Source organism: Leopardus geoffroyi, chromosome D2 (genome assembly GCF_018350155.1).
Source record: "Leopardus geoffroyi isolate Oge1 chromosome D2, O.geoffroyi_Oge1_pat1.0, whole genome shotgun sequence".
NCBI lineage: Eukaryota > Metazoa > Chordata > Mammalia > Carnivora > Felidae > Leopardus > Leopardus geoffroyi.
Genome location: NC_059334.1, coordinates 51165226 through 51237314, shown reverse-complemented (window position 1 = coordinate 51237314; position 72089 = coordinate 51165226). Strand labels below are relative to the sequence as shown.

General features: G+C 40.9%; 1 long non-coding RNA gene across 1 annotated transcript; it reads right to left on the bottom strand.

Moving 5' to 3' along the window:
* Window positions 1-34972: 34972 nt before the first annotated feature.
* LOC123576805 lies at window positions 34973-67273 on the bottom strand. Its single transcript, XR_006701591.1, has 3 exons — window positions 67067-67273; window positions 48298-48409; window positions 34973-35183 (listed from the first exon to the last, which is right to left on the bottom strand). It is a non-coding gene; the product is annotated as an uncharacterized LOC123576805 (long non-coding RNA).
* Between the last annotated feature and the right edge of the window lie 4816 nt (window positions 67274-72089).

The window sequence follows — 72089 nt, the reverse complement described above, 5'->3', positions numbered from 1 at the left end:
CAGAGGGCTCCACATGACTTTGTGATGTGGAAAGGAAGTTCACTTTCAAAGACAGAACCAATACAATATAGTTGTTTGCAGCCATCATCCATCTGACGGGCTGGTGCTGGTGTTGTGCCAGTTGTCAAGTATCGACATTCTTGATTTTAATAAATACTAACTTCTATTACCTGCCTTGTTAAGAGAAATTGGGAAGCAATTATCTGGAGGACTTGATAGATTCTCTCTCCTACGAGCTCCTCTCTGTAAATATTTTCTCTCAACTAAGAGTTTGAATAGAGCACCAGAGAATTCAGGTTTGTGATTCTTGACAATTACCTGGCTTCGGGCACTTTCCTCTTGCTCCTTAAATTGGAAACGCTACCTTTCAACTTGCAGCTGAGCAAGTGGGATCAGTTGACATCTTTGGAGAAATTTGAGAAGCCCAACGTGGGTATACACATCACCTCCATTCTGAGAGGGGATTTGGGCATTATGTGGGCACAAAGCTGAGTGTTAGTTCGTCCATCTTTCTACCTGTGTCTCTCTCTGTTAACACCACAGGCTAAAAGGCAGTCCATCCTGCCTTTTAAAAATATCACTCATGGAATGCCTAATTTTGAGGCATGTCATTTCCTGCTCTTTCCTTCAATGCAGAATACGTGCCAGGGGGACAGAGTGAGGTGACCTGCCATGTGAAATTACTAAATATGAGCTAATTAAAAATTAGTTGCTCTCTGCAAACTGGTTTTCATTTTGGTGCACCCAATCTGTAATCTTCCTCTTTTGTAATAATTAGATGGCGTGTCAAGTTGTCGGCTAGGATCTCTCCTAGATCACGAAATTGAAAACACAGCAGCCTTAGATATTTAAAAAAATGTTCATCCCAGTGTGTTATCAGATGATAAGAAACTAATTAAAATGAAGGGAAGTCAGACATAGCCGGGTTTTATCTCACTAGAAAAGCTTGCCTGTTTGATAAAGGGCACCCTTATTCACTTTGAGTCTTGTGGAATATTATATTTCAGATTCTATCCAAGCATCAGTAGTTGAGTGTTGGGGGAGAGAAAAAAGAAGGCTTTTTCAATTGATTTAACCCGCTTTTTGTTCACAAACTTAAAACTGATGGAAGGTCGATAAAAATGACAGATAGTTCTATATTATTCCTGATAGATTTCTGCATAAAATGAATATATCTCTATAGAATAGTAAGAGTTAACCCCACTTCCTCCTTATCTACACCATTAGCTTGAGAAACTAGACTTATAGTTTCAAGAAATAAACTGGCCAAACTTAAGGTCTAACCAAATTGTGCTGTACCTATAATTTGCTAAAGGTAATTAAATCAGCAAGAAACATGGCCCACAATTCAGCATGTGTTCTGAACTTAGGCTGGTGCCGGCAGTATTTCCTAGGTGCTCTGTTTAGTTTCAGATTCATGATCACAAGTACTGAGGAAAAACAGTGAGTCACAGGTCAAGCAACTTGCTCTAAGTGGACCTGAGAACTTCAAGGCACAACTTCCATCTTCTGACATATAGTCAGTGGTTACATTTCCAAGCAATGCTGTCCTTTCTATGCCTTCCCTCCCTTGCTTTATCAAAAATACAGCATTACTGCAATGAGCTACTTCATACCATTAGGATGGCTAGTATCAAAAAGCAAAACAAAACTGAAAATAACAAGTGTTGGCAAGGATGCAGGAACGTTGGAATCCTTACGCATTTACATTCCTGATAGGAATGTAAAATGGTGCACTCCGTGTGGAAAACAGTTTCTTGGTCCCTCAAAAAGTTAAACATAGAATTACCATATGACCCAGAAACTTTACTTTGGGATGTATAACCACAAGAATTGAAAGCAGAGACTTGAAAGATACTTGTACACCGATGTTCATAGTAGCACTATTCACAACAGCCAAAAGGAAACAACCCAACTGCCCATCAGCAGCTGAATGGATAAACACACTGCAGCATATCCATACAATGGACTATCATTTGGCCAGAAAAAGGAATGAAATTCTCATACCCGATATAACCCGGATGGACCTTGAAAATAGGCTGAGCGACAGAAGCCAGGCACAAAAAGAGAAATAGTGCATGATTCCATTTATATGCAGTAGTTAGGCAAATTCATAGACACAGAAAATAGAATAGAAGGTACTGGGAGTAAGGAGGAGGAGGGAATCCAGAGTTATTATTGAATAGGTACTGAGTATCTATTTGGGGATGAGGAAAAGCTCTGGAAACGGACAGTGGCATAGTTACATAATTTTCTGAACGTGCCTAATGCTGCTGAGCTGCGCACTTAAAAATGACTAAAATTGTTAATTTTATTTATATTTTACCACAATTTACAAAACTATACAGTGCTAGAAGTCACCAGGCCCACTGCAGACTCTTCCTGCCCCTCATACAAACCATGATTCTATTAGCATTTGCTGTGTCCAATCTTAGGGCCACTGAAAGCACTCCCAGAATCCCTGGAACTCCCTGTCCTGGGCAATCCTGGCAAATCCCCTATGGGGAAAAGCATGTCCCTGGCAGGAAACTCCATGACGGCTCCCAAGTGATGGTTTCAGAAGGCCACTGGGCTCCTGGGTGCCACAGTTGTAGACCAGTTATTTTGAATCAATGGCTTAGATTGTGTATTGGCAAGGATTGTGCAACTATTCAAATTCAATGGCCTTAATTAGGTCAAAAGAGAATTAGGTTATGAGTATGTACCTGATGGAATAAGTTAAATCTTTCAAGCACTTCAATGCTACTTGTTGACAAGAATGGAAATTTGAAATAGTTGGAACTCCCAAACTTCCCACCCCCTAACTCTGGAAACATTTGACTTAAGGAAAAAGTTGTCTATCAATAAATGAGAGCCTCCGTCGAGAAGCTACATTGGCCTAAGCAAAATAGGCCTTCAATCATACCTAAAAGGACAGGTAATGTGTGCCTGGATCTAAAGGAATATTCTTTGCTATTATCCGACCCTGTAGCAGTTGGAGATCAACCCCACCCTTCAGACCAGTGACTGCTCCATCACATCCCTGCCACAGATAAAACAGTGAAATCCTCTCTGATTTCCCCATTTCTCCTGCTCATCTTAGGGGTAAGAGGCAACATCAGGGTTCAGGAATGATAACAAAGTACACAAAAGTGCAATGGAATTACTGGAATTACTGTGGTGTTTCCCTTTGCCACAACAAAGGAAGTTTTCTTTTTCGTTGTTTGAAATGTTTATTTTTATTTTTGTTTTTGCTTTTGTTTTTGTTTTTGTTTTTATTTTTGACAGAGAGACAGAGCTTGAGCAGGGAAGGAGCAGAGAGAGAGGGAGACACAGAATCCGAAGCAGGCTCAGTCTCTGTGCTGTCAGCACAGAGCCCGATGCGGGGTCGAACTTACGACCGTGAGATCATGACCTGAGCCGAAGTCCGATACTTAACCAACAGGGCCACCCAGGTGCCCCAAGTCACCAGGTTCTTATTTACCTAATTTCTTACTCTAAACATCCTTTGTGGGGTGCCTGGGTGGCCCAGTTGGTTCAGCATCCAACTTCGGCTCAGGTCATGATCTCACGGCTTGTGAGAGTTGGAGCCCTGCGTCGGGCCCTGTGCTGACAGCTCAGAGCCTAAAGTCTGCTTCGGATTCTGTGTCTCCCTCTCTCTCTCTGCCCAGTGTCTGCTTTTGCTCTCTCTCTTTCTCAAACAAAAATAAATAAACTTTTAAAGTAAGTTTGTAGTTTAAAAAAAAAAAAAAAGGGGGCGCCTGGGTGGCGCAGTCGGTTAAGCGTCCGACTTCAGCCAGGTCACGATCTCGCGGTCCGTGAGTTCGAGCCCCGCGTCAGGCTCTGGGCTGATGGCTCAGAGCCTGGAGCCTGTTTCCGATTCTGTGTCTCCCTCTCTCTCTGCCCCTCCCCCGTTCATGCTCTGTCTCTCTCTGTCCCAAAAATAAATAAAAACGTGGAAAAAAAAAATTAAAAAAAAAAAAAAAGAACCACCTACTGACCCTCTCCAAGGTACATAAACGTCCCAGTGCATATTAAAGTGTTTAGCACCCAAGTGATATCCATGTGTCTTGCTCTTTTTCCCACAGTGGCAGTGAAGCCGGAAAAACTCCCCACCACACGTCCTGCTCTGAGGAGTTCTCAGTTGGTGTCCTAGCTTCTCTCAATGGGTTAAAAAAAAAAATCTATAATCAATCATAATTCCTGTCCTGGAGTAAAATGACCCCAACTCAACAGTTCTTAGAACCAAAAGGACCCCTTAGCCTCTGTAGTCTCAGTCTCTCGTTTTACAAATGAAGAATCTGAGGCAAGGAAAACTGAAAAGACCTGTCTGGGGTCACACTTTTCATTAGTGGTAAGTAAAGGACTGACCCTGAGAAGTCTCTGCCCTTGTTTCCTGGACTTTTCTCAAGAATGTTCTTCTGCTCTGGATGTAATAGAAGCACCCAGCCTTCTGAAAGCAATCATGGATTGGGTAGGTTTATTTCATTTGGACGATGACTCCAATAGAGGGAAAATGTGTTTTTCTCTCTTAGAGCTGTTTACTCTGAGTCATTGCTCAGGACAGTGGCCTCTGTTTGAATGATTCATGTCATGACAGCCATTACAGACTTGAAACTCTTAAAATGTCATTGGGCCTATGATGTATTGGATTCCACTTAAAACAGGGAAAATGCAAATTGTTCAGAAATGGTATTTTTCTACCCCTTTGTGGCTGGGATTTGATAAATAGTCCCATAAGAAATTGCAAATGGCACCTTCCAGTTCTTTAATATCAAAATTTGACTAGTGATACAGATTTGACTTTCTAGTTTGTTTTCTCAATCCAGTAAAAGATGGCCACAATTGACTTTGTGGCCTAGGCTTCACCAGTTTACCAACACTCAATGATTTGTCTGCGATCCCAACAGACAAGTTTTCTCAGCAGAGTCTCAGATGTTACAAAGAAGCAAAAGACTGGATTTAAGTCCATGCCTTACCTTCACCACCCCTGTAGCCTGAGAAAAACCACCAGCTTTTCTGTGCCTTGGTTTTCTCACCTCTGAATTTTTGATACCAATTCCAATCCTGGTCTACTTCATAAGGGATATTGTGGAGACCAGCTGAGATTGGCACGTTCAAAAATGCCTTTAAATGAGTACTGTACACGTTAAAGAAAACAGACCTCTTAATTACTTCTCTGCCACGAGAAAGCTTGAGAAAATTATTCAGGCAGGTCATAAAGAACTCAAGCAATTTGGTAGGGTAGTTTCCTCGGGTGGAGAACCAAAAAGAAGTGTAATGTTTTCAGTAATTAAATCCTCATGTATAAAAGCATTTAGGGAAGCCAGATGTGGACTGAGGTTGGAGTTCAGGGACAGAAAAGCAGCAGAGGACCAGAGGCAAGTGACAGGAACAATAGTGTAGAGCTTGAGTAGTAAGATTACTCTAAGTAAAGGTCAGCCAAAGGAGAGAAATGGAAACATATTTAAGATCAATTAATGAAGTAATAGGAAAGCTGGGAGAATCAGGATAGACAAATAGATGGATGCCTTCACCTGCAGACTCCCTTTCCTTGGTACTTCTTAGTCTTTACACCTACGTTAGTAATTCGATTAATAAATATTTATTAAGAACCAGTTGCATGCCGAGTGCTGTTGTAGGAAAATTAATGAATAAATCATGAAATCTCTGACCTCACAGAACTTACAGTTTAGTAGTGGCGGGGTGGGGGGTGGGGGGGGGAGGAGAAAAGAATGAGCAATAAACAAATAACTAGGAATTTTCTGAAGAGGTAATTTCGGAGAGCCACCAGTACTGTAAAACACAAAATAGGGCAACAAGGTAGAAAATGGCAGGTAGCAGAAAGGGCATTAAATTAGCTATGTGGTTAAAGGAGGATTCTCTGAGGAGATGACATTGACTTCACAATTCTGTCAGTTGCAAGTGATAAAAATCAGTATCAAACTACATGAAGCAGAACAGAGATTTTATTGACCCAATAAGGGAGATAGGATACTGGAGTAGTCTCAGGATTGAATGAGCAATGACAGGGCCTGGGACCTTGGGGCCTCAGAGATGGGGAATCAAACCCAGAGAACATCCGAGCACATTCAAGGTACCTTCTCCTCTGGCATTAAATTCATAAATGCCCACCTATCAAAATGCCAGTATCTCATGTACAACAGAAAACACAGCCACCCTTTCCAAAGGGACAACCCAAATCACATCATCTGCTATATTGAATTCCAAGTCTTCTCATATTCTTGCCAAATAGTAAATTTAACCACCCCAACAGAGCCAATATAAAATTATGAAGGAGTACATAATGTCTGCAATAAAAACTCCTATTTTGGAAAGCACAGAAAGGAGAAGCAACGTCAGCTATCTCTGGTCCACAGCATATACAGCATATTTCTGAACCAGAAGATTAAGGCCTCACCTCCCTGGCCACATAGGAAGCCCTTGGATGAGTTTCTCTACTTGCCCCTGGATACTTGCCAGAAGAGTTGACCATAACCATTGGTGTCCTTGGATAAGCTTGAGACAGAATTAGGACTTGATGCTTCTTTTAGGAGTTGCAATGATTTATCCACTTCCCATTGGTACAATTACAGTGTGGTCGTGACCCTTAAATCTGGCCTCAGGTAACAATTTCTATATTTATCAGGACTCTGACTTTTAAAGTCCATTTAAACTTGGAAACTAAGGATGTGGCAACCTTTTTCCCTGACTTCAGCTGACTTTCCCTATGTTCCTAAAAATAAATGCACTTTAATCACTGCGTTAGCCAGATCCTGTTCAGTTGTGAGTTTGATTCCTTTTATTACATTGACTTAAAGAAAAGGTATTTATTGGCCTCTGAACTAGAATATATTCTGGGGAAGGGCATGAGAACAAAACAGAGGTACAAGAATCAGGATCTTAAGACCATATCTGACTTTTTACTTGGCTTTCTGATTGGCTTCATCCATAGACTCTCTGTAAGATAGTAGACAAAGTGGCTGTCAGGGGTCACATATCCAAATCTCTCAATACAATAACCCTATCAGAAAAGAAATGCTTTCTTCCAATTTCATTCCTGGTGAAGAGCCATGATTGGCCAGGCCTGGGTCCTATTCCCACCCCTCTGGTGGTAATGCAGGGAGTACGGGAGAGAAGAAACAGAATCGGTTAGCAGAAGAAAGACTGAGACAAATTTTGTTGGACAAATAGTTTAGCCACCAGAAGTTCACAAAAGTCATCAATTAATTAGAAACAATTATACAGTAGAAAAGAGATTGTGTGTTCTGCAGTTAAAAACAGACATTGCTGGGTGATGGGCATTGAGGAGGGCACCTGTTGGGATGAGCCCTGGGTGTTGTATGGAAACCAGTTTGACAATAAATTTCATATTGAATAAATAGACATTGCTACAAAGATAGGTGAGTCCTTTTGTACTTCAGCTAGAGACTAAGGATGAAAGCAATGCCCGGACCCCCATCAAAATTTCATTCGTTCCTTCATTCATTTTTCAACAAACATTTACCAAGTTGCTATCCACTCCCAAGCATTGAAATTAGGTGCTATGCATCACTAAACAGCAAAGACATGGTCTCCACCTTCATAGACAGGGAGTCCTACAACAAAACAAGTAATCCCATTAAGCGAAGTAAGTGGCACCATAAGTAATATACCTGATTCTGTGAGAGAACACTGCGGGGGTGCCTAGCCTATTCCAGGCATGAGGATGGAGGAGAGGTGTTCAGGGAAGATGTCTTGGGAGAAGTCACACTTACGCTGACACCTGTAGGGTGAGTACAGGATAGCCAAGTCTGAGGGGCAGAGTGACGTCCAACTAAAACATGCAAATGGCCAATGTCAATGAGATCATGGCACTTGTGGAAAAATCAAAGAGTTAAAGATAGCTGCCATCCTATTTCTGCTCAATGGCATGATTTTCACTTATTCTCCTCTGAGAAGGAGCAAAAACACTCTAGCATATCTATTTGCACTTGTCTCTACTGCTTTTCCTCCAGGCCCCGTTTCATTATCCCTAAAGGCAGAAGTGCATAAAGGGGGAAATGTGGCAGTTAAGGAGTCAGTGGAAGTAACCAAACAGGTTTCCTTTCCATTCTCCTCCGACCCATCACTTCAGGTACTATTCTATCTAAGAGTCACTGCTCCTACAGTCCCGTGAAATGGCCTCTCAGTCTGGGAACAACAGATAGGCAATAGAGCTGGCATTTTCCCTAGAAATAGCTGGCCTTGCCTCAAATGTGACTTTCCCTGAAGCAGCTTGATGCTCATCAGGGCACTTGACCTGCATCAGAATTGTGTCCTTTCCTGTGTCTCCTTACTAGATACGAGATGAGCTGTTACTAAGCTCTGTCCAAGTCACTGGGGCCATGCATACAAAATAAATAATTGAGCATGACTAAAATGAATACTCTATTATCAGGTGCATTTGCATAATTAAGCTTGCTCCCAAAAATTGGCAGAGCACAAACCAGCCAAGTGGTGTTGCATAATATCCACCAAAAGCCCTGGAATGTGATTCTAGCAAAACACAACGAAGTCAGAGCTCTGTGTGTACAGATGAGATAAATGCATCAGCTCAGTGACTAGAGAACAAACTACATGCTTAGAATTTTTTTAATGTGGCTTCTTTTTGTTCAGAATAATATGACTTCTGACCAAGAATGAGAGCTTGGGAGAGGCAGCTTACACTAACAGCAAGAAAGCAGACCAGTTATCAGAAGACCTGGAGCCCAGGCTCAATTGTATCTATGATGTGTTTCGTGGCCTCTATCCAGACACATTACCGTGCTTTCTTTGTTTCCGTCCCTTCATTTCTAAATGGTGTAACAGTGGTTCCTCTACCTACCTAATGGATTATAAAAAGCACGATGAAAACACAGAGGTAACCTCGCTGGTTCCCATCCCACTGTGAGAACACAAGAGCCTCGAGATGCCCATATCTTCATCCTGGAGTCAGTGGTGGGCACAGATCTGCTGTATGCTCTACAGGAATTCAACTGGAAAGGTTGTCCTTCTGACCTTTCCCTCAGCCTGTTTCTCCTATTGGAGAAAAGCATTAAAGCTGGCAACAAGCAGAGGCCTGGGGCTCTAAGTCAGTGCTTCTTGTAAAGGAGTTTCTGAGAGGGAAAAATGGTTGAGAAAGGTGTGGTCTCCTCCAATAAACCTATGAAGTCAGAAGTCAGAGGGTCAAGGAAAATCTATGAGGGTGTCCTAATACTGAGGGGAAAGCTATCAGCACAAAGAACATTCTGGATTTCTACATTTTCTTTTCAACTTGAGACTTTCTGTAACACCAGAGGAGAAAGCAGGCAACAGGCCAGCATTTATATTACCGCTGTTCCTGTTTGATTGTGTGAGAAGAAAAATTCTGTTCTCATATAAGCATGATCTGTGACATCCATCATGCCTGGGTTACCAAGGCTGATTTAGTGTCCTTTTCCTTTCTCATGCTTCCCACTGAAGCTGCCTTCTAGGTCAAAGATTGCCTTCTCAAATGAAGAGGACATCTTTTCTGTCAATGCTGTATGATGTTCACATGTCACTAATTTAAATGGCACCATTTTATTCATTATTGTCTGCCAGCAGGCCTCAAATCAGTGAAAATGGATTCATAAGAGTTCATCTTCAGAGATCTTCTTTGCCTTAATTTCTAACCAAATTCAATGATCAAAATCAAGCTGTGGTCTTCAGGATGAAAATGCATGTCCTTCAGCAGAGTGAGTGGTTGTGGGGATACTGCCACGGGGCTAAGGGAAGAACAAGAAGCAGGAGAGAGGAGGGCCACAATGAAAGTGAGCATGGGGTCTTCTTGAGACATGCAGAACCTGGTGGGGAAGGTGAAGACTGGAGGAGCCCGGCTATAGGGTCAGAGATGAAAGGTCTACCCTCAGAGTCCTCCAGAGTGAGTCAGTGTCTTTTTGAGAGAGAGACAGTGTCTAAAGAGGCTTTGTGTCAGCCTCTCAAAAAAGATGGCCAGCAAGACACAGGTAAAGAATTGGAATGGGAGAAGCAAAAGGGAAGAAAAGCAGAAAGAAATACAAGAAGAAAAGAAGTGAATATTGCTGATTTCTTCACAGTGCCTTTTCTACTAGCTGCATGAATCGAGAAGGAAGGGAAAGAAAAGGAGCCTGCTGGCGGAGAAGGGTAAGAGAAGGGCACCATTATATAAAGATTCACTGTGATGATCTAAATAAGAAGGGATACAAAGGACTGTGTGGCAAGACGTTACATGGTAGGAATGCCTATTATTGATTCCACTGGGATGGACCCAAGAGACCTGTTTGCAGTAATTCAAATCCCTGGAAATAAGTCATTCACTGTGCGCCACAGAGCATTAGAAAAATTGGATTTTGAAGAGAGCATTAAAAGGAAAAGAATGAGCCAATAAGAGAGCATCCTTTGAAAGCTAAGGTTAAAAACATGGTTTTTTCTCTCCAGGGAGGAAACAATTGCTGTGGGAGGCATTGTGACTGTTTTCAAAGGCATTATGATCAACTGGCAGGCTCAATGACAGGGGTGACTGACTTGGAGTCTGAACTTGGGAATGAAAAACTGAAAGGCAACAATGGGAAATGCTCACCAGACACTTTCAACTTAGGGGTCCAAGATTAAAGCCATTATTAAGGGGGCAGTATTTATATGCTAGAGATGGGGCTTAAAGACAATCTGAGAGCTTTGTATGGACAGAAAGAATGTTTCTAGTGTAAAAAATATTCCTCCATGTTTGTACAAAATTCCTTCCTTCTTAACACTTATAGATTCTGGCTGTTGCACGGTTTACACTTTCTCATCACTGATCTATTGCTCGCCCCACCTACTCACTATGTTCACTGAAGGTCTTGGCTGTGGCTCATGGTCTTTCTATCCATGTTGTGACGGACTATCATCCTGAGCAATTTCAGTTCCCTCCGTACACCTACAAAGTAGACAAGCCCTTAGCCTTCTCATTTCTGGTGACTTCAGCTCCTCCTCCATTCTGTCACACAGACCATGGCTTAGTACCATGATTAGAATTTTCTACCTGTGAAATTTCAATCGTTCATGTAACTTGTTCATTTTACAAATGTCTATTGAATACCTACCTTGGGCTAACCACTGTGCCAGTCACTTTGAGAGTAGTTATAGTTGAAAGTGACAATGTCCCTTCCTTTGTGGAGCTCATAAACTAGTGAAGGAGACAGAGAAACCAACAGGCAATTATGATAGAATGTCATAAATGCTTTTCTGGGGTATGCTGGGGCCCTCAGGTAGAGCATCTAATCTGGGTGTAGGTTGTCAGGCAAGGCTGACATGATGTCTAAACTCATTAAGAATGAGGATGGACTAGCCAATCAAGGGTGAGTGATGTGTGAACCATGTTCTAGACAGAGCAAATATTCACAAAGATTCAGAGGTAAAAGGAGGGATAGCATATTTAGGGTTCTGAAAGTTGTTCAGAATGGCCGGCCTTGGTAACTGATGGGCTATGTATGGTTGTTGAGGGAGAAGATGCACAAGGATGATACCCAAGTGTTGGTCTGAACAATTGGGTGAGTGTTGGTGTCATCTACTGACAAGGGAATGCCAGAGGAAAAGCAAAGAGTTTAATTTATGGTGTGTTGAGTCCTAACTACCAATGTGGCATCCTGTGACTCTTCCTCACCATTACGCCCCACCTCCACCTACGAAAACATGAGAACATGCAATGATTCATTACCAACCTAAGTCCTCTCATCCTTTCAGACTCAGCTTAAGTGGCACTATTTCTAGAAAATATCCTGTGATGACCACTGTCCATCCATGCTAAATCCGTGCCATCTCATGTTCGCCTCTATTGGATCCTACTGAGCTGCAGTTTCTTCTTTGTTTGTTCGTCTCCCCTTATAGTCTGTAAATTCCCCAAGGAATGGGAAGTTTGTTGTTGTGTGTTTTTAATGCAGTAGCCTCAACAACTGTGTGATGTTTTTCTTTTAGTATTCACGTGTTACTTTTCTTTTTCAGCCCTTACACTAGTTGGAATTTCTAAAGCCTGCAACACATGATTTCTATCTTATTCTAAATCTTCCTTCTTAATACAATAAATACTAAATCATAGTACTGCATGCTAATAGCATTTCTTCAAACACTGTTCTGACACAACTTTTGCCTTTCTTTTGCCTCCCATGTTTAATGATGCTAAGTAGGTACTTGTTAAAGTTTAATGAATGACTGATTACTTGCATGAATAAGCAAAGCAGAGATAATAAACTAGCATTTTCATAGCCTTTCAGGGTAGGAAACGTGAATCTGTATCCATTTGCACTTTGGAAGGATGCACTGCAACAAAGAATTAGCTTCACCACTCTCCGTACAAATCAAACAGGAATTTGGGGCTTCAAGCAGGAGGGAGAGGAAGAAGAGGAGGAGGAAAAGGAGACAGGTAGCTGAGCCATTAGGTGAGAGAAAGGGGCCTGGTGAGGAAATCCTGTAGGTGGAGTAACTGGATATGTTTTTTGAAAATAGAACTCACTACTGTATGATTTTGATTCATGACACGGATGCTGTGTCCAATCTCTCTGCAGGTTTAGCTATCCTCAGATGCCTTACTTGGGCATATTTTGTGCAAATTTATTCCTTTTCTAGATCAAATTGCAGAGTAAAGAGAAGGAATAGCCATAAGAGAAATGTGTGAGAGAAGTAAACGAGCAAAGGCTTCACTGAGAACAGGAACTCAAATCTGTAAGAGACTAGGACAGGTGAGCCCTGTGGGATTCACCAGGACTTGGATACCTACAAGGTATAGATGAGCAGCTGAGGTAATTTTATGTAACTTTTTATGATGGTTAACTTTATACATCAATTTAACTGGGCCACAGGTGCCCAGATATTTGGTTAACATTACTGTGTTTGTGTCTGCAAGGATGTTTCTAGATGGGATTAACATTTGAATTGGCAGGCTGAGTAAAGCAGATTGCCCTCCCTAATGTGGGTGGATGTCATTGACCATGGGCCTATCTGTTGAAGTCCTAAAAAGAACAAAAAGGCTGAGTAAGGAAGAATTCATTCTCTCTGCCTGTCTTCTAGCTGAGCTATCCATCTACGCCTGATTTTGAACTTGAAACTTACACCACAATCATGGTTCTCCTGGGTCTCCAGCTTGCCAACCACAGATTCTTAGGCTTCTCATCCTTCATGACCACATGAACTAAATTCCCATTTTATTATATATTAACATACATAATATATAAAATATAAAAATATATAGTATAATAAAATATAAATAAAAGAAAATAAAGAATATATATACACACACACATATACATATATGTGTGCGTATACATATATATTTATTTATTTATTTATTTATTTATTTATTTATTTATATATTCCATTTCTCTGGAGAATCCAGACTAATATGCTCCCCTCCTTCGTAATCTCTGGACCTACAACGATCTACTGAGACAAACTTCCAAAAGTAAAGGGAGACAACCCAGAGCATCTGCATAAGCTGGGATCTCATTCTGTCAGCCCGAATGGAAGCAGAGAAGACACATGGGCCAATAAGAATATGTAGGATAGGCTCCAGGCACAGCTCAAGGAAATATAAGGAAGGAACTAGCTATTCAAAGAGGGAAATCAATAAAAGGAAAAGAAGAAGAAGCTAGGGATGAACAAGAGCTACCATAAGAAAATGGTAGGGAGGAAATTGTTCTTGCAGAAGAAAGAAGACAAAAATACTTGCCTCTGCAGAAGCAGCTTTGTCAAAAACCCAGAGAGGAAGAATGGAAGTGGGGAGAAAAGGTGCAGAGGGATTAATGTAGGCAGAGATCAAAGATAAGGTGAATAACAGGTCCCACTGTAGGTAGAACTTGAGTCCAAAACGATATATGGAATACCTGACTCTAAGAGAAGACAAAAAGCACAGCAAGTGACAAAGAGGGAAGAGTGCCCAGAGGAATACTCAACAGAGTAAGAAAAATCACCTGAACTTGGGGCAAGCATAGTTCAAAACAGGAACATGTAGCGCAAGTGGCAAAGGAACTCCAGGGGCACGATATGTTGCCTCGGGGGCTCTGAGAAGAAAATACGAATGGAATTTTTGTGGAAGAAGCAAAGTGGAACATGAAAAAGGGAGTTTACTGCTCCCAAAGAACTATACTGGAGGCTCTTCACTTGTTAATAACATGACTTAGCCACAGTTCTTCTGGTGGTAACAGAGAACAATTCAAGCTGGCTCAAGAAAGGGGAAAAAGGTTTTTATTAGGAGAATATTGAGTAATACACTGAGCCCAAAGATAGCTAGATCACAGTAAATAGTTACCAGGAAAATCCGCCATGCTCTCCATCCCTGCTTCTTGCTGAGTGTTCATTTCCTTTTCCCAGCACGGAAGGTGGTGGAAGATGGCTGCCTCACAGCTTTATGAGTAGACATCAGCTCATTTCAAGGCACCCACACAGGCTGACTCACAGAGAGAAAATATGACTGGACATCAAGATCAAGTGTTTTGGCAAAGGGGCAAAGGCACACAATACAAAATTGTTGCAAAGACCCCTCCCTTACAGGTGGGGACGATTGTCCGAGAAATGAAGTTGTTGTGAGCCTAGAGGTCACTACTTCTTTAGACAAATGGAAATATCAAAATGAGAAGGTAAAAAGGCAGAAAATATTTTTGAGGCATATATAAATAATACCATATAGACACTATCAGAAGAAGAGATGTTGATCATAAAATACAAGGGGAAAATCGTGTGATTAAAATCCAACAGTAAAGAGGCACAATATTTCTGCTCCTGCTGTCTGGTTAGCTGTGGCTCTTCAACTGTAAAACAATTCTACTTGGTGAAAAAGAAGCTATCATTATCAAACAAGAAAAGACTGAGTACTTTCAATGCCAATCCTTATTCTCATGGTGATCCTGGTGCAAGGCTAGCATCCTCTGGGCTGAGGACCTTTGCTATGTCATCTTCATGAGACCAGAGCAGAGCCTTTGCCTCAACACAAACTATGCTAAAAAAAAAAAAAAAAAAACACAAAATAAAAAGTGATACAAGACTGAGAGATGGTTTGAGTCTCTCAAAAAAGGCTCAGAAGAGAATTATAAAGAGATATTAAAGACTATACTTACAAAATAAAAATGAATGGGTTCCTTAATAAATACACTTTACAGGATATTTACCAGAAGAATTAGAACAAAACAAAAAGCCATGTGGGATACCTTACAACACCAGTTGTTAAATCACAGTACATGTATTCAGCCGAGGAATACACACTTGCCAAAGGAAATGGACCAAAGGTTTGGTACTCATTGGACAAGGTCATGGAAATAAATGGCAGGGGTATACAAAAAAGGGTCATATTAAAACAGATACCAAAAAATAATTTAAAATTTTACATTCCATTATGTTCCAATAAGAATTTAAAGTGATTTACGAAACTCATGAGCCAAAGGAAGATAAAATAGATTATTAAGTGGGTAACCACAAAGACATGGGGAGCCTAAGCTGAGTCCAAGAATGAGGTTAATTACAAACCAGAAATGAGGTTAAATTTTGTAATTACTCATTTTCTATAAATGAGTCACAGACTTATCTTTGTGATTTTTAGCCAACAACAAAAACTGGGAAACCTGATCAGTTACATAACACATGGTGTTCACAGGATACAAACAGAACAACTTTCCAAGAGAAGCTCGACCATTCCCAGCACAGTGTATTTGCATCTCAGGAGAATTTAAAATAATGTATATAAAATGAGTAATAAACTCCTACTTAAAAAAATGTTTATTTCTTTATTTTGAGAGACAGCGAGCACCCCCGAGTGTAGGAGAGGCAGAGAGAGAGAGAGAGAGAGAGAGAGAGAGAAAGAAAATCCCAAGCAGGCTCTTCACTATCAGTGTGGAGCCCACTGCGGGGCTTGATCTCATGACTCTAAGATCATGACCTAAGCTGAAATCAAGAGTCAGACGCTTAACCAACTGAGACACACAGGCACCCCAAACTCCCACTTTCTGCACAAAATTTAAAATAATGTGGTTTCCAAAAATTTTCCTGTCATTGAGGAAAAAAATGCATATCATAATTTTTGTGCCAAGAAAATTATAAACTGTGTTCATGCCATCGATTACTAGTGGTGCCAATTTAGGCTGCAAACAGAAATATCCATTATCCTTTGTCACATTAAATTTGAGTTATGAGTATATCAAAATACGCACAGGATTCATGGAGCATATGATTGTCCCAGTTCCCTACTGAAGCTGGCCTATACTAAGGCAAGGCAGGAATTTCTGTCTACAGCCCACATATAAAGACAGGGTAATGAAATAGACACTATCCTCAATAGCATCTTTTTCAGCACATATGACAGTGCATTATGTGGCCTCTCTCTTAATGGATCCCAATATATGTGCTGATTCCCTCACTCCAAAGTTTAGATTCTAAAAAAGGCCAAGGCAAAAAATCCAGGATTATAGCGCTCTGCTCCTGTGACTGAGTTCAGGGATAAATATAAGATTATGTAGGAGAGAATATGAACTACAGATTTTTCAGACTATCTTCCATAATTAGCCAAGACTTGCATGGATATCACATGGTACAAACCTATAGATTAAAAAAAGTCCTTAGTGTCTATATTTTTCCAGATCCTTTTGGTTACAAGGCACTGAAACCCAACTCCAACCAATTTAAGCTCAGTTCACTTAATCAAACTACAGGATGGGTAGACCTGTCCTCAGAGACCAATGAATCCAGGAGTTAGCACGCCATCAAGATACTCACTCTTCATCTCTGTCTCTTATCTCTGCATTTCTGTCCCTGTTCACTGCATTCTCTTTGACTACTTTCTTCCCCAAGTAAAAGGGCCTGAACTCATATATTAAGCGCTCTACCTCCATAGATGGTCAGTATAGATGGGTACATCTATATAATATGACTGACCATAGATGGTCAATAGTTCGTTCATCATCCTTGTGTTTCCAAATTTTCTCCAACCAATATGTACTACCATTTTAATTAAGAAAAAATTATTCATATTTTTATAAAATGAAATTCACCTGAAAACAGAGACAAATGAATAGCTCAGCTCTACCCTACCAAGCACAATTCGTTAAATTTGCCACGGAGCTCAAGCTAATTCCTAATGTACCCTGATATTGACAGTAAACCATGTTAAAGATGTATACCAGGTTAAACAAATAGAGTAACTTGCTGTGGAGATTTGTCTGTTTACTTAATCTGTATTTGTCGCATATCTACTATGTCCAGGGCTCTAAGCTAAGTCACAAGGGTGCAACAATGAACAATTCAAGCAAATTCCCAGCCTCATGAAATTTGTGTTCTGGTATGATGGACATGAGCAAGAGAATTGAAAAACAAAATGGCAACTTTTAACAAATGTTGGGAAGGGCAGAGAGTTCATCAGAACGGATTACAGGATAACATGTGTTGATGGTTAGTGAGGGCCTCTCTTAGGTGACATTTAAGTTTAAGGGAAAGCCTGGAAAAGAGGGAGCAGCGTATGTAAAAGCTTGGAAGCAGGAATGTGTTCGGAATACTTGTGGCCCTAAAGAACTAAAGCCCAGGGAGCAAAAGGAGCAAGACAGGAATAAGACCGTAGAGACATAACATCCGTAACCAGGTTAATATCTGAATACCGACCGGGTTAATATCTGAGTACTGCTACCAAAGTTGTAACTTTGTTTTTAGGGTACTTGATCTGTGGCCCTTCTCCAAAGTGGGGCGAACTCTCTATTGAAGCTGCTGCTTTGACAATAAAGCCACTTTCCACCTGTAAGTAACAAGTTTGTCAAGAAGTTTGGAGCGCCACATTGGGCTTTGCGCTGACAGCGTGGAGCCTACTTGGGATTTCATCTGTCTCTGCCCCTTCCCTGCTCGTGCACACTCGCATATACATGTGCACTCTCTCTCTCTCAAAAATAAACATTTAAAAAAAAAAAAGGAATGTTGATCTTGAAAGAGTTCTCACAGGTGGGCAGAATGCAAATGCTAGGGTAAAAAGAGAAGAAACAGAAAACAAAAAATAAAGAGGGGGAACAGAAGTAAAAGTAAAAGAATGAAACTTTTTAAAAAAAATTGAGTATTAGATGAGAAATGACACATAACATCACAAGGCTAACCAGTGTGCACAAACTGCTTAACTGTAATTATTCTCATATAATGTTCTCTTCTTTTAATGTTTATGTTATTTTATTTTGAGAGAGAGGGAGGGGGGAGCACTTGAGTGGGAGAGGGGCAGAGAGAGAGAGAGACAGAGAGAGAGAAAGAAAGAGATAATCCCAAGCAGGCTCCACACTGTCAGTGCAGAGCCCGAGGCGGGGCTGTCACCCTTGACTCTGGGATCTGAACTTGACCTGAACTGAAATCATGAGTCGGACACTTACCTGACGGAGCCTCTGAGGCACCCCATAATTTTTTTTTCTGTCATCAACTTCATGTCTCTATAATACATTTGTTGTGTTACTAGGAGAGAGGCAGAGCAAAAATATTAAACATGGAACATACAATGTTTGGCTTTCTTATACACCTGGAGATGTAGAAGAAATGTTGAGTACATCATATGTAAATGTCTTCTCCTGTAATCCTCTGAGAATCTACATAAAAATTACAATATAATACATAAAAAAGTAATTATCAAATGGAAAGAAAAATGAAAACAAAGTGAAGAAGGAAATTATTTTCCCACAACGCTTTCCCCCAGTCGCACCACCAAAAACCCTCTCAGGAACTTGACAAAAGAACAGAGTCCACCCTACTTTCCGGGTAATGGATACAAAATTCTGAAATACAAATCCCTTGACTCATTAAGTTTTATATCAAAATCTTCCTAAGCTGTGCAAACTGTTGTTCAGATCCTAGTATCCTTTCTCAGTCTGGTTTTTTTTTTTAAGAAATATGAAATAATCAAGCTAATAAATTATATAAAAAGAGCTCATCTATTCATTGAGATCAAAAAGTCTAATTAGTGGAAAACACTGGAAGACAGTGAAACTGATCTTTGTGTATTGTGCTGCACCTCCGCCCCCCCCCCCCCCCCTAAAAAAAATTAGCATGAGCTCTTAAGTCCTGTGCCAAAGAGAATTCTCAACTGGCTGGAAAGGAAATGAGACACAGATCTAAGTCTGCATCAGAATATTCTACTGCTCTTAAGGAATGTATAATACATACTCTGTGATGAAAGCTGGATGTGGAATCCTCCCAAACGCAAACAGAAGATGGGAACTGAGAAATCAGCTAGTGACTCAACAGCCACTCCCATGAAACTGAAATATTTTCAGTGGAATAAGGAATTATTGTTAAGAAATGACATTAAAAATCCTCAGAGGGGGCACCTGGATGGCTCAGTCGGTTAAGAGTCTGACCCTTGATTTTGGCTTAGGTCATGATCCCACAGTTCGTGAGTTCAAGCCCCACAGATTCTCTCCTTCTCTCTCTGCCTGCCTCTCTCTCTCTCTCTCTCAAAAATAAGTAAACATTAAAAAAAATCTTTGCGATGTTTAATATTAGTAAGAAAGCCAAATAGGCCAGATAGCAAAGAACTTTCAAACCTCCCTTTTTCCCAGCTGTCTGCCAGGGTTCCATTAGGCAGAATGGCTGGAAATGGTCAGGCATTTCTATAATGTTATTTCTGTTCCCCCCAAATAAATGCCTTGAAAACTACTGTTAATATCACCTCTCTGATGAAAATTAGGCTGATATGATGGATTTCTGTGGCTTTGCTTATCATAGAAAAATCTCAGGACATGACAAGATTTCTGGATAAGGTAGAATCTGAACCCACCTCTTTTTTTTTTTTTTTTTTTTTTTGTATGATTGTCACGATGTGGGGGAATTGGAGAAGGTGGGTGCTTGGGATTTGTGACATGCTGCCTTGGAGATGAACATTCCCCAGGCCCTCCACTTAGGAGAAAATTAGGCTAATGTTATCTCCTACAAATCTTTCATTCCATTCGCCACAGGACCCCAAATGACCACAGCTACTAAAACAGGAGGAATAGGGACAACTAATGAAAAGAATTCATGTTTCTCTCTCTTCATTTCGCTTCTAGTACCCAAGTCAAGGCTCTGCAGAAGAAAACTCAATATGGGAAAGATTAATGAATTTGTTGAACAAAACTGACAGTCAATTTGCAGAATTCAAACCAGGCACCTTTAGTTGCCGCAAATAAATGACACAGGGCCCTTGGCATATGGATAATTGTACTCCCCACTTTTCAACATTGACGTCTCTCAAATGGAGTTGCCACAGGCCTACACTTGAGCCTGGTAATGCAAGTAACTTCCATGAGGGAGGAAGCTCGTGGGAACCTCCCACCAGGCCTGTGCCCTCAACCTCACAATGGACTCAGAATGTTTTAGGCCTGGAAGGTTTTGAATATCTCCTTATAAGCCTTCAGGGCAGCTCTCCTTTATTAATGCCTTATGCTGGTGGGAACCCAACTTGGAGAACCAGTATATGTGGTACTAAGATACCACTGGATTCCTTGAGCTCCTTGACTGCAGGCTTCTGCCATGCATGAAAAATAAAATTCCACATTTTAATGACAACTTTGAAAACTGATCTGCATCATAAAACAGATAATCAGCGCCCCAGTGACCATCCGCCTACCTTGAGGCAAGTCTGATGTTTGATTGTCCAACATCTTATTCTAAGTCTACACAAAGAAAAACACCTTGGGATTAGCCACATGTGTGCAGTTATTCAAGCATTGATGACTTCTAGGGGTGCTCTGATGCCTGTGTCACAACCTCTGGAGTTATAGAGATTTGGTCCGTATTAAGCCTCTGAAAGATTATTTTATTCCCTTAAAAAAAATTTTTTTAATGTGTATTTTATTTTTGAGAGAGAGAGAGACAGAGAGACAGAGAGACAGAGCACAAGCAGGGGAGGGGCAGACACAGAATCTGAAGCAGGCTCCAGACTCTGAACTGTCAGCACAGAGCCTGATGCGGGGCTTGAACTCATGAACTGTGAGACCATGACCTGAGTCTAACCGACTGAGCCATCCAGTCACCCAGGATTATTTTATTCTTAGCTACACTCATTGATATGAGGGTCAGAGGGTGTGTTTGTTTCTGTTTTTATTATAAAAGGCAGTCCTGCAATGAAGAGGAAAATATAGAACTCCTTAAAAGAATTACCTGAAGCCAAGAACTAGGATCCTGAAAACTCATTCCTCTGAAGGAAGAGGAATACTTCCCCCCTCAGCGAAAAGGATACTGAACAGGCTCTAAACGTTGGAAGCTTGGCATGTAGTGACACATGATACCAGTAACACAATAGAAGACTCATCCTAAAAGAAGTGTCTTGCCTAGAGCTTAGAGCTCACTTCTATCGTAATGCACTTGAAATCACTCAAATTCACTCTAAAGAGAAATTGAATATTTAAGGTCTATGAAGTGGACCCCAAGCTGTGACAGTTTCCCTTGAAAATATTTTCCTTTGTTCTAGATTCATTTTCTCTTGCCATGGCTTAGGTCCCTGGGTCTGACAAAAGATTAGAAGGTTCTGCCCAGGACTCTGTGGCAATCTCTGCCGTTTGGGAGCAGGTTACAATGTGAGGAATTTAAAGGGCTCTTTAATTTAAAGGGTCTTGGAATGTAAAGGGTCTGGGTAGCTGACCCTACCCAGAATAACTTCCATTCTCCTTTCCTGGTGACCAGTCACTTCATTTCTAAGGGTAAATTGGCTTACAAGGGAAAGCAATATTGACCTAAGTTCACAGTGTGGAAAGCTGTGAAGAAAGGAAAATGGGGAAACTCCTGAAAATTTCCATCCAGCCCATGATCTCTAGAATAGAGCCAAGCCAATGGAGTCCTAGATGGTGTTTTAGATGTATTTTGTTTCTCTGTGCCTCATGTTTATGGCTTGTAACTGCCTTGCCCTGTGAAGATGTACTCTGCCAAATTATTAGGCAGAGTTTAGCCTGGTATTTGTTAAATGGGTTTTTTTTCTACTAGGCTGCAGCTAAATGTAAATAAATGCAATCAGATGCATTTATTTATGAAATGGGAAATTGCCAAAACAAAAAACAAACTAACAACCAAAAACCCTAGTGTCAAAAATAACTTCCAGGGGATTTAGATTAATTTGCATCTACTCCCCCTGTCCCTGCTATATACTGGGAATGCCTGTGTCTTATCTGTAGTTAAAAAAAAAAAAAAACAACTAAAAATTATATTAAGGTATTTTATAGGTTATCTATCTGAGCCCTCATGAGAGAGTATTGCCACTTTTTTAACTGCATCTAAATAAAATGATAATTTTTTTCTAATTATCTTACATAATATGTTACGATCTTAGGGCTGAGAACCATATCTTTAGACTTCAACAGTAACACACTATAAATTAAAAAGCATTATGGAAACAAATTAAGTTAGTTTCCCTTGCCAAAGTATATACTGACATTAATATACCAACATTAACTTAGTATTTAAATTGGTTTCTGTCCTCTTTTCCTGAGACACTATCTTGCTTTTACTTCTGTACTCAGAAGTGTCTTTTTCCCCCAGAGCATATGGTTTAATTATGCATTGGCATTGTTGATGCAAAAGGGAAAGATAGCATGTAAATTGCTATATAATCACAGCCTAGAAGCTCTTAAAATGGCAGTGGATTGAGAAAAAATTAATAGCAAATTTCACAAAAGCAATAGAGTGTGTAGGAAATACTCTGCCAATTTCCTTATCTAGACAGCATTTGAGCAAAAGGGTGGAATATTCTCTTAGATTCCATTGACTGTACTATCCTGAGTCCTACTGGGGACTTAATAAAAATTTCACTGAATAGTTTACTAACAAAGGGATCTACTGAGGGACGTGTTATTCATTCAGGGAATGTTTATGTAGTACTAAATTGTACCAGACCCTCTTTCATGCAGGCTCAAGAGCCAACTTGCAGTAGAATCTGGAACCTAGCATGGAATCTGTTTCTGTGGCTAGTCTGTTTTCTTAGAGGAGGGTGGGCATATTCGCCAAGTGTCATATGAAGGGAGGAGGAATTCCAAGAAAGGCAAAATAGCTTGAAGATTACTGTTGTGGGCATATAGTAAGAGTGCCCAGGTCTAGATCATTGCTCTACTGCTCATCAACTGAGTGGCCTTAGGCAGCTTGCAGAAACTTTCTGAGTTCCAGTTTTCTCATTTGTATGATAATAAAAGTACCTACCTCTTAAGATTCTTGAGCATGAAAAATGACCACATGCCTTTTAAGTTTTGTTAGCTTTTATTTTTCAAAATGCTTAATGGCATCCCATCAGATTCTGGGCCAGTGAAGCAGCGCCTGTGAAGCTGTCTTATTTTCATGGTGGGTCTTTGTGTAGAGACAATTTAGACAGACTCAATAATGTATGTCTTATGCATCCCTCAGATTCTGACTTTCAACCCCTCTGGCAAGTTAGGGAACAGGGCTGAAGCCAGCCTATTAACCTCAGTAATTTTTATATGACAAAAGAAAAGGCTTGAACTGATGGGTAAGTGTAGAAAATGATGAGGTGCTCTATTATTTCAGCCCCTGAGCAGTCCTCTGCACAAACTTTCTCAGTTTTTAATCTCCAAAGCTTTCTGATTTTAAAAGGATTTAAAAGCTAACACACATACAGTGTAACAAAAAAAATTTAACCTCGGGAGTTCAAAATCATATATCTTTATCTTTATATAATTTTCTACAAAGGTTACGTTTCATTGTCTTTACAAAATTGTTTCATATGAAGTTCAAAACCATTTCCATAAAAACTAGGTATTAGAATAGACTGGGCTGTGCCCAGGAGACATTACAGAGGATAGAGAAGTTCCAGATCTATCCAGCTGACCATTTTATTTTTCAATCATCTGAAATATGGCTTGTAGTCTTGACCATGGTGGTGGTAGTTGTCATGAAGAAGACAGAAATGATTGATACAGACATAGACTATTTCCACACATACAGAAGGTAAAGATTGGACAATCACTGACCTCATTTTATTCAATAAATTCTTCTTAAACTCCTGCTCTGTACTAAGCGCAGTGCTGAATTAAAATAACATACAAAACCATGCCCTCAAGGAAATATATATATAATATATAGATATATACTATATCTATATATTCTATATATATAACATATATAATATATATTCTAGGTCTGTGGTTCATGCAAAATAATCAACATGAATTAACTAGACCAGAAATGCAAACTAAGGGGGCATCTGGGTGGCTCAGTTGGTTAAGGGTCCGACTTCGGCTCGTGCTGAAGGTCATGATCTCACGGTTTGTGAGGTGGAGCCCCGCATTGGGCTCTGTGCTGACAACTGAGAGCCTGGAGCCTGCTTTGGATTCTGTGTCTCCCCCTCTCTCCACCCCTTCCCTGCTCATGCTCTGTCTCTCTCTGTGTCTCAATAATAAACGTTAAAATTTTTTTTAAGTAAAAAAAAGAAATGCAAACAAGGAAGGAATCTCTGCTGATCTGCTCATAATAAAACTCAGATAAAATGGTAGCATTAACTGAGCTGTAAAGGATGAATAGTTTATCACAGAACATTGTAGGCTTTCAAATAGTACATGTTAAAAGAATTATTCATTCACTCCTTTTTATCAGCCAAAATGTAGAGTGACCATTCTAAGTGGAGAGACTTGTAGTAATCAAAAAGTACAGAAATTGTGTCCATCCTTCAAGACCCAACACCAATGCAGTCTCTTCTACAAAGATCTAATTCCCCTAATATTATTTGTAACTGGTTTCTTCCATTATTATGGTCTACTTGGTATGTAAGTAATGCCTATGCTTATTTTATCTCCCACCAGTTAGTAAATCATAAGCTCCTTAAGAGCAGTGTTCTGATCCTATTCATCTTCATCCATAAACACCCCCTTAACACCAGCAATTATTTAAAGCCTGAATGAACCTGGGGACAGACTTCGAAGAGTGGTAAGTCCTCTAATGATAACCCCAGCCTTCCATACTTCGTGCTATGATGTAGCTGGTTTTGGAAGAACACAAAATTAAATTGGAGGCCACTAGAAGAACAGCTTAGAGAATGGATTTATTTATTCTAAAGCTTTCTACTGAGAGATGAAATCTCTGAATTGAGTCATATCGTTTGAACCAGTTGATCGTGATTTATCTTTATTACTCTTGGCTCCATTTATACAAAGAGAGGAGAGGAACTGGGCAAAGGCCCAGTAGGTTGAATCAATGTCAAAAATCAATTCTGTATGCCTTTTTCTTCCCCTCAGTAGCAGATTATTTGTATTTTTCCCTGAATTGCTCGCCTGACAAGGTGAAGTTTCTGTTTCACTCTTCCTGTGGAAGTGTTCACGGAAGTCACATCTCGCTACATGCACACACACCACCCCAGAATTCCAAGGTCCAAAAACATGTCTCAGAAAGAAATGCAGTGAGAATTATTGGTAACTAAAGGTCATATGGATCAAGAAGTTGAATTATTCAGACCAAAAATGTTATCTGTCTCCATCATCTAGTGCGAAAAGAGTACTAACACTTGGGCTCTTGTTTCTGCACTGCCATCTCCCACAGTCTTTAAGACCCAAGACAAGTCATTTAGCTATTTATTCACTCAGTTTCCCCATTTGCAGAATCTGTTTCCTTCCAGTGCTGAGATTTTATGACTCTAAAGGTGGAGTCTCTCCCTGGCAGCTGTCAAAATCAGAACTAGAGCTCCGGGCTTGCAACATTATGGTCCAGCCCATTATAGCAATCCCTGCTTTTTAATATCTCCCACATGAGGCTTCATTTTGTAAACCTTTTCATCTGGAAGGCTTTAGAAACCAATCAGCAGTTTGTGTTTTTTTTTTCTTTATTTTGAAACTTTTTTGGAGTTTGACGGAATTGAACAAGAAACAATTTTATGTAGCAGATAGCAGAGATAGATCCGTGTAGGCCTCAGCAAAACTATTAAATGGGCCAAATTCGTTTCACCCAGTTTATCTTCCTCCTGTCAGTGTGCATTTATGTAGATTTAGCTCTCAAGATATCATTTCGCCTAGTCTGCGTTACTCTTCATTTAACCCCTTAGTAGACCAGGGGTCTCCGCCTCACATGTTTGCCAGGTCCAGGAAGGTAACATGATTAGGCTGAGAATAATTTGAGAAGAGGAAGCTGGGGAGTGGGTGTTGAGGTTCGTGAAGCACAGCCGTTAGACCAAACCTAAAGACGTTTAAATCTATTTAAAATAAACAAAAACATGCCAGCCAAATAAAACAATTCTTCCTGTACAATTTGGCCAGAATTTATAATCCTGTTACAAACCCTTTAAAATCCGGAGAAGCATCCCTGGACGCTTAGATATGCTGACATCTAGTGGTGGGGGGAGGGATTGCTTATGACCACAGGGTGGAAGCCAGAATACTTTCTTACAGCCAACATTTGCCAAATGTCATGCAGGTGCTTCATGTTGATTAGCATTTAATTCTCACAAAAGCCCCAAGAATTAAGTACCGTCTTTACAACATTTAAAGTTGATGCAACGAGGTTTCCAATCAGGCAATTTCCCAAGGTCAAAAGAATGGGTACTGAGATTTGGTTGGAATTCTGTCTGAGACTTATTCTCTTTTTTAGAGAATGCTTCTTAAAACTGGATACTCTGGCTCCTATAACTCTAATGCTTTAATAGGGTGTCAAGAGGTTTCCCCCCAAACAAAAAGTTGATTTAAACTCCTCCTGAGGCGGGGCGCCTGGGTGGCGCAGTCGGTTAAGTGTCCGACTTCAGCCAGGTCACGATCTCGCGGTCCGTGGGTTCGAGCCCCACGTCAGGCTGTGGGCTGATGGCTCAGAGCCTGGAGCCTGTTTCCGATTCTGTGTCTCCCTCTCTCTCTGCCCCTCCCCCGTTCATGCTCTGTCTCTCTCTGTCCCAAAAATAAATAAACGTTGAAAAAAATAAAAATAAAAAATAAACTCCTCCTGAGGCTTATTTCATGCCACAGTTGAAAATGGAGGGGAGGAGATACCCAGTCATGAGAAAGAAGGAGCTCCCGCCATTTGCAACAACATGGATGGCACCTGAGGACGTTATGCTAGAAAAAAGCCAGACAGATGAAAACTGCATGATGTCCTTTCTTTGTGGAATCTTTTTTTTTTTTTTTAAGTCAAACTCACGGAAACAGTGGAAAGTTGGTTTCCAGTGGTCGGGGGTGAAAGGAATAGAAAGAGTTTAGTAAAAGGGTTTAAACTTTCAGCTCGAAGATGAGGTCTGAGCATCTCATGTAAAACATGATTTCTGTCTAGAGTTGAGAACACTGGATTATATCATTAAAATTTGCTAGGATCGTAGAACTTAAATGTTCTCACCAAGGGGGCAAAAAGATAAATATGAGAGGTGATGGATGTGTTAATTAACAGGATGTGGAAGGGTCCTTTCACAATGTATCAAACCACCACGATGTACACTTTAAATACCTTACAATTTTATATGCCAATTATACTTCAATAGAGAAGAATTTTTAAAATACAGAAAAGACAGTGGAGGAAGGAGGGAGGGAGAGCCTTTCATGACTTGTCTGCTTTTCCTTCTAGGTTAAAATTAAAATATAAATCCTCCAGACACCTTCTGCCTGCTAGACATCTGTTCACGCAGGTCAGAATGCCTTTTCTTGGGTCTTTCTCCTACTGGACTCTATTAATAGAAGTGTTATTTCAGTTGCAAGGCTCACATATCATTTGTAGAATTCTCCAGTCACAATGACCCTCCTCTTTATATTTCCCTTTAAAAAGAGACAGTCCTGACTTGCCTCCTCCTACCTGCTTCTTAATCAACAGACCATGATTGTAGGCAATTTCACAGCCTTCCTTAGCTTCAGAGCCCCCCCCCCCACCACCACCACCACACTGCCAACGAAAACTACAAAGTGCTTTTCCCCTAGATATCCCAAAGGAAGGCAATGTAACATGGCAGGCATGAAGGTAGACTTGAGTCAGGCTGATCTGAGTTGTACTCAGGCTCTTATTACTTCCCAACTATATGACCTTGAAGAATTGAGGTTCCTCTGGGAATTGAGGTGATGCTATCTCTCTCGTGTAACTATCAGGAAGAGCAAATAAACTCAGATAATGTTAGTAAAGCTCTCAATGGAATGCCTGGCCCATGGGCTGTGTTAAAGAGTAGCAGACATTGTTTAAATGAACAAGAACAAAAACTTAAAAGTAAGCAAAAACAGCATCCCATCCTGTTGGAGTACAACAGAATGTAACACTTCTGAGTGTTTTGGAGTTTTGACCAAAATAAATTAGATTGTGATGTGTTCTGCCCTGGCCAAGAAAGTGCAGAACATCTGCCTTCCACTGAAAGCGCCCTGACTTCATTGGTCATGATCCCAGGAAGTCAGAGAGCAGTGCCAACACTTCTTGACTACTCCACGCAGCATGCTTCGTGGTGTGAAGGTCTGTCTCCCCTGTCCCTCAGATCCTCTTCCTCCCTTTCTGAAGCCGCTTGACAGAGGAGACTGCCATTTCTTTATTCAGTAGGCTGTTCTCAGATCCACGTGGGTGATCCCATTTGTGCCAAGCCTTCATGTCCTTTGTCGTAGAGCAAAGACAAAGATGGCTCTCTTCTTTGCTAAAACTGTTCACCTCTCATTGCATAATATCCTGGCTATGGTACACGTAAAAGGCCCTTTGCCCACCATGACAGAGAAGCTCATTTTGCTACAGCTATATTTAGGAGCATGGCCCACTGTATTTCCCCCAATCTTTTTCGTGATCTTTCTTCCCATTGCCCTCATAAACAATTTTGATTCCAGTTCTGTTTTGTGGAAGGCAGCAGGAGGCTGTTAGGAGTATAATTCTAGTTACCGAAAGACCTGGATTTGGGTTTTTCCTTGCACCTCGGATGTCTCCTGTATAAAACCTAGCATGGCTACACCAGCCCCTGCTTGAGACCATTGTGAATTGGGGAAAGATCCTCAAACTTCCTGGTGGACAGTCTGGGGAGTGGCGCAAAGCTGGGTTCCAGGCTCTCCTTACTTCTTGCCTAACTGTAGCAGCCATCCTGAAGACAATATAGTGCTTTATAGGATGCGTTGAGCGTGAAATAAGATAACAGATATAAAATACCAGAAAGAGCCCAGTGGCTGGTTTATGGCAAGCACTCAACATATAGTTACTTATTTTATTATTTCTATCCATCAGACAAAGCATTGCCCTATTCTATATCTTCTCTAATCTCGTTCCTCCATTTCATCAATGAACAAATACTGAAAACCTTCCTATAAGTGGAAGGTTTTATTTATCAGCTCCTCTGAAAAACTCACTGAAAATATTCTGAATGTCATAAAATAAAACTGGAAATATTTATAAGAGGATTTCATCAGAATTTCCCCAAATTCAATGGCAGTGGAAAATTGATAAAGAATATATTTTTCATCACTTTCTGGACACTACAAAATAACCTGAGATTCTCAAAAGAAGACCATCTGAAGATCATTCAACAGCTCCTTGAAACTAAAATTTTCTTGAACAAAAGTTCTTATATGAGGTAGATATTAGATGATGTTAAGAAATTATTTTGTGTTAGGTATGACAGATGTAGTGGGTATGCAGGAAACATTTTTGGAGATGCATGCTGAAAAATTTGGGGATGAAGTATCATGATATCATTAATTTACTTTTAAGCAATACGGTATATCATGTCAAAAGTTTTAACATGTATATCATGTTAAAAGTTTACATAAAAATAAGTCAGCCTGGAAATGATTATGTAAAAACTGCTAGTGTTTGTTGGCTGTAGGAGATAGATACCCTGTTTTGAAATTTTTCATTACCCAACAAAAAAAATAAGGTAAGAAACCGAGTGCCTAGTAAAAAGAAAAATAAAAAGAAATCAGTCCTTAGCTTCCAACTCTATCTCAGAAAGTGTTTAAACAACTTTGGCCTGTTTTGTATGCACAGAGAAATCAAGATTCTTTGTCAACCAAAAAACAGAGTCCTCTAAATGGTGAATCTTCATAATCATTGAAAATAAGCAACAGTGACCAGATTGCCTCCATTATTATTCAATTATTATTGGTTCCATTCTTCTTGAGAGAGACTTATTCTCTCTCAAGCGTGTATTTTTATAAACCAATTTGTTTCATTATTGCCTGAATACCACTTTGTTTTTAGTGTATTTTTTTAATTTATTGTTTTAATTTGAATATGCTTGGGGTGTCTAGGTGACTCAGTCAAGCATCTGACTTTGGCTCAGGTCATAATCTTGCAGTTCATGAGTTCGAGCCCTGCCTCCAGCTCTGTGCTGACAGCTCAGAGCCTGGATCCTGCTTTGGATTCTGTGTCTCCTCTCTGCCCCTCACCCACTTGTATTCTGTCTCTCTCTCTCTCTCTCTCTCTCTCTCTCTCTTTCAAAAATAAATAAACAGTAAAATAATAATAATTTGAATATGGTTAACGCATGTTGTTACATTAGTTTCAGGTACACAACTTAGTGATTTGACAAGTTTATACATGATGCAATGTTCACCACAAGTGTAGTCACCATCTATACCATTATTATATCGCTATTACAATATCATTGACTATATTTCTTATGTTGTATCTTTTATTCTCATGATTTTTTCATTCCATAACTGGAAGCCCGTACCTCCCTCCCCCCATCACCCAGTTTGCCCATTCTCCCACCCCTGCCTCCTGGCAACTTGCATCAGTTTATTCTCTGTGCTTATAGGTCTGATTGTGCTTTTTGTTTATTTGCTAGGTTTTAGTTTCCACTTATGAGTGGAATCATATGATAGTTGTCTTTCTCAGTCTGACTTATTTCACTTAGCATAATACCCTTTAGGTCCATCCATGTTGTCTCAAATGGCACGATGTCATCCTTTTTTATGGCTGTGTAATGTTCGTGTGTGTGTGTGTGTGTGTGTGTGTGTGTGTGTACCACATTTGTGTTATCTATTCACCTATTGATGGACATACTTCCATATCTTGGCTATTGTAAATAATGCTGCAATAAACTTGGAGTGCATATATCTTTTTGAATTAGTCCTTACATTCTTGGATCATATGGTATTTCTATTTTTAATTTTTTAATTTTTGCACATTCCCAATAACAGGTGCAAGGATTCCTTTTTCTCACATCCTTGCCAACACTTGTTACTTCTTGTCATTTTGATTCTAGCCATTTTAACTGGTGTAAGGTGATACTCACCATGGCTTTGATTTGCATTTCCCTTATGGTTAGTGATGTTGAGCATCTTTTCATGTGTCTGTTGGCCATCTGGATGTCTTCTTTGGAAAAATGTCTATTCAAGTCCTCTCCCAATATTTTAATGGGATGTTTGGCTTTTTTGGTGTTGAGTTGTAAAGTTCTTTATATATTATGGATATTAATGCCTTACCAGATCTGTCATTTGCAAATATCTTTTCCTATTAAGTAGGTTGTCTTTTGCTTTGTTGATTGTTTTCTTTGCTGTGCAGAAGCTTTTTATTTGAATGTAGTCTCAATAGTTTATTTTAGCTTTTGTTTCCCTTGCCTCAGGAGACATATCTAGAAAAATATTGCTACAGCCAATGTCAGAGAAATTACTACCTGTGTTCCCCTCAAGATTTTTATGGTTTCAGGTCTCACATTTAGCCCTTTAATCCATTTTGAGCTTATTTTTGTGTATGGTGTTAGAAAGTGGTTCAGTTTCATTCTTTTGCATATAGCTGTCCAGTGTTCCCACTACCATTTATTGAAAAGACTGTCTTTTCCCCATTGTATATTCTTGCCCTCCTTGTCTTAGATTAATTGAACATATAATTATGGGTTTGTTTCTTGGGTCTCTGTTCTATTGTTCTATGTGGTCTATTTTTCTGCCAGTTCCATACTGTTTTGATTACATTTTTAAAATTTCTTAACATTGCTTCATTCTACTTAATTTCATGGTTATTTTCCATTTATGGCAAGTGATTCTTATTTTCCATTTACATTCATTTCCTTTTCAAATTTAAGTAAAAAAGTGAGTTGATTTAAAATTGTTGGCAGAAATTATGAAGGTCATAACTGAATGGCTGAAGTTTGGGAAATACTGAGCTAAAGAGAAGAGAAAAAATTAAAATGAGTTTTAACAAATTATGTTCCATAAAACATTAGTTTCAAAATATGCTTCCGGTGGGGGGCGGGGTGGGGGCAACTCTGTTCTGCAGTAAAATGAGTTTGAGAAACATGTATACTATATCACCCTCTAAGAGATTCGCAAGGCATATTAGTATATTAAAAGCTTGAAGAAGTTCTGCAATAAAGAAACTCATTTGATTTTAAGTCAGCAGTTCCCAAATTTATTGGACCAGAACTTTTTTTTTTTTTCCTAAATAAACTATTAACATTGAGACCCATTTTAGGAAACACTGGTGATAAGGAGTTTTATGTTTAGGGAAGAAGGGCTTGCCAGGATTGATCAGAATAAACATCAGCTGGGGCTCCCTTACTCCCTGTCTCCCTTTCTTGGTCCTTTCAGAGGCTCAGAGGGCATGTAAGCTGACACAGTAACAGAGGAGGGCTGGTTTGGAAGAGAGAATACCCAAATAAGAGAAGAGATGTCAGCTAGCTCAACAGCAGGTCAGATCCCATAACAGAAATAACTCAGCAGGAATTTCGGAGGTATTCAACTCTGCATAAGCAAATGGGAGGGGAGAAGATTTTAAGACTGTGTTAAGGAAAAGGAGATGATGTGCAAATTTCAAAAGTAGCTCAGAAGAATTCAAGTTTTAGGAGTCTTGTTTGTGAAAGGTTTGATGAATTTCTAGAGTAAAGAAGTGGAATAACTGAGGAGGCAAAGTTTGTGTTAAAACCCAAAATACATCTATGCGCCAAACACAAAGTAAGTATGCTGTAAATGTCAGCCATTAATTCCTTCACAAAAACTATTTTGTCCAGTCCCCGCCCCCAGTATTTCTCAGTGTGATGTGCCTGGGAGGGCTTATATTCTTCCATTATCTTGGCAAGAAAAAAGAAATAATACAACCTGAGAAATGCAAGCTTGCTTATTGCAGTAGACAGCAGCTAAAGAATTGGGGGAGCAAACCAATATTTTCCCCAATACGTGAATTGAAGAAACTGGAAGGATAAAGAAGAAAAAAGTGTCCCTTGGCTTTCCAAATGTGGTGTGCTAGAAGCAGACCACACTATGAATTACTGACAAAATGAGAAAACCAACAATGTTAATTGGGACCCTGTGCTGGTGGTAGGGTTTACGGTGAGATTGTGTCCTGCCTCTCCCACCTGTTCCGATACGGTTTTCTTCTTATTTGCCCACCCAATGTGCAGTTATCACTCAGCCAGCCCTTAGGTCTTGTCAAGAGGAAATTGTCCCATATGCAGCTGTGGATTCGCTGTGTCTGTGGGAGGAGGTGAGCTTAGGATCTTCCTACTTGCCATCTTGAACTGGAACTTCATAGATTTTTTTCTAATCAAAAAGGGAGAGGCTTGATCTGGATTACAGATTTTTGAATATAGATTCCATATAGCCACTAGGTCCATAAAGCCCTTGAAACTATACACATACAGATTTTCTGGAGCGAGGATCCATAGCTTCTATTAGATTCTCAAAGGAATCCCTGACCCAAAAAAGGATAAGAACTATCAGACTAGATTATTTCAAAGCCTAGCCCAGGTGAATATTAATCCAGAACCATTCAAAAAAGAAATTGGTTTATTTGATTTTTATCTTATTGGTTGATTTTTAAGCCATTTGCTCCCACTAGCTTAAATGAATAGTTCAGTCGAAAGAAAAAACTTAATTGTTTTCTTTAAAAGATTTTAAAAAGATAAAATTCATTTTCTCCTTCATGCTAAAAACCTCCCAACAGATTTGGCATGATTGGTAGAGTAATAGGAAGCTCAAAGCTCAAACAATTATCTCAATGAGTGCAGAATTGATTTTGAATTCTCAAATTAGAATTGAGGTTGCATGGAAAATTTGAAAGTGATTCTACTCTTGAGTTTTTAGCTGACTTCATTCTAAACCTTGTTTAAGAAGAAGAATACCAAGTTGAATGAGTGAAGAATCTTTCCAACTCAAAAAGCATTCACAATGTGACCAGAAAGCAAAGGATTGAAGCAATGATGTAAATATATAAGAACTAGCTTAACCGAAACACTTGTCTTCATTACGCACTGGACAAAAATGATTTCTTCTTTAGGGGCTCAAATTGTCTGGTTGGGTTGTTTGTCCTGATTAAATCAGACAAATAAATAGTTGCTCTCTACCTTACTCTTTCATGGCAATGACCTTAACATAGATACTTTTACAGATGTTTCTTCTAACCATTTACAGATAAGCTATATTGATTGGGTAGAGAAATATTCCTCTATGGAAACTCAAGTTCTTCATTTGTTAGGCTCTGGCCAGAGGGGTCATTTTTGAAGGCTTCTGACCGTTACTTCTCTGTCATCCAGTTGAGTAGCCAGTACACAGATCAGAGTGTCCACATACCAGACAACATTATGGATTCGTGTATATTCCTGACACCACTGCTTATCACTTTTTGTTTCAGGTCCTCCACTCCTTTCTTGATCTTAACATTCCACTGAGCTAGTAGCTGTTACTGATATCCCTTTCAGGTGAAGCTACGGGATCTTACTTTTATTGATCTCCCAGAAAATAGACTGCATTTATTCCCGTAGAGGCCCAATGGGAACCACAGGGATAATAGTCACCTATTTCCTGTCTCCTCTATGGTTGATACGATTGGATGAGAAACTGACCCAGGTGTCGTCCTGAAAAGTATGCTTTCACACCTGATGGCCTTCTACCCCCTTAATTATCTTCTTTTAGGAGCTAGAGACACTCCAGTGGTTTTTAAAAGGGATGGGCATAGGGGCGCCTGGGTGGCGCAGTCGGTTAAGCGTCCGACTTCAGCCAGGTCACGATCTCGCGGTCTGTGAGTTCGAGCCCCGCGTCAGGCTCTGGGCTGATGGCTCAGAGCCTGGAGCCTGTTTCTGATTCTGTGTCTCCCTCTTTCTCTGCCCCTCCCCCGTTCATGCTCTGTCTCTCTCTGTCCCAAAAATAAATAAACGTTGAAAAAAAAAATTTTTTTTAAATAAAAAAATAAAAGGGATGGGCATAATCATTAGCTGCTGGTTGCGCTGGCACCAGCTTTGGGTTGCTGGGCCCATCCCAGGTACATGATCCCATCCCAGGAGTCTGAGAGGGGGAACTGGCCATCTGAAGCCCTGACAGACTAGGGCCGGTGGTCTTTCAGCAGTGTTGGGGGATCAGATGATGGGTTGTATCGTGGGAAATCCTCTTCATGATGGGGATTTTGTCCTGCTGGAGAGAGAAAATCATGTTTAGAAATGGGGGAGCAGGTGATGATGATCTGAGACCCTCAAATGCTGGGATCTAGAAGGACATCCTGAGTGGACAGCTGCTCAGCCACCTCAGCAAAAGGAGGTTTGATCCCCAAGACAGAGGGGGATTGTTCCTTCGAATATTACCTAGAGGTCACCTCATTAAGCTTAACCTGAACACACTATTTAAAATCAGATCCACTGACACACCTGAGCCTCCGTTTCTTGCTTCACTCTCCCTTTCCCACAGCACTTATCTTTTCTACAAATTGCAATTAACTTATTAATGACTTAGGATTGGGGTGCCTGGGTGGCTCAGTCAGTTGGGCGACTGACCTGCTCAGGTCATGATCTCGCAGTTTGTGAGTTCAAGCCCCGCGTCCGGCTCTGTGCTGACAGCTCAGAACCTGGAGCCTACTTCGGATTCTGTGTCTCCTCCCTCTCTCTACCCCTCCCCTGCTCACGCTCTGTGTCTGTCTCTCAATAATAAATAAACATTAAAAAAAAATTTTTTAAATGACTTAGGATTGATTTTCATCATCATGTGTTTCTATCAGAATGGAAGCTCCACACAGGCAGAGATCAGAGATCTTTGGTTCATGAAAATTCAGTTGAACTGTATAAAAAGAAATTCCCACTTTGGGAGGTTAATACAGTGCTATGTCCCAAGAATACAGAACAGTGCCTGCTACGTGGTAGGCCCTCAGTGAATAAATATTTACTGAATGAATGACAGAGAAGTAGCACCGATTCTGCATGTCAGTAGGACAACAGGAAAAGGATATGTGGGAAATAGTTTCATTTGTGGTTGAAATTTTCCTCACAAGCCTCTTCCAGGGAAAAGAAGGCTCAAAGTATCCATTCTGTGGCAAATATTTTTTTGTATGTTAATGTGCATAAAGTGCTATGTGAGAGATTGACGTTAACACCTATACCTACACCTCTTCCAAAAGGTCCTTTCAAACCTCCTGCTCTGGCTTGCCACACTGCTGCCTCCTTTATTCTGGCACTTCTGCTCCAGCAGAGAATAGGAGGACTCCATTCCAGTGAGTCTGCAGTTTTTTCCTTATTCATTTACCCTCTTATATCCTCGCTTCCATCTGTGCTCTTCATGGCTCACCATTACGATGAGTCCATTATAAATACCCTCTCTCCGTCACACCTTCCTGGCAAACCCTCACCACTGCCTACAACAAACCCTCCACTTCCAGCCGAGAAATTGAATCAATGCCTATGTGTTCATATATGGAAACCAGAGTTTATCTTTTTTTTTTTTTTTTTAATTTTTTTTTCAACGTTTATTTATTTGGGGGACAGAGAGAGACAGAGCATGAACGGGGGAGGGGCAGAGAGAGAGGGAGACACAGAATGGGAAACAGGCTCCAGGCTCTGAGCCATCAGCCCAGAGCCCGACGCGGGGCTCGAACTCACGGACTGCGAGATCGTGACCTGGCTGAAGTCGGACACTTAACCGACTGCGCCACCCAGGCGCCCCTGGAAACCAGAGTTTAGAATTAAGAGATCTGTTCAAGGCACATATAGCTAACCGTGGAAGTAATCTCGTTGTTTTGATTTTTAGGTAAGCTCTACACACAACATGGGGCTTGAACTCATGACCCCAAGGTCAAGAGTCACATGCTGTACCAACTGAGCCAGCAAGGCACCCCACCATAGGAGCCATCTTAATAATAATAACAACCAACATTTATGAAGCAAATGCTTTATGTCAGGCATTGACACAAACATTATCTCATTTAATTTTCATAACAACCCTCTCCCCTCTGTAGATCAATATGGGAAGGTTCAGGGAGGTTGAGTAAACTGCCCAAAGTTATCCTGCTAGCCAGTAGTCTACATTTCAATCATTTGGCAACTGTTTCTTAAGCCAATAATCCCTTCAAGCAGTGTACTGGGAATTAAGTCTACACTGGTGAACAGAACAGACACAGTCTTTACCCTAATGATGACATAGTAATGGACAATATTTATTAAGCTCCTACTAGGTCCTTGGCATTATTTTGTTTTACTCTCGCCACAACTTTGTAATACAGACACTATTAACAGGATATACAATTTTGAATGAGAAATTGAGTTTGAAAGAACCTTCCCCAAATCCTAGAGCTGGTACGTGAACTGGTTAGGACAGGTATATGAATTCACAAAATCTGACTCCCAAGTTCATTTTTCCTGTCATTATGCTATGCTTCTTCCTGGAGCTTGAAGTCTAGTAGGTGAGAAGGACACTAACAGTAAACCACAAAAAAAAACATGAGATTTTCAGGCTACCTTATAGACCCCTTGGAAAAATCACCTAGGGCCAGTGGACCTCTTATTATGCTTTGATAACATCACCTTCCTCTGGCCTGCCAGGTCCATGGAGGTTGTGGAACTGTGTGTGTGGATGTCTGCCAGGTTGCTCATTCTTACAATATGCATGATGTCAAGCAAACCCAATTTTTATATCGTGGTTTCTATTGAATGTAAAAAACAAAAACAAAAACAAAAAAACAAAACCTGTCAAGTTAAAAAGAAAGAAAGTGCTTATAAACATTCCAAACATTTTGTTTTGTGTTGGCTGGAGTTGGAGTCTAAATAAAAGCTGCAAGTGTGACTAATAATTATAATCTAATTTAGTGCACTGAATTGGAAAGGAGTAATTACTGCTTAGGACTTCTTGGAGTAAATGATTTATGGTTGACCTACAGTAAATTATTATTGGAATTAATAGTGAGAAAGGGAGGAATTTGAATGCAAATTAAGTTTGGAGCCCTTTCTGTTTAGGTTGATAGAATAGTGGAAAATCCCAGGGTCTTATGTTATTTGGCTGAATCTGGACTTGAGATAGATGTGGGATAAACATTCTGTTGGTGTCGGTAGGTCTTCGGTGTAAAGACACAGGCCTCATGCCGGACCTAGAACTTTCCTGATCTGATCAGATAAGAGCCCTGAAGGAAAAACGATTTCCTTTTCCAAGAGAAAAATGTATTCTCATAGAGCGCTTACATGCCCCAAGATTGTTGTACTCTCTTCAACATGTCGGTCTCTGGAGCCACCAAAGCCACCACCACCACCATGTATTGAGTGCTGACAGTGAGCCATTAGTTATGTCCAAGGTTTCCCAACCTCTACAAGATTAACGGATTTGTTGTGGGATGCTGTTCTGTGCGTGTGGGATGTTGAAAACCATCCTTTGCCTCTACGCCCTAGATGCCAGTCACATCCCTCCACCCCGTTGTGCCAACCAATATAATGTCTTCAGACATTGTTGAATATACCCTGGGGAAGAGGGTACAGTTATCCCCAGTGAGAACCACTGTGTAACACCCTTTATGTGCATTATCTAGTTCATTCTTTACAATAGCCTATAAGGCATGTGTATTAGTACCTACTTCACAGATGAAAACACTGAGGCTTATACTTGGCCAGAGTCACAAGGCTAATACATGTTGAAGCCAGGGTTTAAACGTATCTGTATTGACCTAAGCCTCTGCTTTCAGGTGAGTGATATTTTTGATATTACAATCACCTCTGTCATTTTTAATGAATAAGCAGCAGTTAAGTGATTTGGTCAACATCATACAATTAATTTGTAGCAGAGGTGGGGCTATAAGCAAGGCATCCTTAAACCAGCTGATCATAAGAAGTAGAAATTCAGCTGATAAATGAAAAGTGTACTCATAGTTGTGTTGCTGGTCTTAAGTTTCTTCTTGTCTCTGTCGAATGGTACTCTTTTATTTGTACTATTTAGATTTGGAATATAAGGGGGTCTTTAAGCTTCTGTCAACTAACTCTGAAACACATACTGAGATTTTAAAATCGGTTTCTTAACATTGGAAAGAAACAGACCTTTGAGTTGTTACTGCTTTATAATTATGTTTAAAAGCATTTCAACCCACCCAGATGTTTTACCAGCCCATTTTTCCACCAACAAGTAGAAAGAAAGCCAAACAATCCAGTGAGAATTCTGTTCTATTACTAGCATACTCTGGTCCTGCTGGCGGGCCAGTAGATAAAGGGGTAGGTAGCTGCATGACTATAATAAAACAGCACCGACAGCCTTGGATTAGAACTTTTCAATGTCCATTCCAGCTAGCATTATTATTCAATTCCACATGTAACACAGTGGGACCTGATCTGAAATTTCTGCCCAGTGAGTGTCTGGCCACAGAAATCAATGTTTTCTCTACGGTAGACAGGCAAGTGCTTTCAGAATCTGTTAGGCTGAAGAAATCTAATAGAGAAATCTGCATAATTAGCTCTTTGACTAATCTTGCTATTGCCTTGGAGTAAGAGGCAATTAATACTGCAAAACCAGTTTCAAATATTTGAACTGTGGGGGTAGGGGGAGTACAAGCTTTTCAGATCTAGAGTGAGAAGCATATTCTCCCTGGAAGGTCTTCAACCTTTTGGGATATAGAGCTTTCCTGGGAGCAAGTAGGTTTCTTTGGGTTCTGAGGTGCTGCTGGGTTCCAATAAATCTATGCTCATGGACTTTCCAAGGCTAGGGATCCCAATCATAAATGTGGTCAGTGAGCAGGACTGGACCAAGGAAGAGAAGTCAGCAGGGCAAAGAACCAACATCAGCAGGCAAATAATACCTACCTGGTGATAATAGAAGATGTAGAGAATAATTTCAAGATTTAAAAGCACAGGATAGCAGAGATTTTTTTTAGACTTTCAGATGGACTCTGCTAGCAGGAACCACTACTGACATCGAGTACAGAGTTCAAAAGCCCATCCATGGACTCAGATCACCTGGGTTCCAATGCTAGCTCTCCCACTTGCCGTGTGACCTGGGATGAGCTGTTCAATTCCTCTTGTCTTTGTCGTCTTCATCATAGGACAGGTTCATAGTAAGGGCAACCTCATAGAGTTGTTTGTAAGGCTTACCTGAGATAATGCCAAGAAAATATTAGATCTGGCCATAAAACATAGCACTTAGTGAATTCTGGCTGTTGTTGTACAATCTAGCCTCTTTAGTAATGGGGCAACTAAGGTTTCACAAAGTTGTGGCAATGCTGGACTCCATGTCTTCTCTGTCCCTAGAATCAAAAGGCTTTCTTATGAATCACTACAGGCTTTTCACAATATCTCGGCAGGGCAGGGAAATGACATGAAAGGACTCCAGCTATACAGTGGGTCTGGCACACATGTGAGCTTTCAGAGCTCATGAAAAGCAGCAAACTCTTCTCTCCATCTGAGGGACATCCTTCTTCCACACAGTGACATCTAGGGCATCTGTGAGCCATTGCTTTTGAACATGGGAAAAAGAAACATTGATATATATCCCATCTTTGTCCATTTAGGATGCCACTGTATATACATATGTGTGGTTTAAGCTTTAGGATAAAGCAGAAAATCCTAAATGTCTACAGAGGGAAATTTCTACCAAAGTGTTGGGGTTAATCACACCTTGAGGAGAAGTAAAATGAGATCCCTCTGCATATGTTTAGGTTTACTTGTTGAATACATTTGGATTTATCTCACACCTTTTTGAGTACCTAGAGTAAATATAGATTTTAACTGGTCAGCAAATCATGACCATAGATGGTTTAGGTTTCACTGTCTAATAGACCTGGTCTTTCTAAGCAACATAAAACAGTTGAACTGATCATCATTAGACCTTCTTTGAACAGTCACTGAGAAATGAAGTCATTGAGAAGTAAACCTTGGTTTTGCTCACATTAGTGGGCATGGAAAAAGGAATTAGGCCTATTCTGATAGAAAGAGCCAGCAGGCAGAGAACATGGACTAGATCATGCGAGGACTATAGGATGGTGATTGGAGGTCAACTAAATCTGTCCTCTGATTTCCTGAGACCCGGCCCTATTCTTCCAACATTTCTCTAACCAAGTGCTTCATGAGGCAGAGCCCAACACAGCCTCATCACAGTTTAGAGAGGCCATTACGGCATCCATCACCAGCCATCCTCATCTTAAGAAATAGAAGGCCTAGATCACTGGTATATCCTTTACTGAGACTAACACAAAAGAATAGGGAGAGGTAGATGAATGGTGTTGCTTGTTTTCTCTGTCCACTTTCCTCTTTTAAAATGTTCAATTCGGGGTGCCTGGGTGGCTTGGTCGGTTGAGCGTCCGACTTCAGCTCAGGTCATGATCTCACAGTCCGTGAGTTCGAGCCCCGCGTCGGGCTCTGTGCTGACAGCTCAGAGCCTGGAGCCTGTTTCAGATTCTGTGTCTCCCTGTCTCTCTGACCCTACCCCATTCATGCTCTGTCTCTCTCTGTCTCAAAAATAAATAAACGTTACAAAAAATATTTATAAATAAATAAATAAATAAATAAATAAATAAATAAATAAAATGTTCAATTCGATTAAGCCACGTTGAGGTAAAGAGGGTTGAAGTAGCCCCAGATCAATGCCTCACTAACTCAGATGACATTTGTAACAAGATTAATACACATCCAGGGTGCAGATAAACTCTTTCAGAGGCTGAGGAAAAAACAATCACCTTGACCAGGCTGCAGGGGCGGGACTGAAGGTTATTAGAAACCTGAGGTATTTATGGATGAGGTGACACTTTAACTCCAGGAGACTGGAGTTTGGAAAAAGGATGTCATTTTTTTCAGACAGCTAGGACAGCTCTTGAGGACTCTGCATATCTCTGATGTGACTGTTTGGTGCTTTGATGAAAGGAAGGATGGTTTATTTATACTTTTAACCTTTCCTATTTCCCATTTCATCCTTCCAACGTTAGGTTAATGACTTTTCTTCTTCAGTATTGTGGATGAATTAGGTTGTGTCACAGGGATAAACACACAATGTGCAAAGTCATCATTTTTGGAGACTATGGACATCAACAAAATTACTGACTTTCGGGAAAACAGAAAGGAAGAATATGATTTATGTTATATAAACTCTTTAAATTGAACATGCATACCTCTGAGTACGCTCTTAGGCTTAGGAAAGCAATTTGAGAGGTTTGCGAAATTTAAGGACAGCTTGTGCAATTGAAATTTTTTTAATGGAATTTCTTTTTTTCTAAAACAGTTTGAGGTATTTCAACATGGGTCACGTAGGAGCCACCAAAGATCATTACTGATCTTTAAGTACAGAAATCCCACGGGCCCTTGTGTCAGTGAAAGAAGTAAAATGTTACCTGATTGCTTAATTCAAGCATAGTAAGGTTTCTCAGCTCAAGGAGGAGAAGGACGTATTTAGAAGTAAAAGCACATCCAGTTTCATACACAGATAAAAATGAAACAGAACATAAAGATAACCAAATTAGAAATTATCGTTAGGGAACACATCACTTTCCTCACAATAAAACACTTCCAGGTTCTGACATTTTCAAGATAGGTGACCTTGGGCGAGGGGCTTAATCTCTCCATGCCCTACTTCCCCCATCTATCGTGCTAGGAGGCTTCATTGAGATAATGTATACAAAATGTCTGGTATTGTAACTTTCCCAAAGTAACCACTCTATAAGTATTAGCAATTTTTTTCTTACTTACTTGCAATTTTTGCTATCTTACTCAATTTTAAGTGGCCACAAGCCACCTTTCATCTTTTGGGAATAGGCAAGAGTAAATTATAGATTAATCTGTTCATTGCGTGGCAGCCACAGAAATAGAGAATGACCCTTGGATGTGGGATGGACTATTGTATTTTTATGTCACAAAATCACCTCTTGTACTGAACCAGAATCAGGGACTTCAGCAAGGGATGGGAACTGGGGGTGTCCCAAACTGGCAGATGGCTCAGATAAACTTCTGAGCGGATGGGCCAAACATATATCTGTTCTGCCCAGACCAGTCAGGGCTCATGCCTGTTGTCTTGGCATCATTACTTATAGCCCCCTTGACACTAAAGTGTTCTGGTTGGACAATAAAATTTATGGTTACCATAATGACTACTTCATTGAGATGTCCCCGGAAAGAGGACAAGTTGACACTGAGTGAGACAGGGGCCTTAAGAGAAGCCAGAAAACCGTTCCCGAGGTCTCCGCCTAAAGGTTGACCTGTGTCATCTTACAGAAAAGACGTCTTCAGTGTCTCAGTCCTAATAAAGATTTAAGGAGTTTGTGTGTGTGATTTCATTGAATATTTAAAAATACAGCTCCCTAAACACAGTCTGGTTAATTAGGTCATGTGAGCCTTAACTCTCTGTTTTTCTTAATTTCAGTATGTTTGAACTGAGAGCCAGGGATGTGAACAGGCTTTCTTTGGGTCCACTGGGGTGACTGAGCCTCAGTGGAGGTCCCTGGAGCTTGGGGTCTGGTCCTCAGCGGGGCAGATCCACAAATCGAATTTTCTAATCCAATCGGACCCCAGGACTGAGTCCAGCAGGGGAAGAGCTCCTGGCTTCAAGGACAATGAAAATAATAGCTACCAAGTGTCACGGTCTATTCTGAGCACTTTGAAGAAGTTATTTGAACTCTTTTGTTTCTAAAGCATAGAGTATGAAGCAGAGTGTTCCTGGGGTATGACCTGTCTTAATCCCATAGCAGACACTTAGGGCCATGAGTCGTGTTGTGCCCAGGAGGAGCACAGGATTTCTCAGTAAGAGAGGTGTCCATGGATTCCATAAAAACACTGCATGTTTTGTGTTTGTGACCTGTAGGGTCCTTTAGAGCATGGGACACAGGGCAGGGGCCCCTCTTGCTCAAGCATAAGGATAGAATTAGAGTTCAGGAATATTGTTATCTCCTATTTTGCAGGTAAAGAACTTGAGCCACAAGATTAAGAATTTTGTTCAGAGTGACACAGATCGCTAATCAGAGACAAGGTTTATAATCCCAGCTTTGTTATCCAGGAGCCTGTGCTTTTAGCTGCTTTGCAATATGTCTGCCTTAGGTGCTCCTGACTGGTTATTACTACATTTTATATCCCTGTACACACACATTCTTTGAGTCACAGGAAGCCACAATTCTGCTATAAACACGTGTGTCCATTCTCTGCTTTTTTTCTGCCCCGCATTCCTTGTTCATTATCTATGGCCATCCGTGAATTCAACGTAATTGTGTACCTACTCCGTCCCAGGGACTCTCCTAAGTTTTGAGGAAGTTTTGAGACACACAAAGTCTCTGCCCTCAAAGAGTTTTCATTCTATAGGAAGGAGGGAAAGAGAGAATGAAAATGTATGTACAGAATAGATACCTGTTTTTTTAATCATTTTTATTTTTTACCAGAGACACTTTGACCTTAGGCAAAATTTACCTAGAACACTAATATCATATATCAACATATCAGAAAGGATACTGTGGTGGGGGGGGAGGCAAGTGCAGAGCCCAGAGAGCAAGCCCCCAGCAGTCTTCTGTCCTCCTCAGCCCCCCGCAGTCCTCAAGGCCCCTCTAGAGAACACAGTTTGAAAGCCATTGATCTAGAATATCCGTTGTTAGGGTAATAGAATTCAAAACAATTTTTTTCTCCGAATCCAGAAACTTCTCCACAAAAGGCAGAAGAGAAGGAAAACAATTTTATTGTTGAAAAAGTATTAAACCTGGGCATGATGCACATCACAGGCGGTTGCTAAGACATTGCGGAGACAGAAAGAAACCTCAGCCTTTGATATAGCCAAGCAGATACCACCCTTTACATACATGGTCTCAAGACAAATAATAACTAGTCCTCAGGTAAGAAGTCTTGACAGCACCATTGGTCACAAATAGTTCATTCTAGATTCACCTGTTAACTGGAATGACTATTCATGTTAGTTAATTGGCTTTATCCAGAGGGAAAGCAAACATCTCCTATTTTTATGTGCTCCTACCTTACAGCTTAGAGCAAGGTGCTCATTGAAATTAGGCTCCTATCCTCCCACAGAAACTGGGATATGGGGGGGGGGGTCTATTTCCCTTGATGTTTAGATTTCAAAAACTAGGTCCCGAGTTCTTGAGAAAGACTTCCTAGATCACAAAGTTGACAATAGGTTTATTTAGTTTCTAAAAGGATTTATATATATTTCAAAGAAACAGAAAAAACTTAGTTATGTGCTTTATTTAAAATTAAATATTCTGGGGGCACCTGGGTAGCTCAGTTGGTTGAGGGTCCTACTCTTTTGATTTCAGCTCAGGTCATGATCTCACAGTCATGAGATTAAGCCCTGCATCAGGTTCTGTGCTGATGGCATGAGACTGCTTGGGATTCTCTCTCACCCTCTCTGCCTGTTCCCTGCTCGCTTGCTCTCTCTCTTTCTCTCTCTCTCTCTCAAAATAAGTAAATAAACATTTTTTAAAAAGTAAATGCTCCAGGTAACAAGTTTGGGGGAAAAGTCTCTTCCCTTTTCAACAGGGGAAATTAAACTTATTTTTAGTTTGTACTTGTCCCTACATCCTTCAGATATAGGCAGCTGATTTTAAAAAATAAAGACAAAAACAAAACAAAATCTAAAACCCTGTTTTCCACCAGAAGGATGTGACGGTTTTGGAGAAATGGGTTTACAGAAAAATAAATGCCCTCCTGATCTCAGTTCACATCCATTGGAGTAAAGCAGATGTTTCTGACCCTATAACTGGTCTGTGATAAGCCTGCTTCAAACCTTTGGCCCACATTTCCCAAAAGCATCACCCAAAGGGTGAACCTTTCTTCCTCTGGCCCTGAGGACTCAGAAGTATTACCATATCCCACGCAGCTAGAATAAAAGAGTTCAGAAAGGATGACGTTGACTTAGAATCATATATTGTTGAAGCCCAAAGGTGTCTGAGAGGTCATGCAGTCCGATGTTAACCGAAGGGTACACTGATGGGTTGTGTGTATCTGAAGTCGCTTAACTCACAAGTCAATGTCTACAGTAGAACAGAGGAAACAAGTAGACTATTTCTCATCTTGCAAACAAGCTCTGTGTCCAGATGCGGTGTCTCTGGTCTCTGGTCTCTAGGGGTGTGGAATCTGGGAAGGGGCACAGAAATGCTGTATACAAGCAATTGCATTTGGGATTCAGTGCCCTCTCAGCTCTGCAGTAACTGCTTCTTCATCCCCCTCTCCTGTTATGTAAAGCAAACATGATGAAGTCGTTCTGCTGTTAGGGATTACAGAAGACAGTGACATCAAAGAGACTCTGGCTGAATTTAGAAGGCCTAATATAAAAGAAAAACAAAATGAAGAGAAGGAAACATCTATAGCATTAAAAACTTGGGAATGCCTGAAGACTGTCATCCATTCCCACTTTCATTTTGCAGATGGGAAAGTAAATGAAGAGAAACTATCTCCCTGCCTCTGCAGGGGCAGGTATATGGCTTTAAAGGACAAGCAGACCTTGGCTTGTAACATCAGACCATTCCAGATCTACAAGGTTGTTCAATTCCACTTGAACCATATTTTCTCTTCACTTCAGCAGTTCACACCCCCCCCCACCCCCGCCCCGCCATCATACATGGTTGATATGATGTATACGAACCCACGTATTGTTACCATATTGTAGGCCATACGACCACTGGGACCAAGCTTGCTGAAGACAACCTTGAGTTCATACCTACTCCAGTTGGTTGTTGAAAGATTATAAGATTTTATGGGGGTAAGTAGGCATCACTAAGGGCTCCTGATATCTCAACTCAAAACACAAGGCTTTTCCCTAAGGAACAAAGGGTTTGAACCCCATATTAGGCATCCCAACTTTTAAGACATACACTTGAGACACGATCCCCCAAAACATCTAACTTTGCAAAACCAGTGAGGCTTGTGTTCTAAGACCTACAAAACTCTAACAATCTGCATAACTGCTCTTACAGGACTTCTGGGCTCAGAGGCAGATCATCATTCCCAGGCTTAAAGTGAAGGAGGCTCACCTGCTTATATTAAAACATTATCCTGAGGGGCAGGCATCTAATTTAACACATGCATCTAGAAGCCTGGTGGAACACTCTTCAGGGAGGGAGGCGGGCAGGCAACATCTCTGTGCTCTCCTTTTGCTGTGCCCCAGAGCGCCAGCACTCCGGCAGGGGTTGGGGTGGGGGGGTACTTTTACATGCGTCTGTTGCCCTGATTTGTGTGGCCTCCATTTAGGGGATGCCTCTTGACTTCCTGGCTCTGGAGGCCAAGAAAGCTTGCATTTCTGGTCCCATGAGGCTGCAGTAATCAATGTCACCCAGAAAGGAGCTCGTACCCCTGTCTGGCACCCCAATTTTTGCAACTGCTACCAGGGGACACCTCCACATCACCTGCCTCTAATGGCCAATGGGGCGTACTTCCATGGGCCCCCCAGGACTGTAACCAACAGAATTTTCAAACAGCTACCACCCCGAAGGCATAGCAGAAGGCAGCAGACCCAGGAACTCAGTCTTTCTGTGAAGGAGGCCTGTTAGGTAATCATCATGACTGTGGCTAGAAGGGCAGGTTTCTAACTCAACATGATAAAGGGGTCAATCCAACAAGAAGATCTACATATCCATGTATATTTGTACATATCTATGAACCCAACATTGAAGCACCTAATTATATAAAGCAAATATCAACATACCTAGAAGGAGAAATAGACAGCAACATGATAATAGTAGGCAACTTTAATACCTCACTTACATCAATGGATGGATCATCCAGACAGAAAATCAACAAGAAAATATTGGCCTTAGATGACACATCAGACCAGATGGACTTAACATATGTTACAGAATATTCCGCCCAGAAGAATATACATTCTTCTCAAGTACACATGAAACATTTTTCAAGATAGATCGTATCTCAGGCTATAAAACAAGTCTTGATAAGTTTAGGAGGATTGAAGTCATAGTTCACCTTGATTAACATAGTTTCCCAACTTATTTGAACATGGAACAGTTTTTTGAAGACATGCCTATGTGTGTGTGTATGTATATATGTATGTATGTATTTATATCCTAAGGACACCAATTGGGGAAACACTGCAATTGTTGCCCAGACACATGCTATTATTGCCTTACAGACTCTTGAGCTTCTGACAGTGGTGTTAGTGTATAAGGTTATGGCTAAAATGGATCATACTATTTTCATTTGAAGTCTCGAGGGCACAGGATGGCACCAGGTCACGTCCCCTGCAGAGAGCTCGCTCAGGTTCCCCTTACCCAAGCCTGGGATAGGTTCTCTTCTGCAGAGACACCTGCCGAGGTATCTACCACTGCATAACAAATCATCACAAAATTTAGTGGCTGGAAACAACTTACTATACCCGATAGCTCTGGGAGTTGACTGGACTCTGCTGAGCAGCACCTTCTTGGGATTCGTCATGCTGTTGCAGTCATAGAGCAGCTGGGGCTGGATCATCTGAAGACTTGACTGGGTGGAGGTCCAAAATGATACCTTCAGTTAACTGGAAGTTGCTACTCATCAGATGAAAGGTCTGCTAGGGCTGTCAACCAGATTACCTACCTGTAATTTCACCACTTGGCTTGGGTTTCTCATTGCACGGTGACTGTGATCTGTGAGAGAACATCGTCTAAGAAATCCAGCCAGAAGCTGGTTTTATAGGGGAGGAAATATTTTCCTTCTACCCTTCTAGGTTTTGTGACTGGTCTAACCATTAAAATAACGTGAGACCGAGTACCAGGAGAAAAACAAATTGAATTATGTACATACTTCTGAAATCCCCCACAAAGTTACGAGGCTCAAAAGGAGCCGGGCAGTTGAGGCTTATCTAAAATCTTGAGCTAAGAAAAGGGATAGGGCTCTGGAGCCGCAAATGGAAGGAAGGCCATTCACAGGAAGGCAAGGGGAGGAAATGTTTGGAAAACATCTCTGGTTCCCAATTACACAGATAAGTTTCCTAAGCAAAAAGTTATTTCTGGTATTAAGTGTCTTCCTGGCACAGGCCCCTTTTTTAATGTAAATTTCCTTTGTAATAGCAGTTAAGCAAGAGGTAAAGAGCTTCTCCTGAGTCTGCTGGGTGTTGGTTACCTTTAGCTCAAAATAATCCTCATGCCAAAGTGGCAAATTTTGGGAAGACTTCTTCTGAACCCCTTCAGTTTCTTAAGCCCTAAGCTGAAATCCCTGAACATCATTCCCATTATGTTCTGTTGGTCAAGTAAGTCACTTGGTAGAGAAATTCTCTACCTAATTCTCAGGTCAAGTTCTGTCGGTCAAGTAAGTCACTTGGTAGAGAAATTCTCTACCTAATTCTCAGGTCAAGTTCTGTCGGTCAAGTAAGTCACTTGGTAGAGAAATTCTGTACCTAATTCTCAGGTAGAGAAATTAGACTCTACCTAGCTAGACTCTACCCTTCATCTAGACTCTACCTAGATGAAGGGATAGCAAAGAACCTGTAACATTTTCTTTTATACCTATCAAAACACTTGGTACTTTGTATTACAATTGCTTGTTTACTTGAACTTCTTTCCTATTACACTATCACCTCTTTCAGGGTATCGCTGTTTTTGGTGTCCTGGTCATTGCTGTATCTTACTAATTAGGAGTCAATGAATGTTGAATAACCAACTGATTGAAGGAGTGAGTGGTGAACAAAGGAAACAAGGAATGTAAGCTGAACTTTACAAAGTTTAACTGTGAAAGTGATATCAATTTGTGACATTTTTTACATTTTTATTTACCAAAATGAAATACACTTGAGCATATACAGAAAGACAAGAGCTAATAGAGAAACTGAAATTATAAGGAGAACGGAGGGTGGGTAGAACCACGTTCTTTATGAGATCCAAAGGATAGGATCCAAAACAAGGTGAAGGAATTGGCCTTGCGAAAGAGAATTATCTCCAGTAGCATACAAAGGAGAAAGGAAAGGCTGTGGGTGGTAGAGATAAGCTTGTGAGCAGAGAGGGAAGAACTGGGGGATGAGGTCTGATGTCTGACCCCCTGAAACAATGAAAAATATGGGAAGAAAGTAGACCTGCATTCTAGCTCTAAATTCCCTAATTTCTTCAGTGATTTTTCATTCAGTATCGCTACATTGTGCCAACTATGTACACATGATGTAGCACTGTGCTAGTGATTTCCACCAATAGTGGAGTGAGCCTATCAGTCCCCAAACATTTTAAAGAACTCTTCAAACTTGATTATAGAAAATGAGTGATGGGCATTGAGGAGGGCGCTTGTTGGGATGAGCACTGGGTGTTGTATGTAAGTGATGAATCATGGGAATCTACCCTCAAAACCAAGAACACATCTTATACACTGTATGTTAACTAACCTGCTAAACTGACAATAAATTATATTGAAAGAAAACAAAAGAAAAGAGAAAAAGAATATGAGTTTGGCGCCCGGTTACCTCAGTTGGTAGAACACACAACTCTTGATCTCGGGGTTGTAAGTTTGACCCCATGTTGGGTGCAGAGACTACTTAACAATAAAATCTTTAAAAAAATTTTTTTAAACCTCACTCTAGTTATTTAAATATACATTATTTAGAAGCAAAATGAATTTGGGGAAAATCCTAATGACCCCACTACTATCATTCACCCTCCTCATGACTCCTATCTATTACCACAAAGTCACAAAGAAATTTACAGTTGACAGTAGCTTAAGAAAGAACAGAGGGAATAAGGGGGGGTGTTGTTGAATTTGATTAATAACAAAAGACAGTTTGAAAGTAAAATACATACACTAAATTCCTCCTTCTAGAGCCCAAAGTCAAGAAAAACTTTGCAGTCTCTAATGAACTTATATTTTTCTTTTAATTGGTTAATGAAATAATTTTTTTTCTTTTTCCATCACCAATAATATCATCCCTTAACTTAGAATATGATTACAATAGTTATCTCATCCTGAGTATCTACATATATACCTCTCCTTTTTGTATCTTATTTCTTGTATTTTAAAAATATTTTTATTGTCTTGCTTATTCAAACTAAGCGTGGAAGTTACTTCAAAATTGCATTGGAGGTATGCAGGGTACACATTCATTTTTAAATAAATGCTCAGCAGAAGTGGTAGAATGATCTGGTCACTAAGATAGTCAATCCATCAGCCCTGAAGCAATACTCATCTTAGTACAGCTCCACCAAGCTGAACAAGTAAGAAAAATGGATGAAATAGCACACCGAGATAGTTGCTATAGGTCATGTAAGAAATTAATTCATGGAGCTATCAAGTGTGGTAAAATGAAGAAATCTTCCAGAATTCTAGACAGTACTTGAAACAACTCAAAATGAGCTGTTCTATGCATGATGTCATATCTTCATACAAATGTCAGTCTGATCCTATAGAATCCACAAGATATTCTCCACTCAATTATAGGTAGAACAGATCACTTGAGGCTAAGACTGCAAGCTAACTCTAAACATAGAGAAGCAATTATGCATTATTCATGGATTTATGTATTTCGCAACTATTTACGTATTAACCACTATGAACTGGGTACTGTACTGGGAATTAGGGATACACAGAGACAGAAAAAGACATGAGTTTTCACTTCATGGATCTTAGTAAAAGAGCCAGGTATTTGATAGGAGGGATGGTACATATAGTGGGCTAAATGGTAGCACCAAAGATATGCCCAGGTCCTAATCCTTGGAACCTGTCTATATTACCTTCTATGGCAAAAGATGTGATTAAGTTAAAGATCTTGAGAGAAGGAACTTACCCTGAATTACCCAAGTCAACCCTACATGCAATCGCATATGTCCTTATAAAGCAAGGCGGAGAAAGAGAAAACAGATGCCCAGAGGAGAAGATAATGGAGAAGATGGAGGCAGAGACAGGACACCTGGGTGGCTCAGTCAGTTAGGCATCCAACTTCAGCTCAGGTCATGATCTCACAGTCCATGAGTTCAAGTCCCATGTTGGGCTCTGTGCTGACAGCTCAGAGCCTGGAGCCTGCTACAGATTCTGTGTCTCCCTCTCTCTCTGCCCCACCCCTACTCATGTTCTGTCGATCTCTCTCTCTCTCTCTCTCTCTCTCTCTCTCTCTCAAAACTAAACAGTAAAAAGAAAAAAAGATGGAGGCAAAGATTAGACTGGCAGCCACAAGCCAAGGAACACAAAGGAATGCCTATAACTGCAAGAAACTAGAAGAGACCCAGATCAGATTCTGCTACAAAGCCTACAGAGAGAATGCAACTCTGTCAACATTTTGATTTTCAGACACTGGCCTCCAGAACTGTGACAAAAAAATTGCTCTTGTTTTAAGCCACCAAAGTGGAGGTCATTTGTCCCAGACACTAATGCAGTATACAGATTACTATATAGTTGCAATTTGTGATAAGTATCAAAAATGAAATACACAGGATAATGTAAGAGTATAACATAGAAATCTACTTCACATTGAGTGTAGTGGGGTGGGAACCGTGGGGAACAAAGTAATTACAGACTCAGCATATGGAATTTTGGGTGATTAATCATATACTAAACAGAGGCCCATATTGGTATGTGGCAAAAAGAGCAAATATATATATATATATATAAAATATATAATTTAAAATATATTTTATATATTTATATATATATATAAATATATATATATATATATATATATATATAAAAATATAATTTAAAATAAAATATATATATAAAGAGCAAAAATAATACTACCGTGCTCTCAACACAATATAATGAAACTAGTAGACAGTAACAAAATTTAAGACCCCAAAACAAAAAAGGTTTCCCACCTGGCCTACATAAATAAATAAATAAACAATGTGTGTTAAACAACCTTTTTGACAAAGGACAGATACAAAACAAAACATATCCGAACTTGTGGGGTATAGGGGCCCCTGGGTGGCTCAGTCAGTTAAGCGTCTGACTTTGGCTCACGGTGAGTTTGAGCACCGCATCAGGCTCTCTGCTCTCAGCACAGAGCCTGCTTTGGATCCTCTGTCCCCCTCTCTCTCAAAAATTAAAAAAATAATTAAAAAAATAAAAGAACTTGTTGGATATAGCTGTAAAAAAATGCTGAGGAGGGGAGCCTGGGTGGCTCAGTCGGCTTAGTGACTGACTTCTGCTCAGGTCATGATCTCATGGTTCGTGGGTTTGAGCCCCGTGTCAGGCTCTGTGCTGAACGATGCTCAGAGCCTGGAGCCTACTTCAGATTCTGTGTCTCCTTCTCTCTCCCCCTCCTCTGCTTATGCTCTGTCTCACTCTGTCAAAACTAAATAAATGTAAAAAAAATTTTTTAAATAAAATGCTGAGGACAATTTCTAGCATTAACTAAAATTTTAAAATAAAACAGCTAAACACATAATTCAAAAAGCAATACACAGAACAGCAAATGATAACAAAAGACACCAGAAAGAAGTAATTAATAAATATAAAAGAATTTAATGCTAGAAAACAAAACTGACAGGCAGTTGGTGAATCAATCAATCAATCAGTGTTGGAGGAGGGGGAAATCAGCAAAATGTGTAACAATTTCTGACTTGATTTTTTTTTTTCCAACGTTTATTTATTTTTGGGACAGAGAGAGACAGAGCATGAACGGGGGAGGGGCAGAAAGAGAGGGAGACACACAGAATCGGAAACAGGCTCCAGGCTCTGAGCCATCAGCCCAGAGCCCGACGCGGGGCTCGAACTCACGGACCGCGAGATCGTGACCTGGCTGAAGTCGGATGCTTAACCGACTGCGCCACCCAGGCGCCCCCTGACTTGATTTTTTTAATGGTAAAGTGAAGAATGTACAAAAATAAGAAACAGAAAGAAAGATACAACTGCTGATACGTATTTTAAAAATCCCAAATGAAACTCTACTAAAGACAGAAATTACAGACCAATTTTCATTTTTAAAAAATGAGAGTGTTTTCAAAAAACTCCTTTCCAAAAAAAAAAAAAAAAAAAAAAAAAGGAAGGAAAAAGAAAAGAAAAAAAGAAACATGGGCCTGAATGGTTTCACAGGAAAATTCTGTGAAATATTAAAATAAATTAATCCTAAAGGTGTTTAAATTGTTCTAGAGTCTAGAGGGGAGAAAAAGGGAAAGGGCCCAAATTCTTTTTAAGAAGTGAATATAGGGGTGCCTGGGCAGCTCAGTCAGTTAAGTGTCTGACTTTAGCTCAGGTCATGATCTCATGGTCGGTGAGTTCGAGCCCCACGTCAGGCTCTGTGCTGACAGCTCAGAGACAGAGTCTGCTTCAGATACTGTGTCTCCCTCTCTCTCTGCCCCTCCCTCCCTCTCTCTCTCATTCTCTCAAAAAATAAACGTTAAAAGAAAACAAGTGACTATAATACTGCTACCAAAACCAGATAAAGATGGCACTAGGCAAATCTGACTTATGAATACTGATACCAAAAAAAAAAAAAATCTTACATAAAATACTAACAAAGAGAATCCAAAATTACAATTAAAAAAATAAGTCATTACCAAGTGGAATTAATTTCAGAATATGAAGAGGTTTTGACATAAGGGAATTCATTAATATAATTGGCAATATTAATAGAAAGAAAGAGAACACCTATTTCCACAGGTGATGAAGGACCTTTGTGTTGCTGGTGAAACTTTGCCAAATTAGTGTCCTGTGAATATACGTTCTAGAATTCAGATCAGAGGAGAGCACTACAGATCTCTGCAGGTATCACCAAGATGAGAAAAGGTTGCTGACACTTTAGAAATTAAAAAGTGAATTCAAAATCATCTAAAACTCTTCTAGATATCATAGAAGTCACAAAAGTCAACACATACAAGGAAAAATGAGCAAATATGTTCTGAGAGGTAGTTGAATCTCAATATAGTACTGTCTCTCGAGACAAAACAAAACCCAGTCTAAGTTGCATTCAAGGCATACAAGGCGCAGGGAAATAAAATCTCATAAGCCTTAGCGTGAGTCGAACCCTTTTCGGGGTAGTGTCTATGTAGGGTAGGGGTCATGGACGGAGCACTGGAATGAGAATCAGGACCTGGGTTCCAGCTCTGCCTCTGTTACACTGCTGAGCTGTGTGATCTTCAGCTGGTCATCTCCCCTCTCTGGGCTTCAGGCTCTTCACTTGTAAGGAAATCTCTTAGATCTCTTCTAGCTCTTAAATGGTATATGTCCAAATTCTGTATTTAAAGGAAGCTAAGAAACATTATTAGCAAGGCAATAAGCAAAGTGAAAGGAGAGAGGGAAATCGGTTTGATACATTGTTTAGCCTGGAATAGGAAGACGAAAGGGTAAGATAACTGTCCTTGATAGCATTCTTCCATTTCCAAAATCACCATAGCAAAAGAAAGTGGGCTTTCTGAAGTGTGTAGGCTCAAGGAAGAAATGAATTCTAAGTACAGTTATTTGATCCTCAGACTGAAGAGTTAAGCTCTGGGTACAACTAGTACCTCACGGCTCCTTGAACTTTCCATCTAAGGTACCCCTAGCACTTGACAAGAATGAAAGCCCACCCCAAAGAGAACCAAGGACACAGGGCCAGGGCAGTAAAATCAAAAAGACTTTAGAATCTCCTGATTCGTTGTAAACTGTGAAATACTATTAAAATTCCATTCCATAATATTCAGATGTTTGTCTTAATTATAAGCCATGTTTTTAATTGTCAAACCTAGAAAATGCTCTTTGTTTATCCTGTGGCTCCCCTACTCCCAGCACTCCCCCTGGAATACCTCTCAGTGCACCCCAGTGTACCCCAGTGTGGGAACCAACAACCAGAAGAAATAGGACTAGACCACTCATAGGCTGGGCAGAATCCCATGGGGATAAGGACAGAAAGGAAAGCTCAGAGGCAAAGTGATAACTGGGTCCTCTCCTATGAGGAGTTTGAGAAGTTATTTTCAGCTCCCACTTATTCACGCCTGGGACCTCTGTGGAAGCCACTTACACCTCTGAAGCTTGTGTTCACACAGCTTGTCCTCAGAAACAAATCCCAATAGTGTCCCATTGGGGTTTGAAGGAAATAACAATTCCAAAAGTTGCAAATTGTAACATCTAGGACCCTCCCTGCCCTCTTATGCTCCATCTCCCTATTCGAATGTATTTAATTCAACCAGGAAAACTTCCCACTAAAGTTCTGATGGACACTTAAGAAATTTTGAGCCCTTTAGATTGATTGCATTCCACCACCTTAATGAAGATAAAAAGCCTTTTAACCAGCCGAGAACACTTCATCAGGAAGGCCATGCCCAGCTGACCTTGAACAATCTTTGGCTGTGGCTGGATTCCAGTCTCTTGACAGTGAAATGAGGAGTCTGGAAAATTCTTTTCTAAGATCTCTTCCCTAAGTGCTCACATTTGTGCTATAGAGAGTCTACCCTCAACCCCTTCTCACCGCCCATCCCCCCCACCCAGCATATGCACATAGCACACCTACTTCAGGTGACAGAGGTGGGCACAGGGCCCAGGTTAGGCCAATCCTAGTACCCCAATCCCTGATTACATGAGCAGTCCAAGGAGAGGCCACCTGACCAATCCCAGAGCCCTTCCCTGAAATTTTTCAAGTAGAAGCTGAAAGAGAGAGATGCACTATTTCCTCACTGGTTTCCAAGCTGTTAGAATACGGCCCTGGAAGTTGCCAGTAGCCGTGATCGATGCCACAAAGGGAAAGTCATTTGACAACAGAAGAAAATCAGACCAACAAGCAGAGAGAAGAGACAGGCAAGGGTAAACTGATGGTTTTCAAGGCCTAAGTTTTATTTATTGATAGAAATGACTTCGATTTCTTTCTTCAGCTCCACAAGCTACTCCTGGTGTTGAGAAATGCAGTCCCATGCATGTCATTTGTCAACTCCAATCCAGCCACATAAGAATAGGCCTTGGTCCTGGAACACTTCCCTACCAAGAGATAAAGAGTCCCCACAGCCTGTGCTGGATTTATCACTTTGCGTGGGAATAACTTACCCTGTTTCAGACTGAATGTGTACTCCTTTGTCTTGCTTAAGCATGTGTGTTAAATGGCACCTGGCCAACCCCACTATTACATCTGTCCACCTTGGGGAGGAGATGGAATCCTTCTACCACAGCACGGGAGTGAGTGCGGGCCAATTGCCCTGTGTTGATGCTAGGAGGACCCCGTTGGCCGTGGGGGACGGCTTGGCCGTGGGGGACTAGCTCCAACTATTGGAGCTGATCTTGCCCTGCCTCTTCTTTGGGGAGTGAAGTGATGTTCCATCCGGTGCTGGATGTTGTTTTCCTTGGAGACTCCGATACCAAAATGCAGTTGGTAGCAGTATTGGGGTTTCTGCTCCTGATAACAGGCAACAGATGTCCTTTGCCTGACACATACCCCTTCCTACAAATCCCATTTTGGCTTTGGAGTAGATTAAGTCAGTCTGTGTCACTTACAACCAAAAGAATCCTGGTGGACATGCCTATCCTTCTTTAGTGATCTCACGGCTTCTCGAACTCTGAGGGAACGGAGGGTGGGCTCTCTCTGATTGGAAGGAGGATTCACCTATGCACCTGCTAGGTATAGAGGTAGAGGTCAATCAAGATAACATTAATAATCCTAATGACTCTCATTTGTTGAGAACTTACCATAGATCAGCACTTTCATGTATTAGCACATTTGAATCCCCACAGCTCTGCCAAGTAGGTAATATTATAAATTACGTTTTACATATAAGGAAACTGAGGCTTTGGGAGGTTCCCTAACTTACTCAAGTTCATACAGCTCACAGATAGTAGAGCTAAAACACAGATATTCCTCATTTCAGAGCCTTGGCGTCCAGCTACTACTTTATACTGCACTCAAGGCGCCTGTGTGCGGTGGTCCCATCATTCTAGTGTTAATAATATGAAGAAGTTTGAATCGTTCTCTGTAGGTATGGTAGCAACCCCCAGGAAAGGAACCTCAGTGAGTTGGGGTGGCAGTTTAGCTGCGTAATTCCTTTCTCTTTAACTTCTACCAAAACAAACAAAAAACCAACCAACCAACCAACCAACCAACATGCAGTCCCTTACTTTGGCCCAGAGGGGTTCCCAGGTTTTTGCAGGTTGATATATGTTCAGGCCAAATAGAAATAAACAGGATTCAAAAGGCCATTATTGTTTGCAGGCCAAACTCTGTCCTCATTTAGAGGAAATATTGAAATTAAATATTGGAATCCTGAGACACTGTTATTTTATTCCAAGTCAATTTTTTCTGTCATCTACTTTTGGAAAGATGACTCTCAAGAGAATGTGGAACATCTAGTTGAGTGTTTTCTGTAGGAAGTATTGGGAGTAATCAGAGTGGTTTTAAGCCAAAGAGAGAGCTTTGCTCCGAGCCAAGTGTCCTGAAATGATTCCAGCGATTTACTGTGCTTTAAGTCCTACATCCTAACACCAAGTTAAATTAACAGAATGAGATAAAATGGAAGCGTCTGCCTATATATTCAGGGTGTGTATGCCTGTTATTTGTGTATAATATATAATCCTCCTGTTACCTTACCGTCTTTGCTACACCCAATAACTCAATAATAACTTTATGCCAGCTGAGGGGACCATAAATGGCAGACCTCAGTATATTTTACGCCACATTAGTGCATTGCTTCAGCCAGCTAATGATCCTGACTTCCCAGCCTACCTCCTTCATTAATGAATCTGAATTTACAGGCAACAGTTTTCTCCTAGAGCACAGAGCAGCTCCTGGGGCCCAGAATATGTTGTAGCTTCACACCTAAATCAGTCACAGGTATGGGACCTTCACAATTTGGAAACTAATCCCCTTAACTTTTTCGGTACTCCTAACAGCTTTCTCCTTAGTGATAAATGAGCTATTCATTTAGAACCTTTCTCCTCCTACCTTTTTCCTCGCACTGCAGCTCTAATTAATTGTCTAAAACCTGTTTTCCTCATTAGACTATAAGGCACAAGGGAGTTGGAATCAACTCAGTCTTGTTCATAGACTCTAGCACAGTGCCTGGTACACAGTAGATGCTTGCTAAACATTTGGGTGTGGTTTTTACCATGTCGTGATGGTAAAAAATGCTGGATCACATTAACAGTCCATTTAAAAATATATCTGTGGGGGGCGCCTGGGTGGCTCAGTTGGATAAGCCTCCGTCTTTGGCCCAGATCATGACCTCATGGATTGTGAGTTTGAGCCCCGCATCGGGCTCACAGCTGTCAGCGCAGAGCCTGCTTCGGATCCTCTGTCTCCCTCCCTCTCTGACCCCACCCCCATGCTCGCTCTCTCTCTCTCTCTCTCTCTCAAAAATTAACATAACAAAATACATCTGTGGTCTTACTAATCCTGTCAACAGCCATTTAGCGCCTATCATGTACTACCCACGGTGCAGGGGGAAACCAACATAAGTAAGACCCTTTCTTCCCTCAAGCTATTCACAAGTTTAGGAGTAACGAGCCCATTGTAGCAGCTATAATCCAAGGTGAATAATGTGGATGCTGTGAAAGACGTACAGAACAAGTGTTGCAGGAGTTCAAAAGAGGCAACAGTTATTGTACCTCATTGTTGCAATATGGGAAGGAGAAGGTGGCTTTTAAATGGAATAGAGAGGATAGCTAGGAATTCGAAGATGGGAAGAAAGGAAAAAACTAACCAGAGGGGACAGCAGGGAACAAAGCCGGAGAAGTCAGAAGGTGCAGGATCTTTTCAGGAAGGTCTGGCTAGCAGAAAGTTTGGGTGGTCTGTGGGGAGCAGCCGTGACAGTGTGGGGGTAAAGTTAGAGCTACACGTGGAGGCCCCGTATGTCAGGGCAAGGAGTGAGGAGCCCGGGCGTAACCCAGATGCACACAGCATCCTGCATGATAATGGCCTATAGGGGACCACAGTCATCCTCAAAGCCTTGTTAGACCTGGATGGCCCTGGTTTGCCCTCAGTTGCTCCTTTCGGTAACAATGTTTTTTTCTTGAAGCCAGACACCTCTGCTTCCTTCCCCACCAGCAGCAGTATCATTGCCTTTCTTTTCTGTTTTCAAACTTACCATAGTTCTCAACTCCTGGATGCCTCCCATGAACGGTGAAAAACTCCCTGGTTTTTTTTTGTTGTTTCCTTGAATTGCTGTGCTCATAGTTTCCTTGGAGACAGGGAAGGGTACACCGTGGGTCAGGCACGGAGCTGCCGGCCTTCGTAAGTTTGGCTTCTTTTAATTCTCACAACGGGCTAATCACTCGGATACTATCACCATTCTCCTTTTGGAGATTTAAAAAGTGAGGTCAGATGGCTGGTGAGAATCAGAGATGATTCAAAGCCGGTGTGTCTGCTTCAAAAGCTGAACCCGATCACTATACCCTTTTGGTTCTCTTAAAGCGCTCATTCCTAGCAGCTTCCCATCAAAATGTGGTGCTTTTTTTTTTTTTTTTAATTTTTTTTTTAAACATTTATTTATTTTTGGGACAGAGAGAGACAGAGCATGAACGGGGGAGGGGCAGAGAGAGAGGGAGACACAGAATCGGAAACAGGCTCCAGGCTCTGAGCCATCAGCCCAGAGCCTGACGCGGGGCTCGAACTCACGGACCGCGAGATCGTGACCTGGCTGAAGTCGGACGCTTAACCGACTGCGCCACCCAGGCACCCCCAAAATGTGGTGCTTTGACAGTGGTTTTCCATGTCCCTGCAATTATCTCCACACATGAATGGGATTTATTTGACTATATAAAGAGAGAAAATCTTACTGCAAATAAATTGGCTTATTCTGCCTGTTACACAAAGGATGCCACACTGGCCCTGCTGTTCGCACTGTCAAAGATTATTTTTAAGTCCAGGAAATTTTTCAGATCTCAAGTGCCGCCTTTAATTTCCCCCAAACCGAATAACAGCAACCGCCTTGCTTCCAACAAAAATAGAATGACAGAATTACGTTTGCTTCTGGTTTTTATTTTTTGAGATTATATCAGAAAACACAGAGGGGAAACAATAGTCTCAGAGTAAATTAGACAACAGTGCTAGATAATACATTTCTGAAAAGTAGTGGAACCATAGCCCTGCTAAGTAAATATATATTGATTCAGTTACTTATTTATTCCTTATACACTAGAAACACAAAAGGCTATCAACAAAATGTAATAACCGATTTGAACATAATATCTGGTTTGCTGTATTCCCTCAGTCACTGACATGAGAGAGAAATCCAATCCTGAAATACAGGTTTACCATTGGAAACCAGACGTATTTTATTAAGATAATGCTCTCAGCTGACAAAGCAGATGATGCTCAGTGTGAATCAAAACTTCAAATATTTACTATCTAAAGTGTAGTAGGTTTGTCACAAGATAGCTTTGTAAATCAGGAATTCCAAATGTTAAGGGGGATTCTCAGACTCTGATGACCAAACATGCGTGGACATCAGCTTAGCCTCACACCTTGAGGTCACGTTATGGTTAGCCCTGGAGGCAGGGACCAGAATGGTGTCTTTTCTGAAAGAATTCTTCAGAGAAGGTAAGAATTTCCTATTTTGTTAGAGTGCAGAGTCAAGACACCCGCGGGAAATAATGACAAATGATTGATAACATTTCTCCAGCAATAGCGTGCTGGCAGAGGGCTGAGAAACAGAGCTGAGAAGCAGCTCTGACCTGGGCAGGGCACCCAAGTTTAAGATCCTACCTGAAGATCTCCTGAGGAATAAGCTTTAGTGCCCTCGCCTGACAGTTGCAGTCACAGAGGTCAATATCTAATCGAGCACGGGAAGGCGCTCTGTGGATGTTATTGTGTAAGACAGGTGTTTGCTGCCCATCTGTGTTCAGTCTCCAGTTTGGCTAACCATGTTCACTAGCTGGAGTGAGCCCCAATCTTTCCAGAGTTCTAGGGAGTGCATTCATCTCACGCTTTTCTATGCCTCTTGCCTTGATTGATTGATTGATTGATTGATTGATTGAGGTCATTTTGTATTTATTCACATCATCTTGAGTTGGATGCTTGGTCCATTAATTTTTCGTCTTCCTTATCTCTGAATATGGGCTTTTAAGTCTCTGATGTTGTCTCCTAAAATACCTATTTAGCTGCATTCTCAGGTTACTGCGTCCGCATTCCAGTCCATGCTAAATATTTTATGACTTTCGCTTAGTTTTCTTTAACCCGTTAAGTATTTTGAACTGGGGTGCTCGGTTTCCAGTTGTATTTCAGTGAGGGAGAAAGTTCTGACTCTGGCCATTTTTAAAAATTGACCTCTGATTTATTACGTTGTGATTGAAAAATATAGTTAAGTAAAATATTCTTTGGAATTTGTTGAGACTTCCTTTGTTGCCTAGCATGTGGTCAGGTTTTTTTTATTTAAAAAATGTTTTTTAATGTTTATTTTTGAGAGAGAGAGAGAGAGAGAGCGCGCGAGAGCGAGTGGGGGAGGGGCAGAGAGAGAGAGAGAGAGAGACAGAATCTGAAGCAGGCTCCAGGCTCTTAGCTGTCAGCACAGAGCCCGACGTGGGACTCAAACCCACGAACCATGAGATCATGATGTGAGCTGAAGTCAGGCACCAACCAACTGAGCCAGTCAGGTGTCCCGAATGTGGTCAGTTTTTTAAAAGCTGTTTCATGTTTGCTGTGGGCCTTGCCGACCTTCTCCTCCTCCTGTTCACCCTGGTAATATATGGGTGAGGTGGGGTGTGGGGACCCCCAAATATATATCAGCCCAACAGCCCTAAGTCTCCTTTATTATTAGGAAACAAGAAAAAAACCCAATAAAACAATAAAATTGGCATCATGAGTGTGAACAGCATTGTCAGATGAATTCGTTGAAGTGGGGTTTTTTTGTACTGTATCCTCAAATTTAATAGATTAATGTGTCTTGTAAACATAAAAAGAAAACCTCTAAAAAATAAAAAAATAAAAGCTGTTTCATATTTGCTTAAGAAGAATGTGGGGGCGCCTGGGTGGCTCAGTCGGTTGAGCATCCAACTCTTGGTTTCGGCTCAGGTCATGATCCCACGGTTCATGCAATGGAGCCCTGTGTTGGGCTCTACGCTGGTAGCTCAGAGACTGCTTGCAATTCTCTCTCTGTCTCTCTCTGTCCCCCTCCCCCGCTTTCTCTCTCTCTCTCCCTCCCTCTCTCTCTCTCTCTCTCTCAAATAAATAAGTAAATAAACTTTTAAAAATGAATGTAAATTTTCTATATGTTGGGTGAAGGAATCTGTGTGTTTGTATCTATTAAGTAAAACTTGCTAATTGTGTTGTTCAAAAGGTGTCCTTTCTTCATCTTGGTCTTTCCTCATCTTGGTCTTTCAGTTTCTAAAATCTTCTACTTGGTAGCTACATTAATTTTGTCTTGCAGTTCTGTTAAATATTGCTTTATATATTTTTAAGATGTATCGTTCAATGCATACAAAATCATTGTTGCCATACAAGCCATGCAATATGCAGTACTTTTGTGTCGCACTGTTTTTAACTTCGAAAATGGTTATTATTTATTATTAATGCCTACTTACATTGATCTCAACATGTTTTATGACTTCTTACCTGATTGTCGATTCTTTCTTGCCTAGCTCTTTATTTTACAATAATTTCAAAATTACAGAAAAGTTGCAGGTACAAAGAGCTCACAAATACCTTTCACCCAGATCCCACACTTCTTACCAGGCAACTATTTTTGCTTTACATAAGTTATTTTTTTTAAGGTATCACCTCACACCTGTTAGAATGGTTATTTTGCAAAAGATAAGAGGTAAACTGGCAAGGACATGGAGAAAAAGAAACCTTATACCCTGTTGGTGGATATGTAAATTGGCATAGCCATTATCAGGAACAGCATGGTAGTTCCTCAGAAAATTGAATACAGAACTACCATGTGATCCAGCAATCCCGCTCCTGGGTTGGTATCTAAAGGTAGGAAATCAGTATCTCCAAGAGATTCCTGCACTCACTCCCATATTCATTGCAACCTTATTCATAATAGCCAAGGTGTGAAAACAACCTAAGTGATTATCTATAGATGAATGTATTTTTTTAAAAAAACTGAGATTACACACACACACACACACACACACACACACACACACACACACACACACTGGAATATTACTAAGCCCTGAGGAAGAAGGAAGTCTTGCCATTTGTGACAACACGGATGAACCTTGAGGGCATTAAGCTAAGTGGAATAAATCAGAGAAAGACAAATACTATATCAGTTATATGTGGAATCTAAAAAAGCCAAACTCATAGAAACAGAGAGTGGAATGGTGGTTCCCAGAGGCTGGGTTTGGGGCGGGGAGGGTGGGGGGGAATAGCAGATGTTGGTCAAAGGACACAAACTTTCAATTATAAGTGAATAGGTTCTGAGGATTTAATAAACAGCATGGTGACTGTAGTTAAAAATACTGAATTGTAGGGGCGCCTGGGTGGCGCAGTCGGTTAAGCGTCCGACTTCAGCCAGGTCACGATCTCGCGGTCCGGGAGTTCGAGCCCCGCGTCAGGCTCTGGGCTGATGGCTCAGAGCCTGGAGCCTGCTTCCGATTCTGTGTCTCCCTCTCTCTCTGCCCCTCCCCCGTTCATGCTCTGTCTCTCTCTGTCCCAAAAATAAATAAAAGTTGAAAAAAAAAATTAAAAAAAAAAAAATACTGAATTGTATACCTAAAAGTTGCTAAGAAAGTAAATCTTAAATGTTCACACGCACACAAAAAATAGTAATTTTGTGAGGTGATGGAGGCGTTAACTAAACCCTACTGTGGTCATCATTTTACAGTATATAAGTGTATCAAATCAACATGCTATATACCTTCAACTTACACAATGTTATATTTCAATTATACCTCAATAAAGCTGGGGGTAGGGGGAGGCATACCCTGTCAGTTCAATGAATGGCTTCCTTTACTGAATCTCTTTTAAATGTTGCAGGGAGGATTGTGTGCTCATTTTGAGGACCCATTTAAAAGTACTTAATGAAAATTCATTATGTTTATATCCTATGTCTCCCGGGAAAAAAAAAACCACATATGCATAAAGAGACATGATAAAAATATAAAATTAATTTTAAAAATATTTACTGCAGCACTCTGTAATAGAAAGTCTGACATCCCCTAGATGTTCACCGATAGGAAATGAAAACCAAAATGTGATATATGTAAATGACGGGGTCGCAATACTACATGTAAAAAATTATGAACCAGAATAAGATGTGTAACACAATCACATTTATTGTAAGTAAAGACACGAGAGTGGATGCCTTTGATGGGGAGACATGAACATTGGAACCGGGGATGATTAGTAAAGGAAACTAAATAAATAAAAAGAGATCTAGATGAATGTATGATAGCTTTCCACACACCCAGAATTACAAGTAACCCAATTTTGTGCACCTGAGGTTCATTTTTTAAAAAATGAAGTGCAGCCACTAAAAGAACACAAATATAAAACCATCTGCTTAGAAGCTGCTGGTGCCAGGCCCATGGGAGCAGGCTTGCCGTAAGTGATGAAGACACAGCCAGCACTTTCCTGCTTCACTCCCATGCCAACTCACCTCATTACAGCATCGACCATTTTTACTAATTTAGGACACGATATGAGAGAGGTGTTCTTCATTCCTGAGCCGTCTACTCAAACTGAAATGATAATACCACAGCCAAGCACTTAGCAAAATAGGTCTAGGGTAAAGACCTGGGAATCAAGTTTGTTTGGCCATCGCAATGTTATGGAAGCTTCTGATTTTAGAGAAAATATTTAAAATGTAACCTCAGAATCACCAGTCCAAACATTTAATTTCCTACCAAAACTTGGGAGTGTTCAAGTAGGTGGAATTTTATGATTACAATGAAAAAACAAACAAACAAACAAACAAACACTTGGACAAATAAAATTTCAGCTTCCAGTAGCCAAAAAGAAGCCTTACTTATTAGTGTGCTTTCCTCTGGAGCTCGTAGCACATAGCTGCACACTTACCTGCTTACACTGAAGGACAATGGCTAACCAGCACAGGAAGCGGGAAAGCAGCCTCATGGTTCTCCCCTCCTTTTTGGCCCATCTGTCCCTACTCACGGATCTCACGGCAGTTTTCTGACCTCTTTCTGCCCTAAATCTGCTTGCTGGTTATTCCTGTCATTTGGTTTAATTGAAATCCATTCCCGACCTGATCTTTCCCCCAGTTGGCATAGAAACCTTGGACTCTGAACTTGGCCCACATCACATAGGCCTACATGTCCCTAAAATAAATAACTCTCCTCATGAATACTTTGCAAAATCTACTACATCCCAGCCTCCCCCAATTCCTAAACCTAATTTTATTCTTCACTGCCCACCATCTGGCCTCAACAAATTGGCCGACAATTTCTTTCTGTTACAATGCATATGTGCCCAAGTTTGGGTTTTGTTTTAATTATCAAACTTGGAGAGTTAGGATTTAAAGAAGATGCGTTTGAGACTGTGTGTACAATGTTTCTCACTTAATGATTCCCCACTCTCGCTAGACAAGAAGAAAAGAAAGAGTTTAAAGGACGTAATGCAATTTAAAGTTTAGACAGTGGCTCAAACACATCACGGATGAAAAGTAATCAGACATCCTCCTCTGTCTGGGTCTTAAGAGAAAATAAGCCAGTGAAAAATAAAGCCTATGCAGGCACACATGAGCATACCCACATTTCCTCCCTGATGTGGCAACCTTGGAAGTGTGGGCCAGTGAGAAGCCGGGCTACAGAAGTTGGGGTGGGGAGATATGGGTTGGGCTCTACAGTTGCTTTTGCTGGCTTCCTATCAAGGCTATGCCCTAGGACCACCCTCCTTCCCCATGACTGGAAATATGAGCACCTGCCCTTCTAGAAGAAACACTGGCTTTCTAACTCCCGTAGCCTATATCATTCACAAGAAGATGTGTCCTCCACACCTGTGAGAGCCTTTGACACCGGGCATTGTTTCCATCCCTATCTTTCCTTTTTTATGTTTCCAATAAATGGGGTTCCTTTCCCGTTTTTAAGTGCATTGGGTCAAAGGACGCTTGGATAAATTGAGCCATGCAGGCGAGCTCAACAGAAATAAAATAAGTTGCAAACTATTAACTTTAATGCCCCCAAATCTATTACACGGTGTGCATGTCGACACAGCCTGAATCAGTTCGGTTTTGTCTTCCGCTTCCTCGGGTCTTCACTGCCTTTGGGGGGTTCTAGGTGCAACCCGCCAGTCCTGCCCTGGAGAACACAAAGTGATCTGCAGCCTCTAGGCAGTGCCCAGTTTACCCTGAGACTTGTCCCAATTTTAGACAACGCAAAAGCCTACATCCTCACCTGTGGGGCGCGTGTTCCTTTCTCCTCTCTTATAATGGGCTGTACCGGAGATGCAGTCTTCTTTTCCTCCGAGTTTGCTCCACGTGTATTCCGAGGAGGGCATGAGCCCTAGCAGATTTCCCCTCCGCTTCCCTCTGCAAGTCTGAGCGCGAGAGAGGAGAGTTTGCGCCATTCATTTGTTTGTTCATGCATTCATTTACTCAACACCACTTAGCAACCTGATACGTGACTGGTTCTTTGCCCGGTTGCTCGGTGTACCAAGAGGAAAAGCAACACAGAATGCTGTGGCTATGCGATTGTCTGTTTACAGTCCATCTCTTGGCATGCGGAACCTAAACTTGTTTCTGATGATAGTTTACTTAACATCCTGCTAGATCACAATGCTCTACACGTAAGCACGATTCAAGGAACTTTGTGTGGGTGCCGATTGCACAGAAACCAGTGCGTGCATTAAGGGGATTCCAGTGACTTTTTTGAACTAGCAAGGCAGAGGACCAAAAAGCGTCCTGGAGTAATCCTGATGGAAACAAGAGCCCTGGATGCCAGTCAGTCTCTTCTGTTTGGCAGACCTCCACTCTGAAACTTGGAAGCCAGGGTCTCCCTTCAGGAGGGATGTGTGTTTATTTTTCTGCCGCAGGACTGTGTAAATGCTTTGTGTTCAGACTGTTCTGTGACTTCAAAGAGATCTGGGAAGGCAGAGTTAGAAGGGTCAGCTTTCAAACTGCAGTTTGAGGATAATATTTTGAAGGAGCTCTACATGAAAGGAAAGGCAAACCTTGGGAAATGTTGTGAAAATATGTTTTCCGCCTCACCAGCTAATTACCTCCCACTCATGGGAGCCCAGGGAGAGGGCTCCCAGTAAATGTTTACTGCAGTGGGTGCTCCCTCTTCACAGGGAACTGACAGTGCCTCACCCAAGTGTGCACATTGCCAAATCAGAAACGGAAATAGATTGTCCATGAGGTGTTTGATTTTGTTGCTGGTTTCTATGCAAAATCTAACGAAGCAAGCCACAACCATGGAGTGCCCTGAAGCTGGCGCTCACATCTAAGATTCGACAGTCACGCTGGCTTCTCGCCAGTCCCCTCACCCAGTTATTCGGAAATGCACACATCTGTGCTTCTGACACCAGGGGCTGTGCTGAGGCTGAGCTGTCCGATGGGGGCAGCCACCAGCCACACGTGGCCGCTGATCATTTGGATTGTGGCTAGTCCTACCTGAGATGTGCTGTATGTATAAAAACACACACTGGATTTTGAAGACTGAGTCCAAATAAATGCGTGTAAAATATCTCATTAGTAAATTTGATATGGATTGCAGGTTGAAATGATAACATTTTGGATGCATCGAGTTAAGTACAGTATTAAAATGGGTTACACCAGTTTCTTCTTACTTTTTTTTTTTTTAATGTGGCCACTAGAAAATTTAAGATAAAATATGTAGCTCAAAGTATATTCATGTTGGACAGCAATGTGCTAGTGTCAGAACTCGGGGCAGAGAAGACACATACTTGCCTTTAAGGAACATCTCATCTTGACTCATGTGACAGACAAGTCAACAGGCAATTGTGGGCACTGACGAGAGAGGTACCTAACCCTATCTGGGTCAGAAAATGCTTCTCGGGTATGGTCGCAGAATAATATAGGTAGGGAGTCTACTTTATTCTTTTTGCCCACCTCCCCGCCCCCCCCCCCCCCCCCACCGCCGGCACCTACATGGGCACTGGATGAACCATTAGTTCTGAGGGTTGAGTATTTGGTCTTCCAAAGTTTTGATTCTTCTAACAGTGACAACTTCAGACACTATGACAAATGATGAGAGATTTTTCAGGCAAATGTGCTTTGGTGCCCCAAATCCTTTTTATATACAGCATGTGCTGAAAACAACTGCCTCCTCTGAATCCTGGATCCACCATTTACTAGCTGTGTTACCATGGCCAATTTACTAGCCTCTCTGAGACTCTATTTCCAGACATGTAAAGGAAGGTATAAAAGAATAATAGTACCCTTCTCCTAGTGCTGAGATACATCAGATAACACACAGAAAACACTCAGAACTGGGCCCAGCACGCAAGAAGCAGTCAGCAAATGTTAACTCTTATTAAAACTATTAGTATTGAAGAAGATGATTATAATTACAAAGGCTAGTCTGAAGGGACTATTGGTAATTCCTGCAGTCGTAGCTTTGAGTTGTAAATCTCAGGGGTGCCTGGTGGCTCAGTCAGTTAAGCACCCAACTTTGGCTCAGGTCATGATCTCGTGGATCATGGGTTTGAGCCCCGTGTTGGGCTCTGTGCTGACAGCTCAGAGCTTGGGGCCTGCTTTGGATTCTGTGTCTCCCTCTCTCTCTGCCCCTCCTCCCCCTCAAAAATTAATTAATTAATTAATTAAATAAACATTAAAAAACAGTTTTTAAATTCTTATTAAAACCAAATCTCAGGGGCTGAATTTTTGCAAATGAGAATTTTATTTTCTATGAAGCTGTGCACCGTAGTTCATTCTTAAAATGTGACAGCACTACCTAACCTGCTGTAATCCACCACAAGCCCCATTTAGTGGGCTCTGCTAGTTATTAAGGTAGAAAATTCTGGAGGCGCCTGGGTGGCACAGTCGGTTAAGCGTCCGACTTCAGCCAGGTCACGATCTCGCAGTCCGTGAGTTCGAGCCCCGCTTTGGGCTCTGGGCTGATGGCTCAGAGCCTGGAGCCTGTTTCCGATTCTGTGTCTCCCTCTCTCTCTGCCCCTCCCCCGTTCATGCTCTGTCTCTCTCTGTCCCAAAAATAAATAAACGTTGAAAAAAAAAAAATTAAAAAAAAAAAAGGTAGAAAATTCTGTTACCACCTAGTAAATTCCACCTCCTGGAGAAATGAGTTTAAAATGCAGACTCTGCCGAAGTCTTTGTCATGTTTAATTTTATGTATCAGCGTGGAGGGTTTTTTGGAATGGTATTAAAATTTAAATCAGTGAAATCTGAGTAGCACATTGCCCTCCATAACATGGGTGGGCCTCATCCAATCAGCTGAAAGCCTGACCAGATCAACAAAACTAAAAGGCAACCTATAGAATGGGAGAAGATATTTGCAACTGACATATTGGATAAAGGATTAGTATCCAAAGCCTATAAAGACCTTATCAAACTCAACACCCAAAAAACAAATAATCCAGTGAAGAAATGGGCAGAAGACAGGAATAGATACTTTTCCAAAGAAGAAGACATCCAGACACATGAAAAGATGCTCAACATCACTTATCGTCAGAGAAATACAAATCAAAACCACAATGAGATACCACCTTGCACGAGTCAAAGTGGCTGAAATGAACAACTCAGGAAACAATGTATGTTGGGGAGGATGCAGAGAAAGAGGAACCCTTTTGCACTGCTGGTGGGAATGCAAACTGGTACAGCCACTCTGGAAAACAATATGGAGGTGCCTCAAAATATTAAAAATAGAACTACCCTACGACCCAGCAATTGCACCACTCAGGGTATTTATCCAAAGGATACAAAAATGTTGAATTGAAAGGGCACATGCACCCCAGTGTTTATAGCAGCACTGTCAATAATAGCCAAATTATGGAAAGAGCCCAAATATCCATCGACCGATGAATAAATAAAGATACACACAAGGGAATATTACATATACATACACACAATGGACTATTACTTGGAGATCAAAAAGAATGAAATCTTGCCATTTGCAACAATGTGGATGGAGCTAGAATGTATCATGCTAAGTGAAATAAGTCAGGCAGAGAAAGACAAATACCATATGATTTCCCTCGTGTGTGGAATTCAAGAAACAAAAGAGATGACTGTAGGGGAAGGGTAGGAAAAATAAAATAAGATACAAACAGAGAGGGAGGCAAACCATAAGAGACTCTTAAATACTGAGAACAAACTGAGGGTTGTTGGAGGCAAGGTAGGTGGGGGGGGGGGGGATGGGCTAAATGAGTGATGGGCATTAAGGAGGGCACTTGTTGGGATGAGCACTGGGTATTATATGTAAGAGATGAATCACTGGGTTCTACTCCTGAAACCAATACTACACTGTATGTTAAATAACTTGAATTTAAATAAATTACTTAAAAAAAAAAAAAAAAAAAAGCCTGACTAGAACAAAAAGACCAGCCTCCCTGAGCAAGACAGAATTCTCCAGGAGGTTGTCTTCATACTGAAACTGCACCATTGGCTTTCCTGGGTGTCCAACCTACAAGCCCATCCTGAGGACTTTGAACTTACCAGCTTCTATGGTGACATGAGGTATTTCCCTATAATAAATCTCTTTCTTTACACATACACATCCTATTGGTTCTGTTTCTCTGGAGACCCTTCACCAATATCATCTCCTGAGAAACTTTGTTATCTATGTTCCTTTTTAGAAAAATCTAGGTGTGCCCCGGGGGGCTTAGTCGGTTGAGTGTCCGGCTCTTGATTTCAGCTCAGGTCATCGTCCCAGGGTCAGGGGATCAAGCCCCAAGTCAGGCTCCACACCTAGCATGGGATTCTCTCTCTCTCTCTCTCTCTCTCTCTCTCTCTCTCTCTCTCTCTCTCTCCCTCTCCCTCCGCCCCTCCCCCCACTCTCTCTCTTAAATTAAAAAATATATATATTTTAATCCAGATATATAACACTTCGCTATCCAGAGCTTTGCCTGGAGGCAGGGTGACCTAGCATGAAGACTTGGGCTTTTAAAGATGTGAGTTTAAAGTTCTGGTTGTGCCATTTACTACATGACTAGCCTTGGGTGAGTCACTTCAAATCTCCCTCAAATCCCCCAACCTCAACTTTCTCATCTGCGGAATGAGAATCTATGTCTCACCCAGGGAGTGTGTGTAACAATCAGTCAACGCTTGGAAAGATTCTGGGCACGTAATAGACGCTCAATAACAGGTATTTAAACATTACTAATGAGTAAAAATAAGATTTTCTACCCTTCAGTGCTTACACTTGTCACTAACATGTCTAGGCCTCAATTGAGCTAGAAGAAAAGTACACTTCTTAAATCTCAAAGAAATCCTGGATTTCC